This window comes from Bubalus kerabau, chromosome 15 (genome assembly GCF_029407905.1).
Source record: "Bubalus kerabau isolate K-KA32 ecotype Philippines breed swamp buffalo chromosome 15, PCC_UOA_SB_1v2, whole genome shotgun sequence".
In the NCBI taxonomy this organism is placed as follows: domain Eukaryota; kingdom Metazoa; phylum Chordata; class Mammalia; order Artiodactyla; family Bovidae; genus Bubalus; species Bubalus kerabau.
Window position 1 is genome coordinate 80685553 of NC_073638.1, and position 72089 is coordinate 80757641.

Consider the following 72089-nt stretch of genomic DNA (forward strand, 5'->3'; position numbering starts at 1 on the left):
TTAATTCCAGCTTGTGCTTCTTCCAGCCCAGCATTTCTCATGATGTACTCTGCATATAAGTTAAACAGGGTGATAATATACAGCCTTGACATACTCCTTTTCCTATTTGGAACCAGTCTGTTGCTCCATGTCCAGTTCTAACTGTTGCTTCCTGACCTGCATACAGATTTCTGAAGAGGCAGGTCAGGTGGTCTGGTATTCCCATCTCTTTCAGAATTTTCCACAGTTTATTGAGATCCACACAGTCAAAGATTTTGGCACAGTCAATAAAGAAGAAATAGATGCTTTTTCTGGAACTCCCTTGCTTTTTCAATGATCCAGCAGATGTTGGAAATTGATCTCTCATTCTTCTGCCTTTTCTAAAACCAGCCTGAACATGTGAAAGTTTATGGTTCATGCAATGTTGAAGCCTGGCTTGGAGAGTTTTGAGCATTACTTTACTAGCATGTGAGATGAGTGCAATTGTGTGGTATTTTTAAGCATTATTTAGAATTGCCTTTCTTTGGGATTGGAATGAAAATTGACCTTTTCCAGTCCCGTGGCCACTGCTGAGTTTTCCAAGTGTGCTGGCATGTTGAGTGCAGCACTTTCACAGCATCATCTTTTTGGATTTGAAATAGCTCCACTGGAATTCCATCCCCTCCACTAGCTTTGATCATAGTGATGCTTCCTAAGGCTCACTTAAATTCACATTCCAGGATGTCTGGCTCTAGGTGAGTGATCACATCATCATGATTATCTGGGCCGTGAATATCTTTTTTTGTACAGTTTTTCTGTGTATTTTTACTACCTCTTCTTAATATCTTCTGCTACCATTAGGTCCATATCATTTCTGTCCTTTATTGAGCTCATCTTTGCATGAAATGTTCCATTGGTATCTGTAACTTTCTTGAAGAGATCGCTAGTCTTTCCCATTCTATTGTTTTCCTCTATTTCTTTGCAATGATCACTGAGGAAGACTTTCTTATCTCTCCTAGCTATTCTTCGGAACTCTTCATTTAAATGGGTATATTTTCCTTTTCCCCTTTGCCTTTTGCTTCTCTCCTATTCTCCTTTGCCTCTTGTTTCTCTTCGTTTCACAGCTATTTGTAAGGCCTCCTCAGACAGCCATTTTGATTTGTTGCATTTCTTTTTCTTGGGGATTTTCTTGATCCTTTCAATGTCACAAACCTCTGCCCATAGTTCATCAGGCACTCTGTCAAATCTGATTCCTTAAATCTATTTCCCATTTTCACTGTATAATCATAAGAGGTTTGATTTAGGTCATACATGCATGATATGTTGGTTTTACCTATTTTGTTCAATTTAAGTCTGAATTTTGCAAAAAGGAGTTCATGATCTGAGTCACAGTCAGCTCCCATTTTGTTTCTGCTGACTGATGGAGCTTCTCCATCTTTAGCTGCAAAGACTATAATCAATCTGATTTCAGTGTTGACCATCTGGTGATGTCCATGTGTATAGTCTTCTCTTGTGTTGTTGGAAGAGGGTGTTTCCTATGACCAGTGAGTTCTCTTCGCAAAACTCTATTAGCATTTTCCCTGCTTCATTCTGTACTCCAAGGCCAATTTGCCTATTGCTCTAGGGGTTTCTTTTCTTCCTAGCTTTGCATTCTAGTCCCATATAATGAAAAGGACATTTTTTTTTAGTGTTAGTTCTAAACGGTCTTGTAGGTCTTCATAGAACCGTTCAACTTCTACTTCTCCAGCCTTACTGATAGGGGCATAGTCTTGGATTACCGTGATACTGAATGGTTTGCCTTGGAAATGCACAAAGATCATTCTGTCGTTTTTGAGGTTGCATCCAAGCACTGCATTTCAGACTCTTTTGTTTACTATGATGGCTACTCCATCTCTTCTAAGGGATTCTTGCCCACTGCAGTACATATAATCATCATCTGAGTTAAATTCACCCATTCCAGTACAGTTTAGTTCACTAATTTTTAAAATGTCAATGTTCACTCTTGCCATCTCCTGTTTGACCACTTCCAATTTGCCTTGATTCATGGACCTAACATTCCAGTTTCATATGCAATATTGTTATTTGCAGCACTGGACCTTGCTTCCATCACCAGTCATATCAACAACTAGTGCTGGAGTCCAACTCCAGCAAACAGGGATTCAACCGGAAGAGATGACGGTGTTGGCCAATGAGACAGCCTCTCGTTTTTCTATGGACTGCCTTGCCGGGAGCCAGCACGGGAGTCCCCACCCATAACAAGGTTATGTGGGAGAGTTCTGGTGGGCAAGGCGAGCCAGAACTCCAGGGGTGCCCCTCTGGGCCTTCCTGAGCGTTTACCCCAAAACCAGTGTCTGCCTGCTTTATCTCACCTACACCTCTGACTTTACAGGGGGCTGTCCCCCACCACCATCTCTCTCTCTGTAAAAGAGTTAACTTACAGCTCCAGTTAATAAACTTCCTGGGCGTGACAAGAGTGTTTTAGTTCACAAACCCCTCTGATGGCTCTCTACCTTGCCTGACAAGTTTACCTGGACTCCTACAGCTATGCATATGATTGTTTAGTCTCCCAGCCTCCAGAGGCACAGGAAGCTTAAGATATTCAAATAGCTTAGAGCCTCTCGGAGAGTTAGAAGCTGTCAGAATAAAACTAGTAGAAGATTTCATTGATGAGCCAATGCTTGCTGCCAAGTTTCCACATCCCCTGTATTGTATCCTTGAATGTGTATTAATCAGTATATTTGGTATGTAGGAAAAATAAGTAGTGGCCTTGGTGTTAGTGACTTTAGAACTTTAAGGTAATAAATTATTTCCTTTGTTGTAAACCCACTGCACCTCTGCCCTATAGGAATGCAACTTTATCTAACATCTTCGGAGGATGGTGCCAAACTTTAAAATAATTACTCTTAGAGAAAATAAGTCTTATGGTTGACAAACCTTTGTCAGAGTCATAAAATGTTAATAGGCCTTCTGGCCAGAAGATGATGTAAATCACCTAAACCATTTGTATACGATCAGTTTGCAGAAAAGAAACCCTGGTTTTGAGAAGGATCAAAGACTGCTGACTTTGCATGACTTCACACCCCCTATTATCATCTATGTGCAACTTATAGTATAAAAGCCCCTGTTGAAAATAAAGCTACCGGCCTTGCTCAACGAAGCTTGGTCTCCCCGTGTCATTCTTCCTTGTTTCCTTTTCCTCTTTTTCTCTTCTGTTCTTCCTTCACGCCAAACTAATTTGGAGCGTGGGGGTCCTCTGCGACCACTTATTTGTCTGGGCTTCTAAGACCCACTTGAGAAGGTGCCTAAGGTGGGGCACCTTCCGCTATTCGAGAGGGCACCTGCGGCCTCCGTGGTCAGAGCAAGTTTGGTGTCATGAACTTTATTGATTTCCCACGTAAACCAGTTATTATTGAGCATCTAATAAATCTCTCAGCCTTTGCTATCCCTTAATCGCCAACGCTGTCATCCTGAGGGAATTCCTGGATCCAACCGGGGCCGCACCCCGACAAGTGGCGCCCAAACCAGGCTTCCAGTCAGGTAATCCCCCTAACTGTGCAGTTTTCAGTTGGCTAGGACCCCACTCAAGGGTGCCTGGGACCCCCCTGCATAAGATAGGTAGGGTAAAGAAGGGTGGGAAGTAGTAAAATCTTTTCAAAGAGAAAAGTAGAAAAGATAGTACATTTTCTGACATGGGTAACACTGAACCTAAAGAACGGCAACTCTTTACACAAGTAATCTTGAAGTTGTTAAGTAAAAGAGGAATTAAGGTTAAGGAAACTAATATTCAATCATTTTTTACATTTGTACAAGAGCAATGCCCTTCGTTTCCACAAGAGGGCACTGTTAACCTAGATATCTGGGAAAAAGTAGGGAAACAACAAAGAGCTTATTGTGCTCAGCACGGCCCAGAGAAAATTCCTACTAACACCTTTTCTCTGTGGAATAAGATTAGAGATGCTTTAGATCCCGCTCTTGAATCTAGAAAGGGACTCGCTAAAAAGGAAAATAAAAATGAAAAAATACCAGATAGAAAAGAAAGTGGGACTGAAAAGGTACCTGTGGAAAAGGTAATGAAAATGAAACGGTACCTGATAAAAAAGAAAATGAAAATAAAGAGCCCATGCATACCTATCAAGAACTAAGGACTATATTAACTGCTATGAAAACCAGCAGTCATAAAGATGAAAAGAAAGATCAGCTTTCCCCTCAAGACAAAACAGCTTTAGAGGAGGCAGCAGCTCAATATCATTCTGATGAGGATCTGCCTCTCCTAGCACAAAACATCCCTAAAGAAGTAAGAGAAATATCCGCAATCAGGCCATCCACTCCTTAGAGCTTTGGAGAAACATTCCCGATTAGACCATCTGTAAGATTTGGGTATCAGACAGTCAGGGGATCTCCAGAACAGGAGAGGAGACGCTTCCACTCTCCCACTCCTCCTCGCCCTTATGGGAATAAAAGGCCTCTATCAGGAGTTCCCCCGAGGACGGTCCTCTCGGGCCCTGACAAGGAGATTGATCCCCACATTGAAGCCTGTTTTCCAATAGTGTATGATGCACTATTCCAACCCCCTTACTGGGAACCCATTCCAACAAAAATGATAAAAGAGCTTAAACAAACTTGTGCTACATATGGGCCTACAGCCCCCTATACTATAACACTGTTAGAGGCCTTAGCAGCCAGATGGATGACACCTCATGATTGGAAATCAGTTGCTAAGGCTTGCCTATCTGAAGGGCAATTTATACTTTGGAAAGCTGAATATTCTGATGCTGCCCATCAGCAGGCTGATGCCAACCGCAGAGATGACCTGAGTCATATTACCAAAGATATGATAGCAGGAACTAATGCATTTGGAACTCTGGGAGATCAAATGGCTCTAGACACAAGGATTCTAGATCAAGCGACAGGCTGTGCCCTTAAGGCCTGGCGATCATTGTATCAAGGAAAGGAATCAACATCTTCCTTTTCAAACATCAAGCAAAAACCAGAGGAGCCATATGAGGACTTTGTAGCATGGCTTATGGAAGGAATTCACAGAGTAATTTCTAGTAGTGAGGCAGCTGACATATTGATAAAACAATTAGCATTCGAAAATGCTAACTCTACTTGCCAGGCTATCCTATGTCCTGTAAAAAAATATGGAACACTGTCAGATTTCATCAAGCAATGTGAAGATGAAGGGCCAGCAATGATGCAGGGTATTGCCATAGCAGCGGCCATAAAAGGAAATTCTTATCAGCAAGCAGTTCAATCTTTTCTTACAGGCAGGAATTCCAACAATCAAGTCCAGAATGCTGGCTCATCCAGAGCCTGCTTTTCTTGTGGTCAGGAGGGGCACTTTACATGCGCCTGCCCTCAAAAAACTGCTAACTCTTCTCAGCCAAACCCTGCCACCACGGCTATGATTCCTAGTCTCCCTAAATCACTTTGTCCTCGTTGTCAGAAGGGATATCATTGGGCTAAAGACTGCAGATCAAGATTCCATAAAAACGGGACCTCGCTAGTTCCTGACCAGCAGTCAGGAAACGGGTTGAGGGGCCAGCTCCAGGCCCTGATAATGATTGGGGTAATGACAACAACAATGAACCCATTCATACCCTTCGTCATCACAGAGCTCATCAGAGCAACCCCAGGCAGTGCAGGATTGGACCTCAGTTCCACCACCTCAACAATATTGACACCAGATAGTCCCACTATAAAAATCCCTACTGGGATTAGAGGCCCATTACCGACTGGCTTGGTAGGAATCATATTAGGCAGAAGCTTTTTAGCCATGCAAGGACTTACAACTGTCCCTGGAGTAATTGATTCAGGCTATAAGGAGAAATTCAAGTAATGATTTCACCCCCAACTAAAACTATACAAATTCATAAAGCACAAAGAATAGCTCAGCTTTTACTTTTACCTTATCACACTGCCATAGGGCACGCTGCTACTCAAAGTGAGAGAAGAAAGAGGGTTTGGGTCTAGTGATATGGTCTTTTGGGTAACAGAGATTACTCAGAAACGCCCTGTGAAAACTATCTTGGTTTCTGGCAAGTCTGTTGTGGGGCTGTTAGATACAGGGGCAGATGTTTCCTGCATTGCTGGGAAAGATTGGCCTAGTTCCTGGCCAACGCATACAACTGAAAATGACTTGGTGGGAATAGGGAGAGCCCAGGCGGTAGCTAAAAGTGCAAAAATATTAAATTGGCAGTTTGAAAATACCTGCGGAACTTTCCAGCCTTATGTAGTTCCTTCACTCCCCTTTGTTCTATGGGGAAGGGATGTGTTATCTCAAATGGGAGTGCTACTTTTCAGTCCTGATGAAAAAGTGACCTCTCAAATGCTCCATATGGGCTATGATCCATCAGAGGATTAGGTAAACAATGGGAAGGAATAATTGAGCCAATTTGTCCAACCCCTCGACAGCTATGTACTGGATTGGGATATCCAAATTTATAATGGAGGCCATTGTTTTTGCTGCCGACCCCGTTACATGGAAATCTCAAGACCCAGTGTGGGTAGAACAATGGCCTCTGCCTCAGGAAAAATTACTGGCAGCGAAAATGTTAATTTTTGAACAACTGCAATTGGGACATACTGAGCCCTCCAATAGTCCCTGGAACACTCTTATTTTTGTTATTAAGAAAAAATCTGGCAAGTGGTGACTCTTACAAGATTTAGGAACCCCTCAGAAGAAATGGAGTAGCCATCATGGTCAACAAAAGAGTCCGAAATGCAGTACTTGGATTCAATCTCAAAAACGACAGAATGATCTCTGTTTGTTTCCAAGGCAAACCATTTAATATCACAGTAGTCCAAGTCTATGCCCCAACCAGTAACACTGAAGAGGATGAAGTTGAATGGTTCTATGAAGACCTACAAGACCTTTTAGAACTAACACCCCAAAAAAGATGTCCTTTTCATTATAGGGGACTGGAATGCAAAAGTAGGAAGTCAAGAAACACCTGGAGTAACAGGCAAATTTGGCCTTGGAATACGGAATGAAGCAGGGCAAAGACTAATAGAGTTTTGCCAAGAAAATGCACTGGTCATAGCAAACACCCTCTTCCAACAACACAAGAGAAGATTCTATACATGGAAATCACCAGATGGTCAACATCAAAATCAGATTGATTATATTCTTTGCAGCCAAAAATGGAGAAGCTCTATACAGTCAGCAAAAACAAAACCAGGAGCTGACTGTGGCTCAGACCATGAACTCCTTATTGCCAAATTCAGACTTAAATTGAAGAAAGTAGGGAAAACCACTAGGCCATTCAGGTATGACCTAAATCAAATCCCTTGTGATTATACAGTAGAAGTGAGAAATAGATTTAAGGGCCTAGATCTGATAGCTAGAGTGCCTGATGAGCTATGGAATGAGGTTTGTGACATTGTACAGGAGACAGGGATCAAGAACATCCCCATGGAAAAGAAATGCAAAAAAGGAAAATGGCTGTCTGGGGAGGCCTTACAAATAGCTGTGAAAAGAAGAGAGGCGAAAAGCAAAGGAGAAAAGGAAAAATATAAACATCTGAATGCAGAGTTCCAAAGAATAGCAAGAAGAGATAAGAAAGCCTTCTTCAGCGATCAATGCAAAGAAATAGAGGAAAACAACAGAATGGGAAAGACTAGGGACCTCTTCAAGAAAATTAGAGATACCAAAGGAACATTTCATGCAAAGATGGGCTCGATAAAGGATAGACATGGTATGGACCTAACAGAAGCCGAGGATATCAAGAAGAGATGGGAAGAATACACAGAAGAACTGTACAAAACAGATCTTCATGACCCAGATAATCATGATGGTGTGATCACTGACCTAGAGCCAGACATCCTGGAATGTGAAGTCAAGTGGGCCTTAGAAAGCATCACTACGAACAAAGCTAGTGGAGGTGATGGAATTCCAGTTGAGCTATTCCAAATCCTGAAAGATGATGCTGTGAAAGTGCTGCACTCAATATGTCAGCAAATTTGGAAAACTCAGCAGTGGCGACAGGACTAGAAAAGGTCGGTTTTCATTCCAATCCCAAAGAAAGGCAATGCCAAAGAATGCTCAAATTACCACACTATTGAACTCATCTCACACGCTAATAAAGTAATGCTCAAAATTCTCCAAGCCAGGCCTCAGCAATATGTGAACCGTGAACTTCCTAATGTTCAAGCTGGTTTTAGAAAAGGCAGGGGAACGAGAGGTCAAATTACCAACATCTGCTGGATCATGGAAAAAGCAAGAGAGTTCCAGAAAAGCATCTATTTCTGCTTTATTGACTATGCCAAAGCCTTTGACTGCATGCATCACAATAAACTGTGGAAAATTCTGAAAGAGATGGGAATACCAGACCACCTGATCTACCTCTTGAGAAATTTGTATGCAGGTCAGGAAGCAACAGTTAGAACTGGACATGGAGCAACAGACTGGTTCCAAATAGGAAAAGGAGTTCATCAAGGCTGTATATTGTCACCCTGTTTATTTAACTTATATGCAGAGTGCATCATGAGGAACCCTGGACTGGAAGAAACACAAGCTGGAATCAAGATTGCTGGGAGAAATATCAGTAACCTCAGATATGCAGATGGCACCACCCTTATGGCAGAAAGTGAAGAGGAACTAAAAAGCCTCTTGATGAGAGTGAAAGTGGAAAGTGAAAAAGTTGGCTTAAAGCTCAACATTCAGAAAATGAAGATCATGGCATCCGGTCCCATCACTTCATGGGAAATAGATGGGGAAACAGTGGAAACAGTATCAGACTTTATTTTTCTGGGCTCCAAAATCACTACAGATGGTGACTGCAGCCATGAAATTAAAAAATGCTTACTCCTTGGAAGGAAAGCCATGACCAAACTAGATAGCATATTCAAAAGCAGAGACATTACTTTGCCAACAAAGGTTCATCTAGTTAAGGCTATGGTTTTTCCTGTAGTCATGTATGGATGTGAGAGTTGGACTATGAAGAAGGCTGAGCGCCAAAGAATTGATGCTTTTGAGCTGTGATGTTGGAGAAGACTCTTGAGAGTCCCTTGGACTGCAAGGAGATCCAACCAGTCCATTCTGAAGGAGATCAGCCCTGGGATTTCTTTGGAAGGAATGATGCTAAAGCTGAAACTCCAGTGCTTTGGCCACCTCATGTGAAGAGTTGACTCATTGGAAAAGACTCTGATTCTGGGAGGGATTTGCTGCAAGAGGAGAAGGACGACAGAGGGTGAGATGGCTGGATAGCATCACTGACTCGATGGACTTGAGTCTCAGTGAACTCCAGGAGTTGGTGATGGACAGGGAGTCCTGGTATGCTGCGATTCATGGGGTCTCAAAGAGTCGGACACGACTTAGCAGATGATCTGATCTTATCTGATCTGCAACCTGGGCTTCCTTCCCCAGTAGCCATCCCAGAAGGTCGTAATATTATTGTAATTGATTTGCAAGACTATTTTTTCACCATCCCCTTTAATGCTGAGAAAAAAAAGTGATTTGCCTTTAGCTTACCATCAGAAAATTTTAAACAGCCTCATTTAAGCTTTCAATGGAAAGTGTTGCCCCAGGGAATGAAAAATAGCCCTACTTTATGTCAAAAATTTGTTAATGCAGCTATAGAAGATATTAGGGCTAAATATGAACAACTGTATATGATTCACTATATGGATGATATTTTAATAGCTCATTCTGATAAAGCTCATTTACAAACTGTTCTCCAAGATTTCATCCAGGCACTGACAGCCAGAGACTTAAAAATTGCCCCAGAAAAAATTCTGGTCAATCCGCCCATAACTTACTTAGGAAGGGTTATCAACTCAGAAACTCATGCTACTTTACAATTAAGATAAGATCATCTTGTTACTTTAAATGATTATCAAAAACTTTTAGGTGATATTAATTGGATTAGGCCCTATTTAAAATTAACCACTGCCAAGTTAAAATCTCTTTTTAACATTTTATGTGGGAATCCTGATCCAACTTCTAAAAGACAATTAACTGCTGAGGCTCAGGAGACCTTAGACAAAATAGAAGCAGCTTTATTTGATAGCTATGTAAAAATAATTGATTTACAAACAAACTGGCAACTCCTCTGCGTGGCTACTCCAACAGCACCTATGGGAGTTTTATGGCAAAATGGCCCCCAGAGTGGATCCATCTTCCCGATCAAGCTAAAAAGGTAGTGGCTTCTTATCCAGGTTTAGCGGCTACTTTAATATTAAAGGGGAGAAAGCGGAGTATTGAATTATTTGGTAAAGAGCCAGCAGAAATTATAATTCCATATAATAAAGAACAACTTGATGCTCTTCTAATGTTTGATGAAAATTGGCAGATTGCTATAGGAAATTATTTTGGCCAAATTCTGCATCATTTACCTTCAGATGTTTTGCTAAATTTTATGTCTAAACATCCAGTTATTTTCCCTGTTAGATGTAAATACTCCCCCATCTCAGAGGCTCTAATGGTTTTCACTGACGGGTCAACTAAAGGCAGAGCTTCTATAGTAAGAGATCAGCATAAAGTTTTACATACGCAGGAGACTTCAGCCGGAGAGCTGAACTCACAGCTGTTATAGAGGCTTTTGTTATGTTTGCAGAGGAGGAATTTAACCTTTACTCTGACTCTCAGTATGTGGTCAGGCTGTTTCCACACATTAAGACTGCGGTTCTGCCTGAGAACAAAACTGCAATATTTCACTTGTTAACTAAACTGCAGCAGCAAATTTGGAAAGGAAGCCGAGCATATTTTATTGGCCACATTCAGGCTCATTCTGGATTGCCTGGACCTTTAAATGACTTAAATGACCTGGCAGATTCACTAAGGTCACAGTGCTTCTGCTTTTGAAGAAGCCCAAGCTTCTCATTCACTCCACCATCAAAATGCTACTGCGCTAAGATATCAATTTCAGACTCCTCGAGAATCTGCTCGGGAGATTGTTTGTTCCTGTTCTCATTGTCCCACTGCTGTAAATAGTTTACCTATGGGAGTTAACCCTCGAGGTTTCAAACCTAATGCACTCTGGCAGATGGATGTAACTCACATATCTTCATTTGCAAAATTGTCTTTTGTTCATGTAACTGTGGATACCTTTTCTCATGTTATTATTGCAACTGCTCGTACAGGGGAAGCAGTTAAAGATGTAATACAAAAATCTCTTTACTTGTTTTTCATATTTGGGCCTGCCAAAAGCTTTGAAAACTGACAATGCTCCTGCTTACACTTTCAAGTCTTTTCCAGAATTTTGTCTAAGGTTTCAAATTAAACATAATACAGGCATCCCTTATAATCCACAAGGACAAGCCATTGTGGAAAGAGCACATCAAACGTTAAAAATCCAAATTCAAAACCTAAAAGAAGGGGAGTTTAAATATAGTTCTCCCCATCACATCTTGCAACATGCTCTTTTTGTAACAAATATTTTAAATACTGATTCAGCTGGAATTACTGCAATGCTTTGCCATTGGTGCCTGGAGCAACTGAATACAAAACCATTAGTTGAATGGAAGGACCTCCTTTCCAGACAATGGAAAGGTCCCAACCCATTGTTAACCAGCGGTCGAGGATATGCTTGTATTTTTCCACAGGACGCAGATTCTCCAATTTGGGTTCCAGATAGATTGATTCACCATGGCTCAGCCCCTCGGATACTGGATTCCACGGCCACCAGGACCCCAAAAGAGGAAGGGGCCTCCTCTATCTCCACTCCCTCTGCCAACACGGGAAGCCCAGCTGGTCCTGAGACGAATGACGCCAGAGATCCTGGATGAATAGGAGAGGGAGCCACCCACCAGACAGATGTCATAACTCTGCACAAAGGATATTGTTCCCCCTAATTCTTTGCCTTACAGGAGACCACCAGGACTCCCAGCTACTGCAACTCAACAAGCTCCCATACCTACCTGGGGACAGATTAAGGCGCTCTGTCACCAGGCACAAGGGATATAGCTTCCCCGCAGGGCTCTCCTGCCTCCCCTGAGAAGGTGTTTATTGCTACGCTTGCCTTATTATCTTGCCAGGTAAGCACCTCCTCCCCTATTCCTGAAAAGTATTGGGCTTACCTCCCAGATCCAACCTTTCAAGTAGTTACTTGGAACTGTGACCCCTTACGGGTCCACACAAACCAGCCTCAGTTACTGGGAGGGTCATATACTTCCCATACAACAGATAAATATCCTATTAATTTCAATTTTACCTTCAGGGGATTAACAGACGATCTTCCTGTTTGCTTCAACTTCCCCAACTATATAGAAAGCTTTATTACTACCCCTAAGGAAGGATGTATTGGAGCCTCTAAAAAAGCAATTCTGACCCATTCTCCAGCCTCAAGTATTGAACTTAGAGGGCGTCTAGCGGTTTGGATGTTGCAGGCTCGTATGCCCGGGGCCCTTGATCCCCACAAAACTGTATTCCATAGATCCCCTCCTGGATATCCAAGTTGTTATAACACCGAGCGGTCAGATATCATATGGAACACCATAGATGATCGTACAGGGTATCCGATTTGGAAATCATATACGTATGATTCGAGAATTGATTATAGAATACCAGGAGGAGGAAATTACATGATTCAAGACTGGAGTAACCCAGACCCAGGTACGAGCCCATTGATCCTTGGTGACTTTCTCAGTAGATATTATAATTGGAAGAAAGACTTGGTTCCTTGGCCATTAAGCATCACTAGATGGCATAATAATCAATTTGTTCCTCCTATATTGTCTTATACAACTAAGAACAGAACCTTTTGGCAGCCAGAAATTTGGAGGGCCCTTGCTGCCTCTGGTCCCATTTCTTTATTCCATCCAGATAGCAATTCTACTTATTCTGTTTTAGCTTGTCTACCCTCACCTTATGTTTTTCTCTTTACTAATGACTCCAAGAGACTAAATGTATACATGAATTATTCAGGTGGACCTAATATAGTAACTTGTGAACAATGAATGCTTTCATCTTGTTTGACCCCCCAATATAATGTTTGGTCTCTTGTGGTGTTGAAACGCCAGCCTATCTCATGATACCTGTAACTGTGCCTAATTACTGGTATAATAATTACGGTTTGGCTGTATTACAACAACTACAGGATTTGATGCAAACACGACAGTTTGTGGGCTTACTTATCTTGGGAATAGCAGCTTTAATAACTGCAATTACTTCTGTTACCATGGCAGCAATATCATTGACTCAACAAGTACATACTGCTCAATATGTTGATACTATGTCCAAAAGTGTTTCTTTAACATTGGCAATCCAGGAAGCTATAGCCAGGAAATTAGAAATGAGGGTAGACACCCTAGAGGAAGCAATAATACATATTGAGACTGAATTTCAGGCTTTAAAAGTGAAAATGGCATTGTCCTGTCATGCTGACTACTGGTGGATATGTGTAACACCCTTAAAGTAAATGAGACAGATTATGACTGGGGAAAAAAATTAAAAACCATATTTCAGGGGTCTGGAACAGCTCTGACATTGGTTTAGATTTAGGGAAACTTCACTGTCAAATAGCAACCATGGAACACTCCCGATTAGATTTTACTGCCGCTGGAGCAGCAAATGACTTCTTCCACACTTTCTCTAACTTCATTTCAGGAAAGAATAGTCTATCTACTGTTTTTAGCTATGTTGCTGTGGCTGCTTTAATTCTGCTTCTCATAATCATTCTTCCTTGTATTGTCAGAATTCTTCGACAGAGCACTCAGAAGCTCGCGACTGAACTGCATCTGGCTGTTTTAAGAAGTAAAAGAGGCGGAGATGCTGGGAGCCAGCACGGGAATCCCCACCCATAACAAGGTTATGTGGGAGAGTTCTGGTGGGCAAGGCAAGCCAAAACTCCAGGGGTGCCCCTCTGGGCCTGCCTGAGTGTCTACCCCAAAACCAGAGTCTGCTTGCTTTACTGCTTTGTGCTCTCACCTACACCTCTGACTTTACAGGGGGCTGTCCCCCACCACCATCTCTCTCTCTGAAAAAGAGTTAACTTACAGCTCCAGTTAATAGAGTTCCGGGGCACGACAAAAGTGTTTTAGTTCACAAACCCCTCAGATGGCTCTCTAACTTGCCTGACAAGTTTACCTGGACTCCTACAGCTATGCATACGATTGTTTAGTCTCCCAGCCTCGAAAGACACAGGAAGCTTAAGATATTCAAATAGCTTAGAGCCTCTCGGAGAGTTAGAAGCTGTCAGAATAAAAACTAGTAGAATATTTCATTGATGAGCCAATGCTTGCTGCCAAGTTTCCACATCCCCTGTATTGTATCCTTGAATGTGTATTAATCAATATATTTGGTATGTAGAAAAAATAAGTAGTGGCCTTGGTGTTAGTGACTTTAGACCCTTAAGGTAATAAATTCTTTCCTTTGTTGTAAACCCACTGCACCTCTGCCCTATAGGAATGCAACTTTATCTAACACCTTCGGAGGATGGCGCCAAACTTTAAAATAATTACTCTTAGAGAAAATAAGTCTTATGGTTGACAAACCTTTGTCAGAGTCATAAAATGTTAATAGGCCTTCTGGCCAGAAGATGATGTAAATCACCTAAACCATTTGTATACGATCAGTTTGCAGAAAAGAAACCCTGGTTTTGAGAAGGATCAAAGACTGCTGACTTTGCATGATTTCACACCCCCTATTATCATCTATGTGCAACTTATAGTATAAAAGCCCCTGTTGAAAATAAAGCTATGGGCCTTGCTCACTGAAGCTTGGTCTCCCCGTGTCATTCTTTCTTGTTTCCTTTTCCTCCTTTTCTCTTCTGTTCTTCCTTCATGCCAAAATAATTTGGACTGCGGGGGTCCTCTGCGACCACTTATTTGTCTGGGCTTCTAAGACCCACTTGAGAAGGTGCCTAAGGTGGGGCACCTTCCGCTATTTGAGAGGTCACCTGCGGCCTCCGTGGTCAGAGCAAGTTTGGTGTCACGAACTTTATTGATTTCCTGCATAAACCAGTTATTATTGAGCATCTAATAAATCTCTCAGCCTTTGCTATCCCTTAATGGCCAACGCCGTCATCCGGAGAGAATCCCTGGATCCAACCGGGGCTGGACCCTGATGCTGCCTGTTTATTTCAAGTTTAAGATTCTCTTTTATACTTTTACAGAAACATTAGGCCAGAGGTTTGACATTTTCAGTTCCCCATCTCCTGGATTTATTATCTCCATAAATCATTGTTGCTCTTCAAACAGAGTTCCTGCTTCAGTGATTCTCTCAGAATCAGCCTTATCATCTGTTATCCACCTCTTCTAATGTGTCCTATAGTTAACTTGTGATTACATTGTAACTCATGTTACATTCCTCAGTTTACTACTTACCTTCCTAAGTCCTGTTTGCCCTTAACATCCTGAGCTCAGTCTCTCTTAAAAAGGAGTCTAGCTATAGTGTCTCTAAAAATTCCCAACTTCCATAAGCTATAGTAAAATATGCTAGCTTTACAACATTCCTTAAATCTTTAACTTCTAACTATTTTAATTATTTCTAAGCCCTAAATTCAGTACACACCTTTGCCATAAACATTCTCCTCACAAATAGGCTTCAGATATCAATCCCTCCCATGGCCTCAAGCTACGGCCTATGTGCCCATCCTGAAACACTCGTTTGTAAAAAGTCCTTGAACAAACGTCAAAGATTAACTTTATGAATTATTTTCTGAGCAATGTTGCAGAAGGCTTTGTGCCTTCTCCTGCTCCTCTCAAGACCAATAAGCACCTTAATATTCCTTTTCAGTCAACTCAGTTGAGAAGACGAAAAGACAAGTCAGAATTACAAGCCCTAACTCCTTCATCCTGGGATCCGTGCCTGCAGAATGAGGAGAGGGGGCTGGGGCCATGCCTCCATTTTGTCAGTAATGCCTAATACAGCTCCTGACAAACTAGGTGTTGGTTTTGCTTTGCCTTCATCTCTTCATTCTTTCTGGAGTTATTTCTTCACTGATCTCCAGTAGCATATTTGGTACCTACTGACCAGGGGTAGTTTGAGCATTCTTTGGCATTGCCTTTCTTTGGGATTGGAATGAAAACTGACCTTTCCCAATCCTGTGGCCACTGATGAGTTTTCCAAATTTGCTGGCATATTGAGTGCAGCACTTTCACAGCATCATCTTTCAGGATTTGAAATAGCTCAACTGGAATTCCATCACCTCCACTAGCTTTGATGTAGTGATGCTTTCTAAGGCCCACTTGACTTCACATTCCAGGATGTCTGGCTCTAGGTCAGTGATCACACCATCGTGATTATCTGGGTCATGAAGATCTTTTTTGTACAGTTCTTCTATGTATTCTTGCCACCTCTTCTTAATATCTTCTGCTTCTGTTAGGTCCATACCAATTCTGTCCTTTGTCTAGCCCATCTTTGCATGAAATGTTCCTTTGGTATCTCTAATTTTCTTGAAGAAATCTCTAGTCGTTCCCATTCTGTTGTTTTCCTCTATTTCTTTGCATTAATTTCTGAGGAAGGCTTTCTTATCCTTTCTTGCTAGTCTTTGGAACTCTGCATTCAGATGTTTATATCTTTCCTTTTCTCCTTTGCTTTTCACTTCTCTTCTTTCACAGGTATTTTAACGCCTCCCCAGACAGCCATTTTCCTTTTTTTGCATTTCTTTTCCATGGGGATGGTCTTGATCCCTGTCTCCTGTACACTATCACAAACCTCCGTCAATAGTTCATCAGGCACTCTATCTATCACATCTAGTCCCTTAAATCCATTTCCCACTTCCACTGTATAATTATAAGGGATTTGATTTAGGTCATACCTGAATGGTCTAGTGGTTTTCCCTACTTTCTTCAATTTCAGTCTGAATTTGGCAATAAGGAGTTCATGGTCTGAGCCACAGTCAGCTCCTGGTCTTGTTTTCTTGACTGTATAGAGCTTCTCCATTTTTGGCTGCAAAGAATATAATCAATCTGATTTCGGTGTTGACCATCTGGTGATGTTCATGTGTAGAGTCTTATCTTGTGTTGTTGGAAGAGGGTGTTTGCTATGACCAGTGCATTTTCTTGGCAAAACTCTATTAGTCTTTGCCCTGCTTCATTCCGTATTCCAAGGCCAAATTTGCCTGTTACTCCAGGTGTTTCTTGACTTCCTACTTTTGCATTCCAGTCCCCTATAATGAAAAGGACATCTTTTTTGGGGTGTTAGTTGTAAAAGGTCTTGTAAGTCTTCATAGAACCGTTCAACTTCAGCTTCTTCAGCATTACTGTTCAGGGCATAGACTTGGATTACTATGATATTGAATGGTTTGCCTTGGAAATGAACAGAGATTATTCTGTCGTTTTTGAGATTGCATCCACGTACTGCATTTCAAACTCTTTTGTTGACCATGATGGCTACTCCATTTCTTCTGAGGGATTCCTGCCTGAAGTAGTAGATATAATGGTCGTCTAAGTTAAATTCACCCATACCAGCCCATTTTAGTTCGCTGATTCCTAGAATGTCAATGTTCACTCTTGCCATCTCTTGTTTGACCCCTTTCAATTTGCCTTGATTCATGGACCTGACATTCCAGGTTCCTATGCAATATTGTTCTTTACAGCATCGGACCTTGCTTCTATCACCAGTCATATCCACAACTGGGTATTGTTTTTGCTTTTGCTCCATTCCTTCATTCTTTCTGGAGTTATTTCTCCACTGATCTCCAGTAGCATATTGGGCACCTACTGACCTGGGGAGTTCCTCTTTCAGTATCCTATCATTTTGTCTTTTCATACTGTTCATGGGGTTCTCAAGGCAAGAATAGTGAAGTGGTTTGCCATTCCCTTCTCCAGTGGACCACATTCTGTCAGACCTCTCCGCCATGACCCTCCCGTCTTGGGTGGCCCCACAGGCATGGCTTAGTTTTATTGAGTTAGACAAGGCTGTGGTCCTAGTGTGATTAGATTGATTAGTTTTCTGTGAGTATGGTTTCAGTTTGTTTGCCCTCTGATGCCCTCTTGCAACACTTACCATCTTACTTGGGTTTCTCTTACCTTGGGCGTGGGGTATCTCTTCACAGCTGCTTCAGCAAAGCACAGCCACTGCTCCTTACCTTGCATGAGGGGTATCTCCTCACAGCCGCCCCTTCTGACCTTGAATGTGGAGTAGCTCCTCTAGGCCCTCCTGTGCCTGCGCAGCCACCGCTTTTTGGAGGTGGGGTTGCTCCTCCTGGCTGCCGCCCCTGGCCTCGGGCATGGGGTAGCTCCTTTTAGCCACCGCCCCTAACCTTGCATGTGGAGTAGCTCCTCCCAGCCGCCACCCCTGGCCTCGGACGTGGGGTAGTTCCTCTCGCCGTGCTACTAAAGTAATGCTCAAAATTCTCCAAGCCAGGCTTCAGCAATATGTGAAACGTGAACTTCCAGAAGTTCAAGCTGGTTTTAGCAAAGGCTAAGGAACCAGAGACCAAATTGCCAACATCTGCTGGATCATTGAAAAAGCAAGAGAGTTCCAGAAAAACATATATTTCTGCTTTATTGACTATGCCAAAGCCTTTGACTGTGTGGATCACAATAAACTGTGGAAAATTCTTCAAGAGATGGGAATACCAGATCACCTGACCTGTCTCTTGAGAAATTTGTATGCAAGTCAGGAATCAACACTTAGAACTGGACATGGAACGACAGACTGATTCCAAATAGGAAAAGGAGTACGTCAAGGCTGTATATTGTCACCCTGCTTATTTAACTTCTATGCAGAGTATACCATGAGAAGCGCTGGGCTGGAAGAAGCACAAGCTGGAATCAAGGTTGCTGGGAGAAATATCAATAACCTCAGATATGCAGATGACACCACCCTTATGGCAGAAAGTGAAGAGGAACTAAAAAGCCTCTTGATGAAAGTGAAAGAGGAGAGTGAAAAAGTTGGCTTAAAACTCAATATTCAGAAAATGAAGATCATGGCATCTGGTCCCATCACTTCATGGGAAATAGATGGGGAAACAGTGGAAACAGTGTCAGACTTTATTTTTCTGGGCTCCAAAATCACTGCATGGTGACTACAGCCATGAAATTAAAGGACACTTACTCCTTGGAAGAAAAGTTATGATCAACCTAGATAGCATATTCAAAGGCATAGACGTTACTTTGCCAAAAAAGGTCCATGTAGTCAAGGCTATGCTTTTTCCAGTTGTCATGTATGGATGTGAGAGTTGGACTGTGAAGAAAGCTGAGCACCAAAGAATTGATGCTTTTGAACTGTGGTGTTGGAGAAGACTCTTGAGAGTCCCTTGGACTGCAAGGAGATCCAAGCAGTCCATTCTGAAGGAGATCAGCCCTGGGAATTCTTTGGAAGGAATGATACTGAAGCTGAAACTCCAGTACTTTGTCCTCCTCATGCGAAGTGTTGACTCATTGGGAAAGACTCTGATGCTGGGAAGGATTGAGGGCAGGAGGAGAAGGGGACGACAGAGGATGAGATGGCTGGATGGCATCACGGACTCAATGGACGTGAGTCTGAGTGAACTCTGGGAGTTGGTGATGGACAGGGAGGCCTGGCATGCTGCGATTCATGGGGTTGCAAAGAGTCAGACACGACTGAGTGACTGAACTGAACTGAACTGAACCGATCTGTGGAGTTCATCTTTCAGTGTCCTATCTTTTTGCCTTTTCATCCTGTCCATGGGCTTCTCAATGGAAGAATACTGAAATGGTATGCCATTCCCTTGTCTAGTGGACCACATTTCATCAGAACATTCCACCACGACCCATCCATTTTGGGTAGGCTTACACAGCATGGCTCATAGTTTCATTGAGTTTGGCAAGGCTGTGGTCTATATAATTAGATTGGTTAGTTTTTGGTGATTGTGGTTTTCAGTCTGTCTACCCTCTGATGGAGAGGGATAATAGGTTTATGAAAGTTTCCTGATGGGAGAAACTGACTGCAGGGGAAACTTGGTCTTGTTCTGATGGATGGGGTGGATTTTATGTGGGGTGGAAGAAAAGGAAGAAAATCAGGGTGACTTCAACATCTTTGGCTTGAGTAACTAGAAAAATGAAAATATTGCTAATTAATATGTGGCTCCTTGCTTCATGGAATTCTTCAGGAAAGATTACTGGAGTGTGTAAGCCATTCACTTCTTCAGGGTATCTTCTTGACCCAGGAATTGAACCTGGATCTCTTGCATTGCAGGCAGATTCTTTACCATCTGAACCACCAGAGAAACCCAATATGTGGAAAGCTGTAGATGGGTCAGGTTAAGAGGGGATGATCAAGCATTTGATTTGGGACATATTCATTTTGAGATGCCTATAAAATATCCAATATTATTTGCTGAATAGTTGTGTGGAGTGTGTGTTTAGTAAGACTTCTACTGGATATATGAATTTGAGAGTCAAACCCATATGACAATGAGATTAGATGAGCTAATCAAGGGACTAATTATAGACAGAAACAAAAATTAATAACACAACAGAGGCCTTTCCCAGCATTCCAGACCCTTAAATCCAACTTTCTACTGGATGTCTCTTTAGATATCCTGCAAGCATCTCAAATTCAATATGTCCAAAACACAGTGCATGTTTTGACCCATCCCAAAGCATGCTAAGTAATCACCATGCTAATATGTAGCTCAATTATTTTAATAATAATATTCTTATTATGTATCTTGAATAGTAAAAAATCTTCCTGTCATTCAAGAGATCTGGTTTTGATCCTTGGATGGGGAAGATTCCCTGGAGAGGGACTGGCTACCCACTCCAGTATTCTTGCCTGGAGAATGCCATGGACAGAGAAGTCTGGCAGACAGTCCAAGGGGTCGGACACCACTGAATGACTAACACTTTCATATGCATTATTTTAACCCTCACAATGCCATTTGGAGATTATTACTATTTTCTTTCTATTGAAAATAAAGAAAAATAAGGTTAGGAAGTTTTAATAAATTAACCAGTGATGCACAGCTAGTTAAGTGAAGCAGTTGAGTGAAGATTCCAGCTCTCTTGTATCCAGAACTCATATTCATAACCACCATGTTATATAGTTTCTTAATATTCAAAAGAATAAGTCTGGAGATTATTATGAATCCTCAAAACCATGATTCATCACATTGTTTTGGATCATGGGGTCTTTTGGAAAATGTCACATAAGTTCCCTAGAAATATATACATTTGCAAAGAGATTCAATATTTTGTGTACAGTTTCAAAGGCACCCTAAAAGCTATGCAAGAACTATCACCACTTAAAGATCAAAGACCTCTGAAAAAGAGTTTTTGCATTCTGTCCCTCACATTTTCATTCATAAACTACAATGAACACTTACTAAAAAAATTTAAGTGGTTCAGACTTTATTTTTTTTTTAGGATATTGGATTCATATAGGTCAAAAATAAATACTATACAGCTTATTTCAAACTTCATTTCTACCTCTAGTTCTACTCACGTGTCAATACCTAATATTTGTGTAACAACTTCTATTACTCTCTTGGGTCTCTATTGAGAGTCTAATATAAACACAATCATGAATGTATATATTTGTCTGTGCACCAATGTCTTTCTTATATAAATGTAATGAAGCAGAAGATATTAAGAAGAGGTGGCAAGAGAACAGAGAAGAACTATACAAAAAAGATTTTCATGAACCAGATAATTACAATGGTGTGATCATTCAATTAGAGCCAGGCATCCAGGAATGCGAGGTCAAGTTGGCCTTAGGAAGCATTTCTTTGAACAAAGCTTGTGGATGTGATGGAAATCCAGTTGAGCTACTTCAAATCCTAAAAGATGATGCTGTCAAAGTGCTGCACTCAATATGCCACAATTAGAAAACTCAGCAGTGGCCACAGGACTGGAAAAGGTCAGTTTTCATTCCAATCCCAAAGACAGGCAATGCCAAAGAATGTTCAAACTACCACACAATTGCACTCATCTCACATGCTAGCAAAGTCATGCTCAAAATTCTCCAAGCAACTCCATGGTTTTGTGTTCTCCAGTGTCTCGAGGGAGCCCTGCCAGAAGGGAGGACAATGAAAGCTATTCCAGGTGAACTGCAGACCTACACGGTGTTAGCAGTTTAGGAATCAGCTGGTCCAGGGAATCTTTTTTTCCAGATTTTTTTAACATGGGAAGCTGTTCATCAAACAAGTCAAAGTGTGAAACAGATCAAAAATTTAAAAAAAAGGAAAAAAAAAAATTCTCCAAGCAAGGCTTCAACAGTACACGAACTGTGAACTTCCAGATGTTCAAGGTTGATTTAGAAAAGGCAGAGGAACAAGAGATCAAGTTGCCAACATCTGCTGGATCATCAAGGAAGCAAGAGAGTTCCAGAAAAAAAATCAACTCCTGTTTTATTGACTGTGCCAAAGCCTTTGACTGTGTGGATCACAATAAACTGTGGAAAATTCTACAAGAGATGGGAATACCGCACCCCTAACCTGCCTGTATGCATGTCAGGAAGCAACAGTTAGAACTGGACATGGAATAACACACTGGTTCCAAATAAGAAAATGAGTATGTCAAAACTGTATATTGACACCCTGTTTATTTAACTTATGTGCAGAGTACATCATGAGAAATGCTGGGCTAGAGGAAGCACAAGCTGGAATCAAGATTGCTGGGAGAAATATCAATAACCTCAGATATGTAGATGACACCACCCTTATGGCAGAAAGTGAAGAAGAACTAAAAAGCCACTTGATGAAAGTGAAAGAGGACAGTGGAAAAAGTTGACTTAAAGCTCAACATTCAAAAAACTAAGATCATGGCATCCGGTCCTATCACTTCATGGCAAATAGATGGGGAAACAGTGGAAACAGTGACAGATTTTATTTTTCTGGGCTCCAAAATCACTGCAGATGGTGATTGCAGTCATGAAATTAAAAGACACTTACTCATTGGAAGGAAAGTTATGACTAACCTAGACAGCATATTAAAAAGCAGAGACATTACTTTGCCAACAAAGGTCTGTCTAGTCAAGGCTATGGTTTTTCAGGTAGTCATGCATGGATGTGAGAATTGAACTGTAAAGAAAGCTGAGCCCCGAAGAGTTGATGCTTTTGAACAATGGTGTTGGAGAAGACTCTTGAGAGTCCCTTGGACTGCAATGAGACTCAACCAGTCCATCCTAAAGGACATCAGTTCTGGGTGTTCATTGGAAGGACTGATGCTGAAGCTGAATCTCCAAAACTTTGTCCACCTGATAGGAAGAGCTGACTCATTGGAAAAGAGCCTGATGCTGGGAAAGTTTGAAGATGAGAGGAGAAGGGGACAACAGAGGATGAGATGTTTGGATGGCATCATAGACTCAATGGACATGAGTTTGTGCAAACTTTGGGAGTTGGTGTTGGACAGGGAGTCGTGGCATGTTGTGGTTCATGGGGTCACAAAGAGGTAGACACAACTGAGGGACTGAACTGAACTGAACAGATAGGAATAATTCTCGACATTGTTTAATTAATTTTGACAGTATATTGCTCAATCAAAAAGCCAGGTTGGTTACTTATGAGTTTCTAAGTGTTATTTTTGTTGTGATTGGAGAAGGGCTTACTACAGTGGTTTTTCAAGTCAGGAGCTGAATTGCTAACTTGTCCTTTGAATCCTAGTTATTGTCCACCCTGATAAACACTTTCTCAAAGAGAGAGATCAATCTTTCAGAGAAGCAGCAGTTTTAGTGAATTTGAGTTCATCAGCAGCAACTTAGGAGAAGACCTTGCAAGTAAGCCTTCACAGAGACATTATAGGCACTGCGTGATTTATGTTCTAACTTGACTCAATATCCTTTCCATTTCAGCTGCTGGCAAGTGCATCAAGTGAAGTCCTTTAATCTGAGTAGAGAACCACTTACAACAGTGGTGCTGAGCTTATATGTGGTCAGCACCCACATTAGCAGCCAAGGTCCAGAGTATTCAGCTTTAACTTAACTGGCAGGAAGAAAGCAGTGATTCTCCCTTTTGTGTCTGAGAACATCATCATTGAGGCTGGAAAGAGAATCTTCTATCTCTAGCAACAGAGACTAGTCAACCATCATTTTGATGTATTAATACTTTTGGATGTACTTAGTGGCAACCAAGTCCAACCCCAAGGAGAAAAAGCAGGTCCCAGGCTCAGTTGCAGCCAGTGACCAAGAAGATTTCAGGGATCTTCTGAAGGCTATCCAGGGCTGAAAGGGAAATATTTGAATAGGGATAGGTAGGGATGAGTTATAGAGATGGAGCCAAAAGATATTTCCTATCATTGTTTTAACATTTCATTTTTAATTGTCCCCTCATGGCCTGAGGAAGTGCAGGTTACATATGTGAGTACAAAATTAATCTCAGCTGACTTGTTAGAATTCTGTGCTTATTTCAGGGACACCTAGAGCCAAGGTGCTGATCCTGGCTAACCTGGGATGAAGTCAACTAGCTAGTCATAGATATTCCTGTGCCAGGGTCTGAGAGAGACATGGTGTGCCGTCTGTGCTAGTTTATTAATGTTGGTCATAAGAACAAACAAGCAAAAAAACAAACAAACAAACCACCAGCTTGCCTGGTGGCTCAGAGGTTAAGAATCCACCTGCTAGTGCAGGACACATGGGTTCAATCCCTGACTTGGGAAGATACCACATCCCATGGAGCAACTAAGCCCATGAACCTCAACTTTTGAGCCTCTGCTTTAGATCCTGGGTGCCAGAAAATGAGAAGCCACCACAATGAGAAGCCCACTTACCACAGCTAGAGAGTAGCTCCCACTTGCTGCAACTAGATAAAAGCCCACATAGCAATGAAGATTCACAGCCAAAAATAAATAGAATTATTAAACAAACAAACAAAAAATGAAACTGATAGATGATTTGCACCCAGTTTCTGTAATTGTACCCAAACAGGAACCTATGTGTCCTTCCAGGGACCAGCCTTCCCCTATATCATCATCTCTCCAGAAGTGTCTTTTTATAGATAACAGTATCAGATGGGCTTTACCTGACTTGTTTTACAGATGGGAAAAGCCCCTACCAAATAGAAGATGTTAACTACTGGATGACCATGAGCACATAGCCCCAGGGCCTTCTGGAGCTTAAGAACTGATAGAGTTAACCTCTGGAACATCATCCTGCTCCCTCCCATCAGCCAGTTGGAGAATAGTGCATGAGCTGATCAGGGCAACCTACCCTGGGACCCGCCCCTCCCACACCTGGCTTTTAAAAATGCTTGGTCAAACCCTTCAGGGAACTTGGGGCTTTTTAGGGCATGAGCCACCTGTCTCCTTGAGTGACTCTGCAATAAACTTTTCTCTGCTCCAAAATCCGATGTTTTGGTTTGTTTGGCTTCTCCATGCATCAGACACATGAACTTGATCTCACATTAGGTTTTCTTGGTTTCTTCTCTTGCTCTTGGTCAGGCAGCCTAATTTTGGTCACCTAGCCTTCCCTGGACATTAATGTGGCTTTCCTAAGTCCAGGTCTTGTAGTCATCTGGTAATTCATGATTAAAAATACAAAGAGCATCCTATGCCCCTGAGGAAGGAACTTGAGAGCTGTGTCTCCAAGTCTTGGACCTCACTGATGTTTATCTGTGCTGTCTCTTTCCTCGTTTATTGGAGTCTCATTTCAATGATTCAGCACTGTGTAATTGATGCTTTATGCTAGTTTTGTATATTCACTCTGGAATATGATACAGTTATAAGTCTATATGCATTGTCAGCTCCTGTCTCAAGCAAATCTCAGGTGTCACTGGATGAGGTCAGATGAGCAGCTGACAGCCTTGAATACCTGATTTTTGGCCCTCCTCTTCCTCCTTTCTCCTCATCCCCCTCAGACTAGAATTCCCTCATATTTTCCCTTAACATTCTCTCTTCAAAACTGTCTGTGGATTGTTCCTAGTTGTTTTGTTCAGTCACTCAGTCATGTCTGACTCTTTGCGACCCCAAGGACTGCTGCATCCCAGGCTTCCCTGTCCTTCAACAACTCCCAGAGTTTGCTCAAACTCATGTCCATCAAGTTGGTGGTGCCATGTAACCATCTCATCCTCTGTCATCAGCTTCTTCTCCTGCCTTCAATCTTTCCTAGCATCAGGGTTTTTCTTTACCCATGAGTTGGCTTTTCACATCATGTGAGCAAAATATTGGAGCTTCATTTGCAGCTTCAATCCTTCCAATGAATATTCAGGACTGATTTCCTTTAGGACTGACTGATTTGATTTATTTGTATTCCAAGGGACTCTCAAGAGTCTTCTTCAACACCACAGTTCAAAGGCATCAGTTCTTTGGCACTCAGCCTTCCTTATGGCCTAACTCTCACATCCATACATAACTACTGGAAAAAACCATTGCTTTGGCTAGAAGAACCTTACGGAAAAAAAAAAAAAAAAAAAAAAAAACAAAAACAAAAAAAAACAAAAACAAAAAACCTGATGAACTATGGACGGAGGTTTGTGGCATTGTACAGGAGACAGGGAGCAAGACCATCCCCAAGAAAGAGAAATGCAAAAAAGCAAAATGGCTCTCTGAGGAGGCCTTACAAAAAGCTGTGAAAGGAAGAGAAGCAAAAAGCAAAGGAGAAAAGGAAAGGTGTATCCATTTGAATGCAGAGTTCCAAAGAATAGCCAGGAGAGATAAGAAAGCCTTCCTTACCGATCAGTGCAAAGAAAGAAAGGAAAACAATAGAATGGGAAAGATTAGAGATTTCTTCAAGAAAATTAGAGATACCAAGGGAATATTTCATGTAAAGATGGGCTCAATAAAAGACAGAAATGGTATGGACGTAACAGAAGCAGAAGATATTAAGAAAAGCTGACAAGAATACATAGAACTGTACAAAAAAGGTCTTCATGACCCAGATAACCATGATGGTGTGATAACTCACCTCGAGCCAGACATTCTGCATGTGAAGTCAAGTGGGCCTTAGGAAGCATCACTATGAACAAAGCAAGTGGAGGTGATGGAATTCCAGTTGAGCTATTTCAAATTCTAAAAGATGATGTTGTGAGAGTGGTGCAATCAATATGCCAGCAAATTTGGAAAACTCAGCAGTGGCCACAGGACTGGAAAAGGTCGGTTTTCATTCCAATCCCAGAAAAAAGCAATGCCAAAGAATGCTCAAACTACTGCACAATTGCACGCATCTCACATGCTAGTAATGTAATGCTCAAAATTCTCAAAGTCAGCCTTCAATAATATGTGAACCATGAACTTCCAGAGGTTCAAGCTGGTTTTAGAAAAGGCAGAGGAACCAGAGATCAAATTGTCAACATCTGCTGGATCATCATAGAAAGCAAGAAAGTTCCAGAAAAACATCTATTCCTGCTTTATTTACTATGCCAAAGATTTTGACTGTTTGGATCATAATGAACTGTGGACAAATCTGAAAGAAATGGGAATACCACACCCTCTGACCTGCCTCTTGAGAAATCTGTATGCAGATCAGGAAACAACAGTTAGAACTGGACATGTAAAAATGGACTGGTTCCAAATAGGAAAAAGAGTAAGTCAAGGCTATATATTGTCATCCTTATTACTTAACTTATATGCAGAGCACATCATGAGAAATGCTGGGCTAGATGAAGCACAAGCTGGAATCAAGGTTGCAAGGAGAAATATCAATAACCTCAGATATGCAGATGACCACCACCCTTATGGCAGAAAGTGAAGAAGAAATAAGAGCCTCTTGATGAAGGTGAAAGAGGAGAGTGAAAGAGGAGGGTGAAAGTGTTGGCTTAAAGCTCAACATTCAGAAAACTAAGATCATAGCATCCTGTCTCATCACTTCATGGCAAATAGATGGAGAAACAGTGCAATCAGTGACAGATTTTATTTTCAGGGGCTCCAAAATATCTGCAGATGATGACTCCAGCCATTAAATTAAAAGTCTCTTACTCCTTGGGAGAAAAGTTATGATCAAACTAGAGAGCATATTAAAAAACAGACATTATTTTGCCAAAAAATGTCCATCTAGTCAAGGCTATGATTTTTCCAGCAGTCACATATGGATGTGAAATTTGAATTATAAAGAAAGCTGAGCACCGAGGTATTGATGATTTTGAATTATGGTGTTAGAGAAGACTCTTGAGAGTCCCTTGGACTGCAAGGAGATCCGAACAGTCAATTCTAAAGGAAATCAGTCCTGAATATTCATTAGGACTGATGTTGAAGCTGAAACTCCAATACATTGGCCACCTGATGGAAAGAGCTGACTCATTTGAAAAGACCCTGATCCTAGGAAAGCTTGAAGGCAGGAGGAGAAGGGGAGGACAGCGGATGAGATGGTTGGATGGCATCACCGCCTCAATGAGTAAACTCCTGGAGTTGGTGTGGACAGTGAGGCCTGGTGTGCTGAGGTTTATGGGGTCGCAAAGAGTTGGACATGATGGAGTGCCTGAATTGAACTGAACTAATATATATTTAACTGACTCGATGGACATGAGTTTGGATGGACTGAGGGAGTTAGTTATGGACAGGGAGGCCTGGCATGCTGTGGCTCATGGGGTCGCAAAGAGTCGGACATGGCTGAGCGACTGAACTGAACGGAACTAATATATATTTTATTTTTCTGCTGGTCAGTGGAATTGGACTATTAAAATGTCATTGTTTGCACCTTTAGCTTCCATCAATAGGAGTTGGTACAATAATGATGTGGGGTTTTATGTTTAACCTCATAAAGGGAATGAAAGCCTTGGCTATACACACCACTTTTGGGAATGGCCTTGATACAAGGAGCCATGTGTATCTCAGGAACTAAAGATCTATTTGTGTTCAACTCTGACAAACTGAGCGGTCCACAGAGCCTGTTTATAGTAACACAGACCCTTGGACTTATCTCTAATGCATTTCAAGCTTGAAAGAGCTTTTGATGGAATGGGGTAAAATTATACACACACACACACACACACACACACGTCAGTTCAGTTCAGTCGCTCAGTTGTGCCTGACTCTTTGTGACCCCATGAACCGCAGCACGCCAGGCCTCCCTGTCCATCACCAACTCACAGAGTTCACCCAAATTCATGTCCATTGAGTCAGTGATGCCATCCAACCATCTCATTACCTCTGTTGTCCCCTTCTCCTCCTGCCCTCAATCTTTCCCAGCATCAGGGTCTTTTCAAATGAGTCAGCTCTTCACATCAGGTGGCCAAAGTATTGGAGTTTCAGCTCAATATCAGTCCTTCCAAAGTATACCCAGGACTGATCTTTAGGACGGACTGGCTTAAACTCCTTGCAGTCCAAGGGGCTCTCAAGAGTCTTCTCCAAAACCACAGTTCAAAACCATCAATTCTTAAGAACTCAGCTTTCTTTATAGTCCAATTTTCACACTCGTACATGACCACTAGAAAAACCATAACCTTGACTGAAGGGACCCTTGTTGGCAAAGTAATGTCTCTGTTTTTTAAAATGCTGTCTAGCTTGGTCATAACTTTCCTTCCAAAGAATAAGCGTCTTTTAATTTCATGGTTGCAATAATCATATGCAGTGATTTTGGAGCCCCCCCCCACAAAAAAAAAATTAAAATTAAAATAAATTCAGTCACTGTTTCCACTGTTTCCCCGTCTATTTCCCATGAAGTGATGGGACCAGAAGCCATGAGTTTTTGAATGTTGAGCTTTAAGCAAACTTTTACACTCTCCTCTTTCACCTTCATCAAGAGGCTCTTCAGTTCCTCTTCACTTTCTGCCATAAGGGTGGTGTCATCTGCATATTTGAGGTTACTGATATTTCTCCTGGCACTCTTGATTCCAGTGTGCTTCATCCAGCCCAGCATTTCTCATGATGTACTCTGCATATAAGTTAAATAAGCAGGGTAACAATATACAGTCTTGACATACTCATTTTCCTATTTGGAACATTCTGTTTTTCCATGCCCAGTTCTAACTGTTGCTTCCTGACATGCATACAGGCAGGTTAGGGGTGTGGTATTCCCATCTCTTTCAGAATTTTCCACAGCTTATTGTGACCCACACAGTCAAAGGCTTTGTCATAGTCAATAAAGCAGAAAGAGATGTATTTCTAGAACTCTTTTAATTTTTTGACGATCCAACGGATGTTGGCAATTTGATCGCTGGTTCCTCTGCTTTTTCTAAAGCCAGCTTGAACATCTGGAAGTTCGCTGTTTACGTATTGTTGAAGCCTGGCTTCGATAATTTTGAGCATTACTTTACGAGTGTGTGAGATGAGTGCAATTGTGCACTAGTTTGAGCATTCTTTGGCATTGCCTACCTTTGGGATTGGAATGAAAACTGACCTTTTCCAGTCCTGTGGCCACTGCTGAGTTTTCCAAATTTGCTGACATATTGAGTGCTGCACTTTCACAGCATCATCTTTTAGGATTTGAAATAGCTCAACTGGAATTCCATCACCTCCACTTGCTTTGTTTGTAGTATGCTTCCTATGGCCCATTTGACTTCACATTCCAGGATTTCTGGCTCTAGGTGAGTGATCACACCATCGTGATTATCTGGGCTGTGAAGATCTTTTGTGTACAGTTCTTCTGTGTATTCTTGGCATCTCTTCTTATATCTTCTGCTTCTGTTAGGTCCATACCATTTCTGTCCTTTATCAAGCCCATCTTTGCATGAAATGTTCCCTTGGTATCTCTAATTTTCTTGAAGAGATCTCTAGTCTTTTCCATTCCATTGTTTTCCTCTCTTTCTTTGCATTGATTGCTGAGAAAGGCTTTCTTATTTCTCCTTGCTATTCTTTGTAACTCTGCATTCAGATGCTTATATCTTTCTGTTTCTCCTTTGCTTTTTTGTTCCCTTATTTTCTCAGCTATTTGTAAGGCCTCTTCAGACAGCTGTTTGCCTTTTTGCAATATATTTATATATGTATATGTGTGTATATATATATATGTGTGTGTGTGTGTGTGTGTGAGGAAATATACAATATTAGTCTTTTTCTATCTAATTTATCTCGTTAAGCATTGTCTTTTACAGGTCCACCATCCATGTTGATACAAATGGCAAATTTTCATCTTTTTTTTTTTTTTACGGTTGTGTAAAACCTCTGTGAAATATCACCTCACACCTGTTAGGATGGAAAATTTAAAAAGACAAGGAATAATAAGTGTTGGCGAAATGTGAAGAAAAGGTAACCCTTTTTGCATGTGCATGGGATGGAAATTAAAGCAACCACTATGATAAATAATTGGAGGTTTCTCAAAAGATTAAAAATGGGACTACCATATAGTCTAGCAATTCCACTCCTGGGTATCTATCCTAAGAAAACAAAAACACTTATTTGAAAAGACATATGTACCCTAAAGTTCAAAGAAGTTATGGAATTTACATAGCCTAGTTATGGAATCAACCTAATTGTCCATAAATAGATGAATGAATAAAAAAGATGTGGTACATATATTTAATGGATATTTTGGGGGTGTTTTGTTTAAAAATCATGATGGGTAAATATAAGCATAACATAATACCAGTAAAGATACATGGGGATAGTAGCACATTTTTTTTAAGCTTAAAATAACTGTAGGAAAAAACCTGATAGATTTGAAGACCATATATTGTGAAACTTTATTCCTGCTTTATTTTATTCTATTCCTTTAAACAATTCTATTCTATTCTGTCCTACCAAACAGATTTTATTAATATTCCCATTGTTGTTTTTTAGTCATGAACTCGTGTCCTACTCTTCGCAACCCCATGGACTGCAACATGCCAGGCTTCCCTGTCCTTCACCATCTCCTAGAGTTGGCTCAAACTCATGCCCATTAAGTCAGTGATGACATCCAACCATCTCATCTTCTGTCACCTCCTTATCCCCCTGTCCTCAATCTTTCCCAGCATCAGGGCATTTTCTAATAAGTTAGTTCTTGACATCAAATGGCCAAAGTGTTAGAGCTTTAGCTTCAGTATCAATCCTTCCAATGAATATTTGGAGTTGATTTCCTTTAGGATTGACTGGTTTAATCTCCTTGCAGTGCAAGGGACTCTTAAGACTGTTCTCCAGCATCACAGTTCAAAAGCATCAATTCTTCAGTGCTCAGCCTTCTTTATGGTCCAACTCTCACATCTGTACATGACTACTGGAAAAACCATAGCTTTGACTCTATGAACATTTGTAGGCAAAGTGATGTTTCTGTTTTTTTTAATATACTATCCAGGTTGTTCATAGCTTTTCTTCCAAAGAGCAAGCCTCTTTTAATTTGATGGCTGCAGTCTCCATCCACAGTGATTTTACTTCGAGTAATAGAACTTAAATTGTGATTTTAAAAGTGCTATTCTTATTCAGATCTAGAGAAAAAGTATATTATTAGTACATACTAATTAAGATCATATGAAATAAAACATAACTTGGGTTTATATTCTTACTTTGTACTTAATAGCTGTGTGAACCTGGGCAAGTTACTTAATACCTCTGAGCTTCTGTAACCACATATATAGAGTGAAATTGATAATAATAAGAGTTACAAAGCTAGATTTTGTGAAGTGATTGGAATAGTGTCTTGTTACATAGGGAGCACTAGTTGTTTTCTATTATCATTGTGTTTGTATTAGGGTCTTCCAGAGAAACAGAATCAATAGGATGTGTGTGTAAGTAGAATGACATTTATTTTAAGTATTCAACTCATGATATTATGGAGGCTCAGTTCAGTTCAGTCGCTCAATCGTGTCTGACTCTTTGCAACCCCATGAACCACAACACGCCAGGCCTCCCTGTCCATCACCAACTCCCGGAGTCCACCCAAACCCATGTCCATCAAGTCAGTGATCCCATCCAACCATCTCATCCTCTGTCATCCCCTTCTCCTCCTGCCCTTAGTCTTTCCCAGCAGCAGGGTCTTTTTCAATGAGTCAGCACTTTGCATCAGGTGGCCAAAGTAGTGGAGTTTCAGCTTCAACATCAGACTTACCAATCAACACCCAGAACTGATCTCCTTTAGGATGGACTGGTTGGCTCTCCTTGCACTCCAAGGGACTCTCCAACACTACAGTTAAAAAGCATCAATTCTTCAGCACTCAGCTTTCTTTATAGTCCATCTTTCACATCCATACCTGGCTACTGGAAAAACCATAGCCTTGACTAGATGGACCTCTGTTGACAAAGTAATGTCTCTGCTTTTCAATATGCTGTCTAGGTTGGTCATAACGTTCCTTCCAAGGAGTAAGCGTCTTTTAATTTCATGGCTGCAATCACCATCTGCAGTGATTTTGGAGCCCAGAAAAATGAAGTCAGCCACTGTTTCCACTGTTTCCCCATCTTTTTGCCATGAAGTGATGGGACTGGCTGCCATGCTCTTAGTTTTCTGAATGTTGAGCTTTAAGCCAACTTTTTCACTCTCCTCTTTCACTTATTATGGAGACTGGCTAGTACAAATTCTGCAGCGTGGAGATTCAGGAAAGAATTGATGTTATAGTTCCAGTCCAACCATCAGGCTGAAGGCACAGGAAAAGCCAATGCTTGAATTTCAAATCTGAAAGGAGCCTGCCACAGGATTCTCTCTCGTTCAGGAAAGATCAGTGTTTTAGTATATTCAGGACTTCAAGCGATGAGATGAGGCTCACGCACTTGCTGGAGGGCAATTTCATTCAAAATTCACTGATTTGAATGTTATTCTTACCCCCAAGCGCCTGCACAGAATCATCTAGAATAATGTTTGACCACAGATGGGCATTGTGACCCAGCCAAATTGACACATATAATTAGTCATCATAGAGCTTAATAGATTTCATGTCATGGTAAAATAAAGAAACATGCTAATTGTTCAGCACACTGAAGACACTGGGATACGACTGGGGTATCCAAGTGGAATATTATATTATTTTCAAATATCATATTTTAATGAAACAAATACAATTCAAAATAATGAGAAAGGTTATTTGAATTTGTATAACAATTACAAATATTTTTCCAAAATTTTTGAATGGAAAACTTGAGTTTTCTTCCAACAGTTTATCTCAGCTTTTTCAGTTGAAGTGACTATGAAAATTTCTGAAGAATAATCTTTTAAAGTAAAAAAAAATATTTAATTTTCTTTCTGGAGTATAGTTGCTTTACACTGTTGTGCTAGTTTCTACTATATAGCAAAATGAATCAGCTCTACATATGCATATACTTAAAGGGCCTGATATTAAATTTAGAGAAATGATGTTAAAGCTATTCTTCATTTTCTGTCTTTGAGAAACACAGTGTTGAGATTTCTTATTACAATGCAAATTAATTTCAAATCCAGTCTCATGTTCACATATAGCATATTCCAAAAGCTGATGAATCTCTAAACTGTGGAAGTTCACGTGGTGTTAGATAGTCACGTTGCAGCCTAGATGTCAGTAAAACGACAAGTCAGCTAAAGGTGCACATGTTTCTGTGAAGATACATGTGAAGATAGATTTGGGAGCCCAGGTGGACCTGTATTTGCCAGGAAATTTCACCAGACACAATATTCACCCCTTCCTGCCCGACTGCCTCTCCACAGACCTATCCTGCTGTACCATGGCCCTTATCCACAATGGGGCCATGGAGACAGTTGTTCAGGTGGCTGAATTAACCAGATTAGCATACGATGGTAAAGCAGAGAATGAAGCAGAGGATGTCGGGATTAGTCTCCTTGTTGTCCTGTGGGGCAGACCATCAGAGCACTCTATGCAAACTGCCTTCTGTATTGTACCTGAGGAGGCTGCCAGGTCTGTGTGGCCAGCTCCCCACCTTTGTCCCAATATTTCTAGGCACTTGTACATTGTACATTGATCAAAAAGCTCTTTTCATTCAGCACTGTGACCCTAGAAGAATGTCTGCTACAGAGTAGGTGCTTAGTAATATTTATTCAATAATATTTGTTCATAAACTAGCTAATATTTTATATTATCATATTCATACTAATTTCAGTTGAAAATCTTTTCTTTGTCCTTGTGTGGCTAAGAAGTTTACTGACAATAGCTGGACTATTCATCATAGTGAAAAATGTGTGGAAAAAAACTCCAAATATCCATTGACAAATGGATAATCAAAGTGATGTATTCATATAGTGAAAGTGAAAGTGAAATTCGCTCAGTCCTATCCGACTCTTTGGGATCCCATGGAATATACAGTCCATGGAATTCTCCAGGCCAGAATACTGGATGAGGAGCTTTTCCCTTCTCCAGGGGAATCTTTCCCAACTCAGGGATTGAACCCAGGTCTCCCACATTGCAGGTGGATTCTTTACAAGCTGAGAAACAACGGAAGCCCCAAATACTGGAGTGAGTAGCTTACCCTTCTCCAGAGGATCTTCCCAACCCAGGAATCGAACTGGGGTCTCCTGCATTTCAAGTGGATATCCATATTGTGGAATATTATTCAGCCTTATAAAGGAATGGGATTCTGATACATGCTACAACATAAATGAAATTTAAAATATTCAGCTAAGTGAAATAAGCCAGACACAAAAGGAGAAATATTGTATGATTCCACTTAGGTAAGGTACTTGTGCTAAGTCGCTTCAACTGTTTCTGACTTTGTGTAACCCTATGGACTGTCGCCTGTCAGGTTCCCTCTGTCCATATGGGACCCTCCAAGCAAGAATACTGGAGAGTGTTGCCATTTCCTTCTCCAGGGGATCTTCCCAATCCAGGAATCAAACCCGCGTCTCTTACATCTCCTGCATTGGCAGGCGAGTTCTTTACCATTAGCACCACCTGGGAAGTAGCTGCTGCTAAGTTGCTTCAGTCCTGTCCAACTCTGTGTGACCCCATAGATGGCAGCCCACCAGGCTCCCCCGTCCCTGGGATTTTCCAGGCAAGAACACTGGAGTGGGTTGCCATTTCCTTCTCCAATGCATGACAGTGAAAAGTGAAAGTGAAGTCGTTCAGTCTTGTCCGACTCTTCATGACCCCATGGACTGCAGCCCACCAGGCTCCTCCGTCCATGGAATTTAAGAGAAGTCAAATTCACAGAGATGGAAAATAGAATGTGGTCACCAGAAGGTAGGGGAGGGGACAGCATGGAGTTACTGTTTGTTAGGTTCAGGTTTTAGTTTCGAATGATTAAAAAATAATTCTGGAATTGGATGGGAGTAATGGTTGTATGATGGTGTTATTTACTTAATGTTACTTATACATTGTCAATTATGTATAATGTCAATTATACATTGAATCATTAAAATGACAATTTTATATATGTTTATGTTATTTTACTATGATTTTTTAAAAAGTTGATTGACAGGATTTTTACAGAATAAGGGTGTATGTTCTGCCTTAAAGAAGTCTCTAACTTTTCTCTAAAAAAAAAAAATAAAAAAAAAATAAAAATGAGAACCTCAAAATGATTTTAAAATGGCTTTTATGAATTTCATCCTTAAAAGTACAAGCTTTGGGCTCAGATGCACCTGGCTAGAGATGGAATGATCAACTACTAAAATAATCATTATTCTCTGTTAAATATTTAAGCCCAATGAACTGTAACATTATGTCCTATGTATAAAACTATTTTTCAGCTCCGTCGTGTCTGACTCTTTGCGACCCCATGAATCGCAGCACGCCAGGCCTCCCTGTCCATCACCAACTCCCGGAGTTCACTCAGACTCACGTCCATCACTTCAGTGATGCCATCCAGCCACCTCATCTGCTGTCATCCCCTTCTCCTCTTGCCCTCAATCCCTCCCAGCATCAGAGTCTTTTCCAATGAGTCAACTCTTCGCATGAGGTGGCCAAAGTACTGGAGTTTCAGCTTTAGCATCATTCCTTCCAAAGAAATCCCAGGGTTGATCTCCTTCGGAATGGACTGCTTGGATCTCCTTGCAGTCCAAGGGACTCTCAAGAGTCTTCTCCAACACCACAGCTCAAAAGCATCAATTCTTCAGCACTCAGCCTTCTTTACAGTCCAACTCTCACATCCATACATGACCACAGGAAAAACCATAGCCTTGATCTAGATGAACCTTTGTTGGCAAAGTCATGTCTCTACTTTTGAATATGCTATCTAGGTTGGTCATAACTTTCCTTCCAAGGAGTAAGCGTCTTTTAATTTCATGGCTGCAATCACCATCTGCAGTGAGTTTGGAGCCCAGAAAAATAAAGTCTGACACTGTTTCCACTGTTTCACCATCTATTTCCCATGAAGTGATGGGACCAGATGCCATGATCTTCGTTTTCTGAATGTCGAGCTTTAAGCTAACTTTTTCACTCTCCACTTTCACTTTCATCAAGAGGCTTTTGAGTTCCTCTTCACTTTCTGCCATAAGGGTGGTGTCATCTGCATATCTGAGGTTATTGATATTTCTCCCAGCAATCTTGATTCCAGCTTGTGTTTCTTCCAGTCCAGCGTTTCTCATGATGTACTCTGCATATAAGTTAAATAAACAGGGTGATAATATACAGCCTTGACGTGCTCCTTTTCCTATTTGGAACCAGTCTGTTGTTTCATGTCCAGTTCTAACTTTTGTTTCCTGACCTGCATACACATTTCTCAAGAGGCAGATCAGGTGGTCTGGTATTCCCATCTCTTTCAGAATTTTCCACAGTTTATTGTGATCCACACAGTCAAAGGTTTTGGCATAGTCAATAAAGCAGAAATAGATGTTTCTTCTGGAACTCTCTTGCTTTTTCCATGATCCAGCAGATGTTGGCAATTTGATCTCTGGTTCCTCTGCCTTTTCTAAAACCAGCTTGAACATCAAGAAGTTCATGTTTCACATATTGCTTAAGCCTGGCTTGGAGAATTTTGAGCATTACTTACTAGCGTGTGAGATGAGTCCATTTGTGTCGTAGTTTGAGCATTCTTTGGCATTGCCTTTCTTTGGGATTGGAAGTGTTTATAAACCATGAAGATATTATTCTCTGGCTAAATATGTAGTAAAAAATAAAATGTCATACAGATGTTGTCAAAACACTACACAAGGGGGAAAGTTTTCAAACAGGGAAGATCAGAAATGAAACACCTAACTTAGTAGCAGTTATATTTGTGTGATGAGATCATTGAAAAAAAAAAAAATCTATGTTTCTGTGTTGTTTAACCTTTTTATAATGAGTACGTCTCTATAATGTCTGCTTAAAAAGGATCCTAGAATACCCTTAAGAATGTCCACTTAATTCTTTATTGTCCTTTTCAAGGGTAGTAACTCTCCTTTTATTTATTTTTAACTGAAATTTGGATTTGAAAATAAGCGTGTTTAACATATTTATTATTCAGTATCAGTCAACAACAATGCTTTAAGCATTCCCTTGCTAATTTATAGCCTTCCAATTTTTAATTTACTATTTCTTGGTATAAAAGACACATTCACCGTTCTCATTTCATACTTTGATTTACCTGGTTTTAAACTTGAGGCCTCTGTGGCATGGATTTTGCCTTTGATGAGGTACTTCTAAGGGCGTTTAGGAGATTCTGGGCTCGTGGACCCTTATGTGGGAAAACAAATAAACAAACAACGGGAATAGAAGACAAGACTGGGGAAGTTAAATGACTATAATCTTTGCATAATTTTACTTGTAAAATTGAGATGAAACTAATAACTCTGGCAAATGTGTAAGAGTTTATGGGGGAGGCCTGAGAGTATATGGACTGTTGACAATGTTGACAATATAGAACTGGTGATCTTGTCCCAGTAAGATTAAGAAGATATTGGTTTCAGAAGCTTACCGGATAGGAAGTCAAAGGGGAGAGTATCAGACTGAACTTTGTCATTAATTTTTATTTAACCTCCAGAAGCTACCTTGCTCTGAGGGAGGCTTCATTTTCACATTTATAAAATAGACTTACAACTATTTCTGAGCAACAAAATAGGACTTATTTACTAAAATTAAAATGCTATAGTTTGTTGGCCTTTATTGTTGCTATTAATAAAAATAACCAGCAAAATATAGTCTCTATGCTTAGGAAAGTCTCAATCGAATAATGCACCACTAAAGTATAATGACTAAAATTTATGACAGAATTGTTAATAGTCATAAGAAGGAAACACAGAGGAAGGAAGGAAAGAAGGAAGGAATATTCATTGTGTATTAGATTAGGCAGTAAATAATCATTGTGGAGGAGGTGACCTTTGAGACGGGCACTGAAGGTAGGATTTGGATGTCCAGCTGTGATGAGAGGAATAGCAGGTGAAGGGAATGACCCAAGGAGGGGCCTGGTGATGTGACAAACAAGGGGTCACATTTAGCTGAGATTATGGGAACGGTAAAGTCGAGTGGCATGGGATATGAATAGAAAAATAGATGGAATCATATTATGATCTAATTGGTGTAGTGAGTTGGAACATAATTTTCTACAAAGAGGCTAATTTATATCACATTAGGGCTACCCTGTTGGAAAGCTGGCTTTGTGTAGGATGGTCAGAGTGTCTAGAGGTGATAAGACCAGGTAGGAGCTACTGCAATAGTCTGGATGAGAATAATAGTGATAATTAAGCAAGAATGAGAAGTAATATTTATTGAGTACTTACTATCTTCTAGGCACATAATATGCACTATCCCATGTAATTCCTTACTGTGAGTACCACTAACTTGCAGCTATGTTTGAAGAAACAGAAACTCAGGGGTTTTAAATAACTTGCTCAAGATCAAGAGCTGGTGTTCCAACCTGAAAGTATCCTCCTGAGGTACACACACTATTTTGTTTTTGTTTTTAATTAAGTTTTTATTTTGAGATAATTGTAGATGAAATAATGAGAAATAATTATGAGAAATATGAGAAATAATACAGAGAGATCCTATGCACTTTTTTCTTAATTTTTCTAATGTAACATCTCCTGTGCTTCACCTACTTTATGTATCTACCCTCCTCCAAACCCCTGACAATCAGTGATCTTTTTCTGTCTTTATTTTTCTGCCTTTTCTATAATGTCATGTAATGGGAATAACAAAATATGTAGCTTTTGAAGACTAGGACCTATGTTCCTCAACTAGCAAAGACTTTGAATTGCAGCCTTTCCTATATCTTCTGATTTTTATAAAGGAATTTAATCTTCCACCTTTGCCAGTTTTTGCTAAATGGGAATAAATTTTTCTTTTGTTTGTTTTGTAGGGAAAACAATCTAACTTCAAGAAACCAGGATAACAATCAATAAACTGATAATGCTAGAAAGAACTACCCTGCACCTTATGTTAATTTACAAAGTCATTGTGATACCCCGGGGTCAGTTCTTCTCTGCTGCCTTACAGTATCAGGCCTCAAGAGCTACATTTCAGAGTTGAACAGCAATTATCACCCAGGAAGTTTTCTTATTTAAAACTGCCTTCATTAATTAGTTCCTCTGAAACTTATTTAGGAGTGATGCAAATAATTTCTTTCAAAGTTAGTAATCACCTATCTCTAAACACTCAATCAGTCTTAATAATGCCCAAAGCATCTTGTTAGAGAGAAGATTAGTAAAAATTTTGGGTCTTGGAGTTTGTCTCACACTGGGATGAAAAACTTAAGTTAGTTTTTTGCTGTAATAGCTTCTCCGAAGATTTAACTACTGATTTCTCAGGTTTGAAACTCATTCAAAGTTTTTTTTTTAATTCCATAAATGTTAGAAGTGAGAACTACCTTAGCAATAATCAGGGCTGATCCTTCTGGATTGTGACATGAGGGAACTAATAAATAAAGAATCGATTGGCTTAAGGTCATGGAGGTAGAAGTGCAATATTAAGAACTTGGTCCTCATGATGATTAGGGAGGTTACACCTTGTAGGGTCCCATGATATTATAAGAAACAGAGGAAAGAAGCAAGGAGGGAGGAAAATAAAGCTCAAATAACTAATCACACTGAAAGAGAATATTAAGCAATTTATGATTAACTCATGACTATTCCCAAAGGACATTCTATTAGAAAAGACAATAATGTTCTTGTGGAATTTTAGAAATATGTGATAGAGAAGTAAAGGAGAATTTTAAAAAAGAAAGTCAGTGCTTCCTGGTACTTTTTGACAGAGGCCGTAAGGGGAAGGAAATAGTCTTGAGCACTCAGGGAAATAATGACCCTTGCTCTCAACTAAGTCGACTTCACTTTCTTTTCTGGCCAGCTTTTTTTTTTTTTTTTTAATTAATCTTTTCTCTGAGAGATAGTTGACTGGTATAATCTGCTGAATGGGTATAGCAAATATATGCAAATATACTTTATATAGCTTCAATGCATGTAAACTTTGTATTTTGGAGCCCAAAAAGATAAAGTCTGACACTGTTTCCACTGTTTCCCCATCTATTTCCCATGAAGTGATGGGACCAGAAGCCATGATCTTCGTTTTCTGAATGTTGAGCTTTAAGCCAACTTTTTCACTCTCCACTTTCACTCTCATCAAAAGGCTTTTTAGTTCCTCTTCACTTTCTGCCATAAGGGTGGTGTCATCTGCATATCTGAGGTTATTGATATTTCTCCTGACAATCTTGATTTCAGCTTGTGCTTCTTCCAGCCCAGCGTTTCTCATGATGTACTCTGCATATAAGTCAAATAAACAGGGTGACAATATACAGCCTTGACGTACTCCTTTCCCTGTTTGGAACCAGTCTGTTGTTCCATGTCCAGTTCTAACTGTTGCATCCAGATTTCTCACGAGGCAGGTCAGGTGTTCTGGTATTCCCATCTCTTTCAGAATTTTCCACAGTTTATTGTGATCCACACAGTCAAAGGCTTTGGCATATACTGTATACACACACATAAACACACTCAGAGGAAATGTATGACAGAACAAGCATTATACTAGTTTAGGGGGAGGTCCTGAATTGATGAGGTAATTTTGAATAGGTATTACAAGGCATAACAATGCTGTTTTAAGATAAAAGTGAGAGGATTGCAGTAAAAAGCCATGAGTATTTATGCAAAAAAGAAATATGGATGGGCCCCTGCTGTTACAGCACATGCAATAGTCAACCCAAAATGGATTAGAGACTTAAATGTAATACTTTATACTGTAAAAGCTAGAAGAAAACATAGAGGGAAATATCCTTGACATTGGCAATGATTTTTTGAATGTGGCACCAAAAGCCCAGAAATCAAAAGCAAAAATACACAAGTGGACTATATCAAAATGCTTCTGCACAGCAAATAAAACTATTATCATAATGAAGAGGCAACTTGTGTTTAGAAAAATACTTGCAAATCATAGATCTGATAAGGAGTTAATGTCCAAAACATTTAAAGATCTCAAACATCCTAGTAGCAAAAAATATCAAAGACATTGATTTAAAAAATGGGCAAAGGACTTAAATAGACATTTTTTTCTGAGGAAGACATACAAATAACAAATATAAAAATATACTCCACTGCCGGGAGCCGGCAAGAGACATTCCACTCGTAACAAAGGTCATGAGGAAGGAGGCTCGGCATACGCAAAGGCGGGATCAAGCCTCAGGAGTCCCCCTGGATATTCTCGAGCATCTACCTCCCCAAAAAAACCAGAGTCTGCCTATTTTATTGCTTTGTGCTCTCACCTCTGACTTTACTGGGGGCTGTCCCCCACCACCATCTCGCTGTCTCTGACAAAGAGTTAACTTACAGCTCCAATTAATAAAAGTTCCTGGGCAATTAGAAGTGTTTAAATCCAAACCCCTCAGATAGCTCTCTAACTCGCCTGACAAGTTTACCCGGACTCCTACAGCTATGCATACGATTGTTTACAGTCTCCCAGCCTCGAGAGGCACAGGAAGCTTAAGATATTCAAATAGCTTAGAGCCTCTCAGAGAGTTAGAAACTGTCAGAACAAAACTAGTAAAAGATTTCATTGATGAACCAATGCTTGCTGCCAAGTTTTCACATCCCCTGAATTGTATCCTTGAATGTGTATTAATTAATATAGTTGGTATGTAGAAAAAATAAGTAGTGGCCTTGGTGTTAGTGACTTTAGACCCTTAAGGTAATAAATTCTTTCCTTTGTTGTAAACCCATGTACACATCCGCCCTATAGGAATGCAATTTTATCTTCGGAAGATGGCGCCAAACCTTAAAATAATTACTCTTAGAGAAAATAAGTCTTTGTTGATAAGTCTTTGTCAGGAGTCATAAAATGTTAATAGGCCTTCTGGCCAGAAGATGATGTAAATCACCTAAACCATTTGTATAAGATAAATTTGCAGGAAAGAAACCCTAGTTTTTTGATAAGGATCAAAGACTGCTGACTTTGCATCCCCTATTATCCTCTATGTGTAACTTAGGGTATATAAGCCCCTGTTGAAAATAAAGCTACGGGCCTTGTTCATCAACGCTTGGTCTCCCCATGTCATTTTTCTCCTCAATTTCCAGCTGAGACTCCATCTGGAGAGCGGATATCCTCTGCGACCATATATTTGCCTGGGCTTCTAAGACCCACTCAAGAAGGTGTCTAAGGTGGGGCACCTTCCACTATTCGAGAGGGCGCCTGCGGCCTCCGTGGTCAGAGCTAACCTGGTGTCACGGGTTATATTGATTTTCCACCTAAACCAAGCTACTCAGCTTCTTTTCTCCACTGAATTTTCCTACTGAGCTATCCTCATTCTATTATTCTTTATATCTTTGATGAATAAATAAATAAATAGTCGCTGACGCCATCTAACCTTCAAATACACTGGATCAGCTGGGGCTGGACCTCGGCACTCCACATCACTAGTCATTAGGAAAGTGCAAATTAAAACCATAATGAGGTATGGACTCATACTTGTTGGAATGACTATTGTCAAAAAGACAAAAGTTAACAAGTGCAGTCAAAGATGTAGAGAAAAAGGATCCTCATGCATTTTGGGAAAGGAAAATTGTCATAGGCTTTATGGAACAGAGTTTGGAGGTTTCTCTAAAAACAGAACTACCATATGATTTGGTAATTTCATTTCTGAATATGTATCCAAAGAAAATGAAATCAGTATATTGGATATTCTAAATGTCCATTGATGAATGAATGGATAAAGAAATTGTGATATATCTTTATCTATACCTATAATTTTAGAATGAAGGGAATTCTGTGTTTTTCAACAACATGGGTGAATCTGGAGAAGAGTGTGCTCGGTCACCGAGCACAATTGTGTCCAACTCATTGCGACCCCATCAGCAGTAGCCACCAGGCTCCTCTGCCCATGGGATTTCCCAGGCAAGAATACTGGAGTGAGTTACATTTCCTCCTTCAGAGGATCTTCCCGTTCCAGAGCTTGAACCCGTATCTCTTGTGTCTCCTGTATTGCAAGTGGATTCTTTATCACTAGTGCCACCTGGTAAGCCCCCAGAGGACATTATCCGAAGCAAATGAGCCAGGCATAAAAGGACAAACACTGCAGGACCCCACTTACATGTGAAATCTCAAAAAGTCAAATTCCTAGAAATGGTGAGTAGAGCGGGGACAGGGAGGTGTGGGAAACAGGGAGGTGTTTGTCAAAGTGTGTGAAGTTTCAGTTATGTAGGATGAATAAGTTTGAGAAACCCAAAGTGCTGCATGGTGATCATAGTTAATGATTATATTATATTGGAAACTTGCTAAAAGAGTAGATCTCAGGTGATCTCAACACAGGCACGTGCACACACACACACACACACACACACGATGATGATGTGAGAAGATGGATAGGTTAATTACCTTGGATATAGTACTCATTGCACTATATATATGTGTGTGTATGAAAACACTGTGTTTTACTTCTTGCATGCGTGCTCAGTCATATCTGACTCAGGGCAAAAATCACCCAGTGTTCTTGGGGTTTGTGGTTTACAGAAGAGACAGGAAAATAAACTACTGCAAATATATGTAAATTATCCAGCATAATAAATACTACAAAGTTAGGATTCTAGATTATGGATACTCGGAAGGGTATGGATTCTATAAGTAACTAGGGCAGGAGAGCCTGGCTAAAGGACAGTGCTTCTTGTTGAACACATGTGTGAATACTTTAAGCACAGTATTATTTTTATACACCACAAGGTGGCAAGATTTATCCAACAAAACCATCCTTCCTTGTTATGCTGAAGTTGGACTGGGTTTTTTGACTGTACACATATGGACACAAATAATTATATAGAAAAGAATTTTAAGTCATTCATAAACATTGCCATTAATTATATTTAATATGTTTATAGATAGAGGGAAATAATTCTTTTAAATTTCTATTAGAAGGCTATATTAATTCATGTCTGCTACTAAAAAGAGTCAAAATCCCTAAAGTATATAGAAGGAAGATGAAAACTCCATTCAACCTACCCCTTTATGTTTAATCTGCTTCAGGTTCAACTGATGACCCAGAGGGATGGGATGAGGAGGGAGATGGGAGGGGAGTTCAGGATGGGGAACACATGGCTGATTCATGTCAATGTATGGCAAAAACCACTACAATATTGTAATTAGCCTCCAATTAAAATAAATAAATTAAAAAACAACAAATAAACAAAAACAATCACTTTATTTCATCTTTTTAAATAGACTAATATTTTTTTAAGGTTAAGTTTAATTTCAGGACAAAATTTATTGGAAAGTACAGAAGATAAATCCTTTTAACTTTTTTTTCCTTTTATATTTGCCTGAAAAAGATAGAGTATTATAATGTTGTTGTCTAGTCACTCAGCTGTGTCTGATTCTTTTGTGACACCATAGTGAGACCGCCAGGCTCCTCTGCCTATGGGATTTTCCAGGCAAGAATTCTGGGATGAGTTGCCATTTCCCCTTCCAGGGGATCTTCTGACCAAGGGATTGAACCCGTGTCTTCTGCATTTGCAGGCAGATTCTTCACCACCGAGCCACTTGGGAATCCTGGTGTTATATTTGCTTTCAATTACATTTCCATGATTGATTAATTTATCTTTCTTGAAGGCAAGGACTACATGTTTGTTTGCTTTTGATTTTTAAAATCAGCAATGCCTATTTGTCTAACCATTCATACATCTCTAATGTTCTTGTCAGAGCACTACTTGATAAAATTTATGGAATTAGATAGGAATTTCACATTACCAGAAAAGCTGCAATTTCTGAGATTTTATGCCATCTTTCCTAAAGGACATGAAAAGCACCTCAGGGTTCAAAATAAAGAAATCAAACAATATTAATATTAATTCTAAAATTATATATTATCTATTTTAAACAAGGTTCTAACCACTTTATGTGTTTTAACTTATTTTGAAAATTATTCATAGAATGCTTAAATACAGTTGCTATTTGCTGTTTTTAAAAACAATTTTACTTCTTAGAGAAATGTATATCTTATACACTTTTTATTTTAGTTATCTGAGGTTTAAGAAAGTTTCCCACTGCCCTAGGCAAGTTTTTATCTCTTTCAATTGTTTGAGGTTTGAGTGAGATAATATCCATAAAATTATCAACCCTGCGCCTGGAATTCAGCAAGAACTTGCCATAGTAACCATTCTTTTTATTAAGTGTTGAGAGTGGAGGACAGATGTGGAGGGAATCCTGAGTTCTTCGTGTTGATGGTGCTTTGCACATGTGTCTTTCTGAATCATGGTTTTCTCAGTTATATATTCAGTACTGGTGATTCCATTTTTAGAAATGTTTAAAGGAATCTCCATACTGTTCTCCAAGTGGCTGTATCAATTTACATTCCCATCAACAATGCAAGAGAACTCCCTTTTCTCCACACCCTCTCCAGCATTTACTGTTTGTAGGTTTTTTGATGATGGCCATTCTGATCAGTGTAGATTGGCACCTCATTGTAGATTTGATTTGCCTTTCTCCTGTATGGATGTGAGAGTTGGACTATAAAGAAAGTTGAGCACAGAATATTTGATGCTTTTAAACTGGAGAAGACTCTTGAGAGTCCCTTGGACTGCAAGGAGATCCAGCCAGTCCACCCTAAAGGAGATCAGTCCTGGGTGTTCATTGGAAGTGCTGATGTTGAAGCTGAAACTCCAATACTTTGGCCACGTGATGTGAAGGACCAACTCATTTGAAAAGACCCTGATGCTGGGAAAGATTGAAGGCGGGAGGAGAAGGGGACGATAGAGAATGAGATGGTTGGATGACATCACCGACTCAACGGACATGAGTTTAAGAAAACTCCGGGAGTTGGTGATAGACAGGGAAGCCTGGCGTGCTGCAGTCTATGGGTTCACAAAGAGTCAGACATGACTGAGCGACTGAACTGAACTGAACTGAACAATTAGTGATGCTGAGCATCTTTTCCTGTGTCTCTTGGCCATCTGTGTGTCTTAGACCTTAGGCCAATTTTTTGATTGGTTGTTTGTTTTTAGATAGTGAGTTGCATGAGTTCTTTGTATATATTGAAGATGAATCCTTGTCATTACCTTGTACGGAAGTGCACCTCGTTGGGAATCACAATTACAAAGAACAGTGAGTGATTCATACTATTTTTGCAAGATAGTGGGGAATGCCAAATGTTTTAGGCTAATTTCTGACTTGAATTATGTGGCGTGACTAGAAGAATGCAAGGTGGAGCAGCTTGCAAAAATATTGAAAGCTCAAGGAACAACATGCTCAAATCCAAGGACAGGTGCTCATGGTGGAGGCTTTTCCAGGTAATAAGACAGAGTTCTAAGGGTCTGCGCCATTGAAAGCATGGAGGTGATGACTAGCAGAAGACGTGACTAGGCAGGAAGGCCGTAATTTACCAGCCTTTTGTGTCATGTAGGGAGGCATGAACTATTATCTTGTCAAGATCCAAGACTGGTCCGAGGTTACTTAGAGGGACTGTGATTTACAGTAGGGTCATAAACAGAACTGAAGCAACTTAGCAGCAGCACCAGCAGCAGCATAAACAGAAACATTTTTCTTTGATTGAGGTTCTGTTTATAGAAGTGCAAATGACTCAGCCTTAATTTGTCCAGCCTTGTGCAGGGATCTCCTGTATTATGCAGCTCAGTTGGTAAAGAATCCACCTGCAATGCAGGAGACCCTGGTATGATTTCTGGGTTGGGAAGACCCGCTGGAGAAGGGACAGGCTACCCACTCCAGTATTCTCAGGCTTCCCTTGTGGCTCAGCTGGTAAAGAATCTGCCTGCAATGTGGGAGACCTGGGTTCAATCCCTGGATTGGGAGGATCCCCTGGAGAAGGGAAAGGCTACCCACTCCAGTGTTCTGGCCTAGAGAATTCCATGGACTAGTCTATGGGGTCATAAAGAGTCTGACTCGGCTGAGCCACTTTCACTTTCCTCTATTATGCAAGAGTATTTCATAAATTTAAGAACACAGTCAGTTATGACCTTTTTCCTTTTTCCTCTCCTTCCAAAAAATGGCCCCTGTGCCTGACGTAGTTACACTTAAGCACCTTTGCCCTCTTGCATTCTCTGAGTATATTAGTGTGACTTGCTTGTGTCTGACTCTGTGATCACAAAGATTGTAGCCCACCAGGCTCCTCTGTCCATGGAATTCTCCAGGCAAGAATACTGGAGCAGGTTGCCATTTCCTTCTCCAGGGGATCTTCCTAATCCACGGATAGAACCTGGATCTCCTGCATTGGCAGGCAGATTCTTTATCATCTGAGCCACCAGGGAAGCCTCATTCTCTGAGTGGTCCTTAGGGATCCTAGGCACACAGTGACATTTTCTGCCCCTTTGCCTTAGTTCCCCTCCATCCTTTGCTTCAAGGTCAGGCATGTGTGGATGGCACTGAGGGGGTGTTTATATAGAGGAGGGCTCTCCTACCCCACTTGTAGTGGTGAAAGCCTCCAAGTCACAGGATAGTAGTGACACATAGGTTTTGCAGAGATTCTAACAGCACTTTGACTACCAAGTACTATTTCCTCCTTTTTCTTTCCAGGACTCAGATATGAATACTTGAGTACATCATCAAAAGACGCTTTTTAAAAATTGATGAAAAGTTTTATATATTTAAGATGTACGACATGATGCTTTGATATACATATACACTGGAAAATGATTATCACAATTAAGCTAATTAACACATTCATTACTTTATATAGTTACCATTTTTTATGAGTCATAAGAGCACTGAAGATTTATTCTCTTAGCAAGTTTCAAATACATGATATACTTGTTTTCTACAGTACTTTTAAAAAATTAGTTTTAATTGGAGGATGATTGCTTTACAGTGTTGTTTGTTTCTGCCATAAATAGACATGAAGCAGCCATAGATATGCCTCCATCCCCCTACTCTTGCACCTCCCTCTCATTTCCCCACACCATTCCACCTCCCCACCCCATCACGCCTCCTCAGCCCATCCCACCCCATCCCTGTAGGTTGTCACAGAGCCCCACACCCCTTTAGCTTGTCACAGAGCACTGGGTTGAGCTGCCAATGTCATACAGCAGATTCCCACTGGCTGTCTATTTTGCATATAGTAATGCATATGGTAATACATATGGTAATGTATATGCTTCTGTGCTCCCCTCTCAATTTGCCCCACCTCTTCCTGCCCCCACTGTGTCCACAGGTCTGTTCTCTATGCCTGTGTCTCTGCTGCTGCCTGCAGAGATGCAGAGGAGACTGGCGGGCTCCAGTCCATGGAGTCACAAAAAGCTGCACATGGCTGAGTGTCCTAGCACAGAGGTTCATCAGTACCAGTTTTCTAGAGGCCATCAATTCAGCTGTTCAGTCGTGTCTGACTCTTTGCGATCCCATGAATCACAGCACACCAGGCCTCCACTTCCATCACCAAATCCCAGAGTCCACCCAAACTCATGTCCATCGAGTCAGTGATGCCATCCAGCCATCTTATCCTCTGTCGTCCCCTTCTCCTCCTGCCCCCAATCTCTCCCAGCATCAGGGTCTTTTCCAATGCGTCAACTCTTTGCATGAGGTGGCCAAAGTATTGGAGTTTCAGCTTCAACATCAGTCCTTCCAAAGAACACCTAGGGCTGATGTCCTTTAGAATGGACTGGTTGGATCTTCTTGAAGTCCAAAGGACTCTCAAGAGTCTTCTCCAACACCACACTTCAAAAACATTAACTCTTCAGCACTCCACTTTCTTCACAGTCCAACTCTCACTTCCATACGTGACCACTGGAAAAAATAACCTTGACTAGACGGACCTTTCTTAGCAAAGTAAGTCTCTGCTTTTGAATATGCTATCTAGGTTGGTCATAACTTTCCTTCCAAGGAGTAAGCATCTTTTAATTTCATGGCTGCAGTCACCATCTGCAGTGATTTTGGAGCCCCAAAAAATAAAGTCTGACACTGTTTCCACTGTTTCACCATCTATTTCCCATGAAGTGATGGGACCAGATGCCATGATCTTCGTTTTCTGAATGTTGAGCTTTAAGCCAACTTTTTCACTCTCCACTTTCACTTTCATCAAGAGGCTTTTGAGTTCCTCTTCACTTTCTGCCATAAGGGTGGTGTCATCTGCATATCTGAGGTTATTGATATTTCTCCTGGCAATCTTGATTCCAGCTTGTGTTTCTTCCAGCCCAGCGTTTCTCATGATCTACCCTGCATATAAGTTAAATAAGCAGGGTGACAATATACAGCCTTCACATACACCTTTTCCTATTTGGAACCATTCTGTTGTTCCAAGCCCAGTTTTCACTGTTGCTTCCTGATGTGCATATATATTTCTCACAGGCAAGTCAGGTATTCTGGTATTCCCATGCTTTACAGAATTTTCTACGGTTTATTGTGATCCATACAGTCAAAGGCTTTGGCATAGTCCATAAAGCAGAAATAGATGTTTTGCTGGAACTCTCTTGCTTTTTCAATGATCCAGGGGATATTGGCAATTTGATTTCCGGTTCCTCTGCCTTTTCTAAAACCAGCTTGACCATTTGGAAGTTCACAGTTCATGTATCGCTGAAGCCTGGCTTGGAGAATTTGAGCATTACTATACTAGTGTGTGAGATGAGTGCAATTGTGCAGTAGTTTGAGCACTCTTTGGAATTACCTTTCTTTGGGATTGGAATGAAAACTGACCATTTCCAGTCCTGTGGCCACTGCTGAGTTTTCCAAATTTGCTGGCATATTGAGTGCAGCACTTTCACAGCATCATCTTTCAGGATTTGAAATAGCTCCAGTGGAATTACATCACCTCTACTAGCTTTGTTTGTAGTGATGCTTTCTAAGGCCCACTTGACTTCACATTCCAGGTTGTTTGACTCTAGGTCAGTGATCACACCATCGTGATTATCTGGGTCGTGAAGATCTTTTTTGTACAGTTCTTCTGTGTATTCTTGCCACCTCTTCTTAATATCTTCTGCTTCTGTTAGGTCCATACCATTTCTGTCCTTTATTGAGCCCATCTTTGCATGAAATGTTCCCTTGGTATCTCTGATTTTCTTGAAGAGATCTCTAGTCTTTCCCATTCTGTTGTTTTCCTCTATTTCTTTGCATTGATCACTGTGGAAGGCTTTCATATCTCTCCTTGCTGGTCTTTGGAACCGTGCATTCAGATGCTTATATCTTTCCTTTTCTCCTTTGCTTTTTCATGTCTCTTCTTTTCACAGCTATTTGCAAGGCCTCCTCAGGCAGCCATTTTGCTTTTTTGTATTTCTTTTCCATGGGGATGGTCTTGATCCCTATCTCCCGTACAATGTCATGAACCTCCATCCACAGTTCATCAGGCACTGTCTATCAGATCAAGTCCCTTAAATCTATTTCTCACTTCCACTGTGTAATCATAAGGGATTTGATTTAGGTCATACCTGAATGTCTAGTGGTTTTCCCTACTTTCTTCAATTTAAGTCTGAATTTGGCAATAAGGAGTTCATGATCTGAGCCACATTCAGCTCCCAGTCTTGTTTTTGCTGACTGTATAGAACTTCTCCATCTTTGGCTGCAAAGAATATAATCACTACATATGTATTAATATATAATGCTTGTTTTCCCTTTCTAACTTACTTCACTCTGTATAGCAGGCTTTAGGTTTATTTACCTCCCTAGAACTGACTCAAATGTGTTCCTCTTAGTGACTGATTAATATTCCATTGTGTATATGTACCACAGCTTCTTTATCCATTCATCTGTTAATGGGCATCTAGGTTGCTTTCATGTCCTGGCTATTGTAAATAGTGCTGCAATGAACATTGGGCTACGTGTACATTTGCACTATTATTTATTACAGTCATCATGCTGTACATTATATCCTCAAAGCTTCTGGATCTTAAACTGAAAATCTGTACTCTTGGATCAAATTCCTCCCATTTGCAGCACTGCCCAGTCCATGGCAACCACCCTTGAATTCTACTGTTTTGATTTAACATATAAGTGAGATTCTGCAGTATTTTTTTCTACCTCTGTATCTTTCATTTTGCAATATGCTCTCCAGGTTTATCCAGATAGCAAGGATTCCCTCTTGCTTATGGCTGAATATAATAAATTTGATCCACATGTTCTACAAATCACCTCTGTCTGCTCCCATGCTCTGGGATCAGATTTGCACAATCAATCTCTTTTTCCCTCCAAGGCTGAGTGTGGTCAAAGGATGCTCTCTAGTTCTCTGTGTAAATTTGCATTTATGTGCCCACATTTGTGTTATCCTTATACTTCGTGAAATAGCAAGAATTAACATAGGCACACAGCCTAAGCTTACCCATAGTCATACCTGTTTCATTTCTGGAGGAAATGAGGAAACAATGTGATATGTTTTAAAGCACTGGAGTAAAAATATGACACAAGATTCTAGACAATTATTAGAGCAGCTGTGAAGAGGAAGGATTCAAAGCAGGAGCCAGAAGTTTAGTTCCAGCACAGTAGTCTAAGCATGAAGCAGGCGGCAGCCAGATGGGGAGGGTGTTTTTGAGATAATGCGTTGCAGTAGGTTTAACAAGAGGTGTAGGAACTGAAAACTGAAAGAAAAAAATAGATATAAGAGAAAATTCTGGGGGGAAATCAGACAAAACCTGCTGTTTTTGTGTAAATAGTCTACTTGGATTTCCATATAGGATATTGTATAAGGTGGCAAACAATAACCCCTCACCTCCAGTTGGGGAAGTAGAAGTAAAAGCAGTTCCATTTATAAATTTTTAATATATTATTATAAGCTGTTATGAAATTATGAAAGCAATCTCCAGCAAGATTTTTTTTTTTAATTTGGAATGTCTACAGACAGTGTGCATGTGTTTGCTCAGTCATGACTAACTCTTTGTTAGACAAAGACTAAAAACAGTCTCCATGGACTGTAGCCTGCCAGTCTCCCCTGTCCATGGGATTCTCCATGCAAGAATACTGGAATGGGTTGCCGTCCCCTTCTCCAGGGATCTTCCCAACTCAGGGATTGAACTTGTGTCCCTTACATTGGTATGCAGATCTTGAGACCCATGTGGTCTTTTTTTTTTTTTTTTAATTTATTTATTTTAATTGGAGGCTAATTACTTTACAATACTGTAGTGATTTTTCCCATACATTGACATGAATCCACATATTTGAGGCTTTGTGTCTCTGAGGTGCTGAATTAAGGCTGTTTCAACCAAGGTAGGAAAAGCTGCAAGCTGTAGCCAAATGTAAAACTACTGGAATACAATTGCTAATTAAATGAAGAAGCGTTTCTAAGGTGACACTGACAGGCACAGGGAGTGAAAACAGAAAGGAACAAGCCTTTTACCCTCCTTCACCATGTGTTAAACTCCTTTAGTATAACTTCCAGGCAAACGTCCCAGGTCTTGCTATGAAAATTTGCATAATCCAACTCCTCTTCAGGTGTGTCCCAGAGTAGTCCTTGTACTCTCCCTCTGAGTTCTGCTTGGATATTATCTCTTGTACTTGGAAGCAAAAAAAGATGTCGTATGATCTCTACTTCATTATTATAATTGTTCTTCAGTAGCTAATTTGTGTGTGACTCTTTGCAACCCCACGGACTGCAGCAGCCAGGCTCCCCTTTCCTTGTCTATCTCCTGGAGTTTGCTAAGACTTTGGTCCATTGAGTTGGTGATGCCATGCAACAATCACGTCCTCTGTCATTGTGGTGGTGATTGAGTCGCTAAATCGTGTCTGGCTCTTGTGACCCCATGGACTGTACCCACCAGTCTTCTCTGTCCATGGAATTCTCCAGGCAAGAATACCAGAGTGGGTTGCCATGCCCTTCTCCAGGGGATTTTCCCAACCTGGGAACTGAACCCAGGTCTCCTGCATTGCAGGCAGTTTCTTAATTGACTGAACTGTGGACTACAAATTATTCTTGAGCATTGGTGGTATGCTGACTATTCTTTGGCTATTCCTCTCTGCCAGACTCTCTTTTATCACAAATGCAGGCATGGAAGTCACAAAGCTGAAGGGTTTTACAGATCATCTGGGCCAATTATATTCATGATGAGAGTTCTTTTCCTACTTCATCCCAGAAAGATAACTGGCATTAAAATTGGTCACTTGGCACCAAGATAGCACGTGGCATGTTCTTTGCTTTTAGAAGCAAATCCCAAAGGGATTCTCAGGCTTGTATTTTCTCCCAGTATTGTTATCTTTGGAAACAGGATTCCTGTAGAGTGAATAGAAGGCACTTTTGATTCTAAGGTAATCTGTAAAAAATTTGGCTTTATTTGAAATTCAAATGAAGAAACTATTTATAAATCACAAAGGAACTACCTTGTTGAATTGACCAGGCAAAAAAGGTCAGTAAATCACCATATGGTCAAAAACAAAACACTTTACAATATAATCAAATCATAATATAATTCCACTTCATGAAATACAGTAAGGTTTTCTTTCCTATAGTTATAATTGATGAAGAAAGCTGAAAAAAAAGAAGTGAGGTCACTCAGTTGTGTCCGACTCTTTGCAATCTCATGGACTATAGCCTGCCAGGCTCCTCCATCCATGGGATTTTCCAGGCAAGAATACTGGAGTGGGTTGCCATTTATTTCCCCAGGTGCCGGAGTCCAGCTCCAGCAGCCAGGGAATCAGCCTGAAGAGATGAGCGGTGTTGGAGGGGAATGATGCAGCCTCTGACTCAAGGTGCGGGACTGCATGTTTATTTCAAGCTTCAGGTTCTCTTTTATACTTTGACAAAAGCATTAGGTCAGAGGTTTGACATTTTCTGTTTCCCCTCACCCAGATTTATTGTCTCATTGTTGCCCTTCAAACAGAGTTCCTGCTTCAGCAATTCTCTCAGAATCGTGTTTACTTGTGATTACATTGTAACTCATGCTTATGTCTGGGCTGCATACCACATTCCTCAGTTTATTTCTTATCTTTCTAAATCCTGCTTGTCCCTAGTATCCTAAGCTCACTATCTCCTAAAAAGGCTTTTAGCTGCAATTCATGGTGTCACAAAGAGTTGGACACGACTGAGCGACTGAACTGAACTGAACTGAACTGAGCCTGTATTTGTCTTTTTAAGTTGGCACTGATGTTCTGGGGCAATTGGAAAAACTACTAGGCATGCTAGGTCAGAACAGAGTCTATAATAATTACTGGAATTCTGAGAAGTTTGTTTTTTTTTTAATTACAATTGACAGCTTATTAATTAATTGTAAGTATAATAATATAATATCTAACATAGAATAATAGTATTGGTTATGCAATCACTGTCATGACTAGACAGATGAAATTTCTTGGTTCCAATTAGATATAAATCATAGGTAAGAAAAAAAGAATGCAAACACAGATTTTTTTTATTCTAGAGGTACTTATTCATTTGTTATGAGTTAGTGCTAGTTGGTGGAGAAGGCGATGGCACCCCACTCCAGTACTCTTGCCTGGAAAATCCCATGGATGGAGGAGCCTGGTAGGCTGCGGTCCATGGGGTCGCTAAGTTTGACACGACTGAGCGACTTCACTTTCACTTTTCACTTTTCACTTTCATGCATTGGAGAAGGAAATGACAGCCCACTCCAGTGTTCTTGCCTGGAGAATCCCAGGGACGGGGAAGCCTGGTGGGCTGCAGTCTATGGGGTCGCACAGAGTTTTACATGACTGAAGCGACTTAGCAGCAGCAGCAGCAGTGCTAGTTGGAAGTTCATAAGTACAAGATCTACTGTAAAATGCCATTCAAAATAAATTTATTTTTCTTTTCTGATTTTCATATTTGGAGATAGAGCGTTTATAAAGGAAATTCAGTTAAACAGTCAGTCTCTGGTATTTTGATATGGCAGCCCTGAAAAATTCTAAATCCTCTCTTGGATGTAAAGCTTTTTGCTTACTGTGATACAAAGATTTCCTTGACAGCATATATAGGAAAGACTGACTATATTTAGAGTCATGGCAAGCTTCCAATAAAATAATATTTTCCCAACAAATAAAAGAATGAAGGGCAAAAGAAGAGCTGCTCTACGAAACAGAAATGGAGAAGAAGATAAAGATAGATAATTAGAGAGGTAAAAAGATTTCAAAAGCTTTACATCCAAGAGAGGATTTAGAGTTTGTCAGGACAGCCATATCAAAATACCAGAGACTGACTGTCATAAACAATTGAAATATATTTCTCACAACTCTGGAGGCTGAAAGGCCAAGGTCAATGAGCCAGCATGGTTGGTTTGTTCTGACGTCTTTTTCCTTTGCTGGCGCCTGGTCACTTTCTTACTTTCTCCTGGCTTGGATCTTTGTGTGTGTATGTGCGTGTGTGTGCATGTGCAAGTGTGTGCGCAAAAGCATCCCTGGTATCTCTTTTCCTGTTTCCATTTTTGTTTGTTTTTATAAAGATACCAGTCATATTGCATTAAGGTTCATTCTAACCATCTCATTTTAACTGAATTTCCTTTATAAAGGCTCTATCTCCAAATTCAGTCACATTTGAAATTATTGGAGGTTACATCTTCAATATATGAATTTTAGAGGGTTGCAATTCAAGCCATGGCCCCAAGAATGGATAGTGTTTCCTGATGAATGAGACAAGGAAGTGTAGCCTGGACAGATAGTGAAACATAGGAGAGGGAAAAACACTATGAATCACATGATAATATCTATAAAAGTCCAATTAGTACAATTTGGAGAGGTTTTTTTTTTTTTTTTTTTTTTTTTTTTTTTTATCATGCACATGTTGTGTGTGCTAAGTCAATTCAGTCGTATCCAACTCTATAAGCCTATGGACCATAGCCTGCCAGGCTCCTCTGTCCGTGTGATGCTCCAGGCAAGAATACTGTGGGTTGCCATGCCCCTCTCCAGGTAATCTTCCCAACCCAGGGATTGAAACTGCGTCTCCTAGGTCTCCTGCATTGGCAGGCAGGTTCTTTACCCTAGCGCCACCTGGGAAGCCCACACACACAATCACACACAGGTATGATTACATTTGACATATTCATTTTGAGAGTGGGCTTTTAATGAAATGCTCCTCATTTTACCATATCCTAATTAATATATTACCACCATGCTCCAAATGAGCTCCAGCTGTGTCTTTGGAGAGGGAGGCGCATATTTCTGGGATGCTCTGTGGAAGAAGTCCCAGTGGACTGTTGAGGAAACACTTATATTAGATCTAACACAGCTCCCCAAAGCATCAGAGGACAGGGAAGAGGGTGTCACTTCCAGGAATGTCCTTCCTGATCGAGGGTAAGCAACTAGGGTCAGGGGCAGCCAAGTGTTCTGGCTTTCTGTGACCTCAGATAGAGTCTGGCCTGGCTTTCAAAGGGTCATTCTTAGGCAAACACACACACACACACACAGTCTTCTAACTTGAATTTCGTTTGTGTTATATGTAACCCTCATTTAGAGCTCTAATAAAGTCTGGTAACTATGCTGTGTCATCATATATTCATGTACACAGTAGAGAAAATAAGAGGCAAAAAGACATGCTTTTTTGACTCTGAGAATGCTGTGCTGTTCAAACAGCTAGTGTGTGATATTTTCCTTCTTGGTCCTCATTTTCTGGTGCTAGAAGGATGCATTCTTCCCTCGAATTTTAAATGCTTCAGTGAAGGGAGAGAGGGACAGAGCTGCTTCAAGGATCACACAACATACGAAGTCCTTTTATGTGGGAGGCTCAACAGGACTGGCTCTGATGTTTTCTTTGTTGCTTATTTCATTCACTTTTTAATTGCAATTTATCTCAAATTCAGAAATTATTTTAGTCCATCTTGGTGGTTATGAATCTTCTCTTTATTTACTTTTCCTTTTCATGTGACATAATACACTGACCACTTGAGGGAAGATGTGTCCTGGGGAGTTTGAGCAAGGTTAGAAAGGAGAAATCTTTAAATTATAAAGGTAATTACTCATTAATTAATTTTAGAAATATTCATTAAGCACCAATTACATGCTAAGAACTGTACTATACTTTGGAATACAGCAGTAAACAAAACAGAAAAGTCTTTCTGACCTGTGTTGTTACATTCTGGTGAAGAAAGAGGGGCAATATACCTAAGCAAAAGGAGAGGATTGCTGTTGTTGTCCAGTCACTGACTGACTCTCTAAGTGACCCCATGGACTGCAAAACTCCAGACTCCCAGGTCCTCCCCTGTCTCCTGGAGTTTGCTCAAATCCATGTCCATTGAGCCAATGATCCTATCTAGCCATTTCAACCTCTGCCGTCCCCTTCTCCTTTTGGCTTTCAGTCTTTCCCAGCACCAGAATCTTATGTCTGGGGAAAAAGAGCAGGATCTGAGCAGAATAAGAAGGATGGGGAGCTGGTGGTGGGAAGGGAATATAAAATTTAAAATAGTGACGAGGATGGGCAGAAATGCCAGAAAGTGTCATTTGATAGAAACTTAAAGAAGATGAGAGTGTTGAGTCTTGCAAATATCTGGGGAATAGTGTTCACACTGGGGAACAGATAGATCCAATATATCTGATGCTGGGCAGGGGCTGCTATTCTTAAGAAACATTGAGAACGTCTAAGAGGTTGAAACAGAAATAAAGGAGGAGTGAGTTGTAGAAGGTAAGGATCTGTAGGTAATGGAGGGCCTGCTTGTGGAGGACATTAGGGCCACTGCACAGACTTTGACTTTAAATTAAATTAGTAAATTTGTAGTTTTTGTTTTTTTTTTTAAGAACAAGAGTTACATGAATTCCCTTCTTATTTTTATAAACAACAATATTGACTGATACATTGAAAATAAACTATAGAGGAACAACTATGTAGACCAGTTTGAAGGATTTTGCAATATTTTTGGCAAAAATGGTAGTAGTTTGACCAAGATGTTGCCAGTGGAGGTGGTGAGAAGGGCTCAGATTCAGGGAATGTTTTGAAGGCAGGAACATGAGGATTCCTTGGAATTTAGAAGAGGAGGCAGGACAGAAGGCGAGTATGTTGATTCCAAATGTGCGGCTTCAGTAGAATTTACTAATAATAAGAGAAATGAGCAGTTCAATCTGTTTGGGGGAGTGAGGGCTAGGAATTCAGCTATAAATATGTGAAGTTCAAAGTATTTATTACTCATCTCATAATTATAGAATATTAACATTGCAAAGAACTTAGGAATCTTTTAGGAGTTGAGTTTTTAACCTAAGTATCATAACTACTGAATCAACGAATAGATATCTAGGGATTGCTGCTGCTAAGTCACTTCAGTCATGTCCAACTCTGTGTGACCCCATAGATGGCAGCCCACCAGGTTTGCCATCCCTGGGATTCTCCAGGCAAGAACACTGAAGTGGGTTGCCATTTCCTTCTCGAATCTAGGGATTGTCATCTCTCAAAACTTTTGATTGTTTCAGTTCAGTTCAGTCTCTCAGTTGTGCCTGACTCTTTGAGACCTCATGGACTGCAGCACCCTAGGCTTCCCTGTCCATCACTAACTCCTGAAGCTTGCTCAAACTTGTGTCCCTAAAATCAATGATGCCATCCAACCATCTCATCCTCTGTCTTCCCCTTCTCCTGCCTTTAATCTTGCCCAGCACAAGGGTCTTTTCCAATGAGTCAGTTTTTCACATAAAGTAGCCAAAGTATTAGAGTTTCAGCTTCAACATCAGTCCTTCCAATGAATATTCAAGACTGATTTCCTTTAGGAGGGACTGGTTGGGTCTCCTTGCAGTCCAAGGGACTCTCAAGAGTCTTCACCAACACCACAGTTCAAAGGCATCAATTCTTCAGTGCTCAGCTTTCTTTATAGTCCAACTCTCACATCCATACATGACTACTGGAAAAACCATAGCTTTGACTCTATGGACCTTTGTTGGCAAAGCAATGTCTCTACTTTTTAGCTTGCTATCCAGGTTGGTCATAGCTTTTCTTCAAAGAAGCAAGTGTTTTTTTCATTTCATGGCTGCAATCACTATCGGCAGTGAATTTGGAGCCCCCCTCCCCCACCACCACAAAAAATACAGTCTCTCATTGATTCCATTGTTTCCCCATCTATTTGCCATGAAGGGATGGCCATTATTTCAGTTTTCTGAATGTTGAATTCTAAGCCAACTTTTCACTCTCCTCTTTCATTTTCATCAAGAAGCTCTTTAGTTCTTCTTCTCTTTCTGCCATAAGGGTGGTGTCATTTGCATATCTGAGGTTACTAGTATTTCTCCCAGCAATCTTGACTCCAGGGTGCGCTTCATCCATTCCAGAATTTCACATGATATACTCTGAATATTAGTTGAATAAGCAGAGTAACAATATACATCCTTGAAATACTCCTTTCCCAGTTTGGAACCAGTCTTTTTTTCTTTTTTTTTTCCATTTTCAGTTCTAACTGTTACTTTCTTGACCTGCATACAGACTTCTCAGGAGGCAGGTGAGTTCATCTGGTATTCTCATCTCTTTAAGAATTTTTCACAGTTTGCTGTGATCCACAGAGTCAAAGGCTTTGGCATAATCAGTAAAGCAGAAGTAGATGTTTTTCTGGAACTCTCTTGCTTTTTTGATGATCCAGTGGATGTTGGCATTTTGATCTCTGTTTTCTATGCCTTTTCTAAATCCAATTTGAACATCAGGAAGTTCACAGTTCATGTACTGTTGAAGCCTGGCTTGGAGAATTGTGAGCATTGCTTTGATAGCATTGTGAGATGAGTGCAATTGTGCAATAGTTTGAACTTTCTTTGGTATTGACTTTCTTAAGGATTGGAATGAAAACTTACCTCTTCCAGTTCTGTGGTCACTGTTGAGTTTTAAAAATTTCCTGGCATAATGAGTGCAGCACTTTCACAGAATCATCTTTTAGGATTTGAAATAGCTCAAATGGAATTCCATCACCTCCACTAGCTTTGTTCATACTGATGTTTCCTAAGGCCCACTTAACTTCACTTTCCAGGATGTCTGGCTCTAGGTGAGTGATCACACCATTGTGATTATCTGGGTTATGAAGATCTTTTTTGTACAGTTCTGTGTATTTTTGCCACCTCTTCCTAATATCTTCTGATTCTGTTAGGTCCATACCATTTCTGTCCTTAATGTGGCCATCTTTGCATGAAATATTCCCTTGGTATCTCTAATTTTCTTGAAGAGATCTCTATTCTTTCCAATTATATTGTTTTCCTCTATTTTTTTTGCATTGGTTACTGAGGAAGGCTTTCTTGTTTCTCTTTGCTATTCTTTGGAACTCTGCATTCAAATGGGAATATATTTCCTTTTCCCCATTGCCTTTTGCTTTTCTTCTTTTCTCAGCTATTTGTGAGGCCTCATTAGACAACCAACCATTTTGCTTTTTTGCATTTCTTTTTCTTGGGGATGGTCTTGATCACTGCCTCCTGTACAATGTCACAAACCTCTGTCCATAGTTCTTCAGGTACTCTGTCTATCAGATCTAATCCTTTGAATCTATTTGTCACTTCCACTGTATAATTGTAAGGGATTTGATTTAGGTCATATCTGAAGGGTCTAGTGGTTTTCCCTACTTTCTTCAGTTTAAGTCTGAATTCGGCAATAAGGGCTTCATGGTCTGAGCCACAGTCAGCTCCCAGTTGTTGTTTATTTAAACACAGGAAATTTTGGATGCTGGGAAGAAGATAATAGTCCTTTTAATGTGCTCTCAAAGAGATTCACGAGTCCACAGATTTAATCCAAGTCAGGTGAAGACCCAAGAAGTGGTAATTAGAATAAACAAGCTCAATGATTGATTTTTAAGGAAACAAGAATGTGAGAATCTTAAAGTGAAAAGAGGAGTGCTGTGCATTGCATCTCTCTCTTCAATCCAGATGGTGAGAATGGCCCATGTATCCAAAACTATATGCATATTTAAGGATTGTTAATCTGTTCTTCTGGAGAAGGGAATGGCAACCCATTCTAGTATTCTTGCCTAGAGAATTCCATGAACAGAGGAACCTGGTGGGCTACTGTCCATGGGGTCACAAAAGAGTTGGACATGACTGAGGACTAACTCTAATCTGTTCTTATGCATGATGTTATAGACAACCTTTATACTCTTATCTTTATGATAGTTTCTATAAGGGATGTTAATAAATGGTATCTTAGGAACTGAATGCTGGAAAAGGATCAGCTAATTTTTCCTGGGGTGAAATTGTGCTCCAGGGAGGATACTGGCATTCTTAAAAGCACACATGTTTGTATCTGTTGATCCCATAGTCCTAATAGGTAAGCAAAAGGATTCACTGTGCAGAACAGGAAATTATATCTTGTAATAACCTTGAAATATAGGCAGAAAGAGAACTGAATCACTGTACTATACACCTGAAACTAACACACTACTGCAAATCAGCTCTACCTCCATAAAAAAGAAACAAAAAGGAAAAACACACACACAGACACACACATAGGTGGCTAGCATCAGGCTCTGCCCCTATCAATTCAAGGCACTAAAATGTGCGTTTCAAAGCCTGCCAATCCTTTAGTGAGTGCATGTGAGTAAAACCTTACTTTTCCAGGTTTTAGAAAGATCATGGGGGACACCACTACTCTGGCTTAAATGGTTTCCTTGTGGGAACTTAGCCACATTGCTTTTTCTTGAGGTCAGATTTAAAAGATAAGTCAAGCATTACTCATTTTTCTAGGAATGAAAATAGCTGTTACTTTATGATATTTTCTGGTGACATTTTTATGTACATATCATTGATATTTTTCTCATTTCCTAAACATGAAAAAGTGTGGGCTGGAGGTTGTTAAAAGACTTGCTCATGATTACAGACCCAGCAAGGGATCCAATCAGGATTTGAACTCAGGTGCCATTCCAACTGGTCAGCTATGTAAGGCTGACTATGCCAGCCTTGTCTGTTCCCGGCTAGGCTTGCTGATGGTCTCTGCTCAGCTGTTATGTTAGCAAGGGCTAGGTGAGGAAGAATGGACTCGCTCATATGACTGGGGTCCAGCTTGCTGTGAGAAAGGAGGTCCAAAAGAGAATGTAACCAGATGTCTCATCTTTCAGCAATCTAACTGAGGCTTATTTATATGGTGGTGGCAGAATTTCAAAAGTGAGAATAGAAGCAAGTAATGTTTCTTGTATGTGTGTTGCTCAGTCATGTCTGACTCTTTGTGACCCCATGGACTGTAGCTTACTAGGCTCCTTTATCCATGGAACTCTTCAGGCAAGAATGATGGAGTGGGTAGCCTTCCCTTCTCCAGGGGATCTTCCTGACCCAGGGATAGAACTTGGGTCTCCTGCATAGCAGGTGGATGCTTTACTGTTTGAGCCACTAGGGAAGCCCAGTGTTTCTTTCTTTCTTTCTTTCTTTCTTTCTTTCTTTTTTTACTTTACAATATTGTATTGGTTTTGCCATACATAAACATGCATCCACCACGGGTGTACACATGTTCCCCATCCTGAAAACCCCCCTCCCATCTCCATCCCCATACCATCCCTCTGGGTCATCCCAGTGCACCAGCCCCAAGCTTCCTATATCCTGCATTGAACCTGGACTGGCGATTTGTTTCTTATATGATATTATACACTCTCACTGTTTGCCCATGACATGATCCTCTACATAGAAAACCCTAAAGACTCCACCAGAAAATTATTAGAGCTAACCAATGAATATAGTAAAGGTGCAGGATATAAAATCAACACACAGAAATCCCTTGCATTCCTATACACTAATAATGAGAAAATAGAAAGAGAAAATAAGGAAACAATTCCATTCACCATTGCAATGAAAAGAATAAAATACTTAGAAATATATCTACCTAAAGAAACTAAAGACCTATATATAGAAAACTATAAAACCAGTGTTTCTTGAGATTGGTGCTTAATAACCACATGGTGCTGCCAATGTGGCAAACTATTTGTCAGTGCAAGCCACAAGATCATTCCAGATCAAAGGGTAGAATAAGAGAATCTACTCTTGATTTCATGAAATCAGTTTTTTTTTAAGTCATTTAAAAAACATTAATCACATAGATAATTGGTTTGTGGTTAATTTACCTCTCTATTTTAGAGACTGACCCCGAGTCTCCTGCATTGACGGTGATTTTTTTACCATGTGAAACACCAGGGAAGCCCATCAGAGAGTTTATTTGGTGGACTACAGTCCATAGCATCGCAAAGAGTCAGACTGAAGTGACTTAGCACACAAGCACAAGCACAACGTATAACATGATTAATCTGTGATCTCAGAATGATGACTACATGATTTGGTCTTTTAATAGAATGTTCTAAAAGTTCCACCAAATGTATTTATTCTTTCCAAGATTTTGGAGCTTCTTGTGTAAAAATACAGAAAAGACACTTCCACTGTTAACTAATAACTTGAAAAGTTCTTGTCTTTAAGACTTTCCTGGTCTTTGGAGGTTAAATTGCTATATAAATACACATTCCTGGTTAGAAGAGGAATTGAAACTAAGAGTTTTTGAGTTTGTTTGTTACCATAAGTTCCCAGTTTATGCAAGCCATAGTAATTTTCCTAAGACTTCCGAGTGCCTCTTTCCTACCTTTATTGGAGGGTAGCCTCAGCAGCTAATAAAGAACAAAGGATTTCAGAGAAATTTTTGTTAGAGGGAACTTTTCCTCTCTTTCAGCCCATTCTCTGATTTGCAGTCAAAATGAACCTTGAAAATATGCTTCTGACCATGTTACTTCCTCATGATGGCAGTGTTCCCATTTGTGTTGGTTTCAAGACCCCAATTTCCAATATGGCTTCCAGTAAGCTTAGTGAATAGATAACTCTTATGACTCATTGCTGATTCCTCTCTCCACCCCTTTCTTAAGTTAACCATTCTTAGTTTCTTAGCTCACCAGACTCTCATGTTAAGGATCTGATATATGTATATGTATGTGTGTATATATATATATATATATATATATATATATATATATATATATTTTGTCATGAAAATCCTCTCCTCTCTCACATTACCCTTGACAATGGGCCAGAACTGGATTCATTTTACAGGGTCATATAAATATCTCTTCTTCTGGGAACACTTTCAGCATAGACCAGAACGTTTTTGTTTTCTTTTTTTCCAGTTATATTCCTCTTTAGAGGGCAATCATAGAAGAGTAGTAATTGATCTGTGCATATTTGTTCCCCAGATTATATTCTATTAAAAATGAATATCATGTTTATGGTGGTACATGTAGAATATTATTCAATCATAAAAATAATAAAACAATAACATTTGCAGCTATATGTATGTATCTAGGCGCTTCCCAGGTGGTGCTAGTGGTAAAAAACCCTCCCGCCAATGCAGGAGATGTAAGAGACTTGGGTTTGATCCCTGGGTAGGGAAGATCCCCTGAAAGAGGAAATGGCAAACCACTCCAGTATTCTTGCTGGAAAATTCCATGGACAGAGGAGTCTGGTGGACTGTAGTTCATAGGGTCACAAAGAACTGGACAGGACTGAGCATGCATGCACACCATGCTACACATAAAATCTATAAGTAATAAAACAGGCTGTATAGCACAGGAAACCCTAGTCAATACTCTACAATGGCCTATGGGAAAGGAATCTAAGAAAGAGTGGAGATGTATATAATGAATTTTCTTTACTGTACACCTGAAACTAACACAACATTGTAAATGAACTGTACTCTGATATAAACTTTTTTAAATGAGGCTTAATAAGTCTCAGATATTTTTTATTCTTTAATTAAGTGATAATGTAGAAGAGAAAATTTATATTAACTATTGAGATGGTGTCTATAGCCTTCTTATTCATTTATTTTTTGCATTGTGTTACTTTTTCTTCTTTTAACATTTATGTTTATTAATTTTTTTGGCTGCATCAAGTCTTAGTTTCATTGTGAGACATCTTTGATGTTCGTTGTAGCATGCAGGATCTATTAGTTGCAGAAGCCAACTCTTAGTGGCAGCACATGGGATCTAGTTTCCTGAACAGGGATTGAACCTGGGCCTCTTGCATTGGGAGAGTGGAGTCTTAGCCACTGGACCTAAAGGGAAGAACCTATAATGCACCCTTTTATACATTACCAATGTAAAGAAAGCTGAGCACCGAAGAATTGATGCTTTTGAACTGTGTTGGAGAAGACTCTTGAGAGTCCCTTGGACTGCAAGGAAATCCAAGCAGTCCATCCTAGAGGAAATCAGTCCTGAATATTCATTGGAAGGACTGATGCTGAAGCTGAAACTCCAGTACTTTGACCACCTGATGTTGAAGAACTGACTCATTTGAAAAGACTGTGATGCTGAAAAAGATTGAAGGCAGGAGGAGAAGGGGATGACAGAGGATGAGATGGTTGGATGGCACCATCGACTCTATGGACATGAGTTTGAGTAAACTCCGGGAGTTGGTGAGGGACAGGGAGGCCTGGCATGCTGCGGTCCATGGGGTCACAAAGAATTGGACATGACTGAGCAACTGAACTGAATATAATAACCAAAAACTCCACCCAAGATAATTCCATTAAGTTTGAGTATATTTAGAAAGTTGTATTGTACAACTGAATAACAATGGCACTATAACTGTGAAGCTCCCAAGATGTATGGGAATCAGTCATGTAACTAATACACTTTGATTGAAGTTCTAATAGATGAAGAGAAGTGGTAAGAGGGAGCATTATAAAAATTTAAGTTAAAACAAGTTTACAGAACCTAGGACATATGACTAAAGCATTTGTGCTTTAGGTATTAATGAGAGGAAATCCATTATATGCTGAAAAGAAATGGAATGGCCTTCGGGACTCCAAAGTTGCTTTTACCATCATGTCATCAGTCAAGTCACATCCTCTCTGAACCCTCAGCTACATTGGAAAGGTTAGGAAAACAAGTCATTGAAAGGTTAAGTTACTTCACTAAGTAACAAGTGGAACCAATATATCTTGAGGTAGAACATTTGGATTTGCATTCTAGGTATAGAATTGTCTCTGGTTTGCCTCAAAGATGAGTATTTTAACATTAAAGTAAATCATAGTTCTCTCTGTTTTAGCTTTCTCTCACTGCCTCTATGGGGGCTTCGCAGGTAGAGCTAGTAGTTAAGAATATGCCTGTCAATGCAGGAGATATAAGAGATGCAAGTTCAATCTCTGAGAGCTCTGGAAGTTCAAGATATAAACCTGGAATGATTCATAATTTTTCAATGGAGCTTTGACAGCAAAATTTGGTTCTTTGTAATATTCAACATTACTGAATCCAAATATGCTTCAACTATGTATATAAGTCTCACATGAACTAGAGAAAAGTGTAGAATACTTTTCTCACTTTGAAGGCAAAGAAATTCAAGTTGTCAGAGAATTATAGGATTGCCTTAGCTGGAAGAAGAAGAGAAAAATATATTTACTTATAAGAGAGGTCAATGGCTTAACAGTTAAGAACATGAGGTCTTGGTACAGAAAATTCTAGGTTCAACTGCTATCTCTGCTGTTGATCAGTTGTAGGTACTTGGAAACATTTCTTAACGAAGAAATTATACATGAAGAAATTATACATTACTACATGAAGATTATAATAATATCTTTAAAAACTGTGGAAAGTATTAAGTGGGTTAAGTATAGGATTTAGGGCATTGTCCAAACAAAGTGAAATGTGTGTGTGTGTGTGTATTTCTATGTGTGCTAACAGTGACAGGAGCAGTACAGTGTATTGATATTTGTTGAACTATCAGCATCATGCTAGACACATAGATTCTCAATAATACATGCAAAATACTCAAAATTTTGACCACTCATCATGTACCAGAGGTTTGGCTGACATTTTCCTGTGTATCTGCTTAACTCAATCAGCCAACCTGTCAGTGTCCTCATTTTGTTCATTCATTTGAAGAGACTCAGATACTCACCCTGCATTAAGCAAATAGCAAGTGAAAGCCTTAATTCTAAAATCAGTTATTTTCCCCTATTCTAGTGGTCTTCCCAAGTGATAGACTGAAGATGCGGTATTTTACCGACATTGTAAGGTGTTTATATGCCTCCTAGCAGTTTTTGAGTTAATTGATACCTTTACTTCTTTATTCCAAAAGAAAAATCAGCAATTTTTTTCTCATTATCTTATCAATCTTTCTCCTAGTGAACATGGATGTTGGAAATCGCACCGTCCTGACTGAATTCATCTTACTGGGTCTCTCAACAGACCCCCAGTGGCAACTAATACTATTTGGAGTATTTCTGACTGTCTATTTGGTAACCTTGTCAGGGAACATGACACTGGTTATCTTAATTCATATTGATTCCCACCTGCACACACCTATGTATTTTTTCATTGGCAATCTGTCTTTCTTGGATTTCTGGTACACCTCGGTGTACACTCCCAGAATCCTGGCTACTTGTATCTCAGAAGACAAGCGCATTTCCTTGGCTGAATGTGGAGCCCAGCTATTCTTTTCTTGTGTTGTGGCCTACACTGAGTGCTATCTCCTAGCAGCCATGGCATATGACCGCCACATGGCAATCTGTAACCCGCTACTTTATTCAAGTTCTATGTCTCATTCTCTCTGTACCAGACTTGTTGCTGGCTCCTATACAGGAGGCTTCTTGAATGCCATAGCCCATACTGCCAACACTTTTCACCTGAGTTTCTGTGGCAAAAATATCATCGACCACTTCTTCTGTGATGCACCGCCACTGGTGAAGATGTCATGTACAGACACCAAGGTCTATGAGCAGGTCCTCCTGGGTCTCGTGGGTTTCACGGTCCTCTCGAGCATTCTTGTCATCATCATTTCCTATTTCCACATCCTTCTCGCTATTCTGAGGATCCACACGGCTTCAGGAAGGCGCAAGGCCTTCTCCACCTGTGCGTCACACCTGGTCTCGGTCATGCTCTTCTATGGATCCTTGCTTTTCATGTACTCAAGGCCGAGCTCCACCTACTCCCTGAAGAGAGACAAAGTGGCTGCCCTGTTCTACACTGTGGTCAACCCACTGCTCAACCCTCTCATCTATAGCCTGAGAAACAAAGACGTCAAAGAGGCCTTCTGGAAAGCGGCAAAGACCATAAGACCTCAGAGATGATGGTGACCTGTTTTTGCAGAATGTTCTCATTGCATTTTCTAGGTTATTGGCTTATTAATATGTTTGTAAACATTGCCATATTTCAAGTATATGCAGCATGATGTACTTAAAAGAAGAAACACTGATTAAACGATGTTGTTTTTTATTACTTCTTTTATTGTGATTAAACTATTTTAAACATACGATATTAGTTTGTTTGATGTTTTAAGATACTGCAGTATGCTTGATTCTGTGGTTGTGGTTTAGTTGCTTAGTCATGCTGGAGTGTTGCAACTCCGTGAACTTTAGCCTGCCAGGCCCCTCTGTCCTTGGGTTTCTCCAGACAAGAATGTTAGAGTGGTTTGCCATTTCTTTCTGCAGGGAATCTTCCTGACCCAGGCATCAGACCCACATCTCCTAAACTGCAAGTGGATTCTTTACCACTGAGCCGTGATGGGAACTTATTCTTCTTCTTAGCAATACTATATTTTCCATAACATTTATATGCCTGACTATCTTTGGAAGGTCTTAGAGACAGAAAGGAATATGGATTTTTGTATAAAGTTTGATTTTGAATCTTAGTGCACAAACTTCATTCTGTGGGGAAAATATTTGCAGTGGCTGATTTTTGGAAATTGACTCAAGATTTTATACATGTTTATTTTTAGCAAGTAATTCCACCATATTTATTCAAGAACTCTAAATGAGTACATAGAAAATATTGTTGTAAATTTTTGTCTTTGTAAAATTGATGTACTCTACATTAATTTAATATAGGGTCAAATATTTGGCAAAGTATTAAATTGATGTAGACGAAATGCTAGGTCCATGAATCAAGGCAAATTGGAAGCGGTCAAACAGGAGATGACAAAAGTGAACATCGACATTTTAAGAATCAGCGAACTAAAATGGACTGGAATGGGTGAACTTAACTCAGATGACCATTATCTACTACTGTGGGTAAGAATCCCTTAGAAGAAATGGAGTAGCCATCATAGTCAACAAAAGAGCCTGAAATGCAGTACTTGGATTCAATTTCAAAAATGACAGAATGATCTCTGTTTGTTTCCACAGCAAACCATTCAGTATCACGGTAATCTGAGTCTATGCCCTGACCAGTAATGCTCAAGAAGCTGAAGTTGAATGGTTCTATGAAGACCTAGAAGATGTTCTAGAACTAACACCCAAAAAATATGTCCTTTTCATTTTAGGGGAATGGAATGCAAAAGTAGGAAGTCAAGAAATACTTGGAGTAACAAGCAAACTTGGCCTTGGAGTATAGAATGAAGCAGGGCAAAAGCTAATAGAGTTTTACCAAGAGAACTCACTGGTCATAGCAAACACCCTCTTTCAACAACACAAGAGAAGACTTTACACATGGACATCACCATATGATCAATAACAAAATCAGATTGATTATATTCTTTGCAGCCAAAGAAGGAGAAGCTTTATCAGTTCAGTTCAGTTCAGTCACTCAGTCGTGTCTGACTCTTTGCAACCCCATGAATCACAGCATGACAGACCTCCCAGTCCATCACCAACTCCCAGAGTTCACACAGACTCACGTCCATTGAGTCAGTGATGCCATCCAGCCATCTTACCCTCTGTCGTCCCCTTCTCCTCCTGCCCCCAATGCCTCCCAGCATCAGAATATTTTCCAATGAGTCAACTCTTTGCATGACGTGGCCAAAGTACTGGATTTTCAGCTTTAGCATCATTCCCTCCAAAGAAATCCCAGGGCTGATCCCCTTCAGAATGGACTGGTTGGATATCCTTGCAGTCCAAGGGACTCTCAAGAGTCTTCTCCAACACCACACTTCAAAAGCATCAATTCTTCGGCTCTCAGCCTTCTTCACAGTCCAACTCTCACATCCATACATGACCACAGGAAAAACCATAGCGTTGACTAGCCAGACCTTTTTGGCAAAGTAATGTCTCTGCTTTTGAATATGCTATCTAGGTTGGTCATAACTTTCCTTCCAAGGAGTAAGCGTCTTTTAATTTCATGCCTGCAGTCACCATCTGCAGTGATTTTGAAGCCCCAAAAAATAAAGTCTGACACTGTTTCCACTGTTTCCCCATCTATTTCCCATGAAGTGATGGTACTGGATGCTATGATCTTCGTTTTCTGAATGATGAGCTTTAAGCCAACTTTTTCACTCTCCTCTTTCACTTTCTGCCATAAGGGTGGTGTTATCTGCATATCTGAGGTTATTGACATTTCTCCCAGCGATCTTGATTCCAGATTGTGTTTCTTCCAGCCCAGCATTTCTCATGATGTACTCTGCATAGAAGTTAAATAAGCAGGGTGACAATATGCAGCCTTGACATACTCCTTTTCTTATTTGGAACCAGTCTGTTGTTCCATGTCCAGTTCTAAGTGTTGCTTCCTGACCTGCATACACATTTCTCAAGAGGCAGATCAGGTGGTCTGGTATTCCCATCTCTTTCAGAATTTTCCACAGTTGATTGTGATCCACACAGTCAAAGGCTTTGGCATAGTCAATAAAGCAGAAATAGATGTTTTTCTGGAACTCTCTTGCTTTTTCCATGATCCAGCGGATGTTGGCAATTTGATCTCTGGTTCCTCTGCCTTTTCTAAAACCAGCTTGAACATCAGGAAGTTCATGGTTCACATTTTGCTGAAGCCTGGCTTGGAGAATTTTGAACATTACTTTACTAGCAGATGAGATGAGTACAATTGTGGGGTAGTTTGAGCATTCTTTGGCACTGCCTGTCTTTGGGATTGGAATGAAAACTGACCTTTTCCAGTCCTGTGGCCACTACTGAGTTTTCCAAATTTGCTGGCATATTGAGTGCAGCACTTTCACAGCATCATCTTTCAGGATTTGGAATAGCTCAACTGGAATCCCATCACCTCCACTAGCTTTGTTTGTAGTGATGCTTTCTAAGGCCCACTTGACTTCACATTCCAGGATGTCTGGCTCTAGGTCAGTGATCACACCATAGTGATTATCTGGGACATGAAGATCTTTTTTGTACAATTCTTCTGTGTATTCTTGCCATCTCTTCTTAATATCTTCTGCTTCTGTTAGGTCCATACCATTTCTGTCCTTTATCGAGCCCATCTTTGCATGAAATATTCCATTTGTATCTCTAATTTTCTTGAAGAGATCTCTAGTCTTTCCCATTCTGTTGTTTTCCTCTATCTCTTTGCATTGATCACTGAGGAAGGCTTTCTTATCTCTTCTTGCTATTCTTTGGAACTCTGCATTCAGATGCTTATATCTTTTCATTTCTCCTTTGCTTTTAACTTCCCTTCTTTTCACAGCTATTTGTAAGGCCTCCCCAGACAGCCATTTTGCTTTTTTGCATTTCTTTTCCATGGGAATGGTCTTGATCCCTGTCTCCTGTACAATGTCACGAACCTCATTCCATAGTTCATCAGGCACTCTATCGATCAGATCTAGGCCCTTAAATCTATTTCTCACTTCCACTGTATAATCATAAGGGAT

The 72089-nt window shown here is 40.2% G+C and overlaps 2 protein-coding genes and 1 pseudogene across 2 annotated transcripts; all 3 read left to right on the forward strand.

Moving 5' to 3' along the window:
- The first annotated feature begins 5935 nt into the window (after positions 1-5935).
- LOC129627924 (endogenous retrovirus group K member 6 Pro protein-like) lies at positions 5936-6322 on the forward strand. The gene has a single exon (XM_055547365.1). It carries the CDS (start codon positions 5936-5938, stop codon positions 6320-6322), a length of 387 nt encoding a protein of 128 aa, XP_055403340.1.
- A 5223-nt stretch (positions 6323-11545) lies between these two features.
- On the forward strand, positions 11546-13701 carry LOC129627925 (uncharacterized; annotated as a pseudogene).
- Positions 13702-67695: 53994 nt separating this feature from the next.
- Positions 67696-68634, forward strand: LOC129628503 (olfactory receptor 9G4). Its single transcript, XM_055547935.1, has one exon. It carries the CDS (start codon positions 67696-67698, stop codon positions 68632-68634), a length of 939 nt encoding a protein of 312 aa, XP_055403910.1.
- Positions 68635-72089: the final 3455 nt, after the last annotated feature.

Excerpts from the sequence above, each read along its gene's own strand:
- LOC129628503 (XM_055547935.1), top strand. The coding sequence starts at position 67,696 with ATGGATGTTGGAAATCGCACCGTCCTGACTGAATTCATCTTACTGGGT.
- LOC129627924 (XM_055547365.1), top strand. The coding sequence starts at position 5,936 with ATGGTCTTTTGGGTAACAGAGATTACTCAGAAACGCCCTGTGAAAACT.